Raw genomic sequence first — 71,824 nt, 5'->3', positions numbered from 1 at the left:
ACCTCACTTCCGGGATCGGCTAGGTCATCACTTGTCACCAGATTTTTCTCACTGCCAGATTGCTCACATTATCCGGTGAACTCTGTTCCCATCTGTGAGCCATGCCTGTCAGACTCCCAGGAGTGCAATCTCACTTCCCTGTCCATTTCTTTCCTCCACTGGGACTTAGGTTTGCCGGTGCTGGAGACACAACTTCCCCTGAGCTGGGACTGAAGCTCTTTTAAATTCCCTCTGGAGACCTGGACTCACAGTCCTGACAAAGATAGGAGGATTCAAGTTATAAGCTTTTGACCCAGGATTTGGAATGCAGAGAGATGTTTGAGGTTCATATTAATGACACGTGTGGCATCACTTCTTATTCCTTCACCCATGGCAGACTTCACCAGTCAATCACAGAACTTTCCCCCGTTGAACTAGAGCATGGCCAAACACAGCAGAGCCAATTCCAAATGATCAGAGATGATATTCTAATGTTAAACAATTTTCTATGCCAGTCTCTGAATCATTCAAGTGAAGATGGTAGGGGTTAGGAGAGGCAAACAGATGAAACCCTCAGCTAGATTATAAGTTCCATGGTCTGGAACTTATAATGAAGTTCTGCTTCATTTACTAGTCTATTCCCACTGTACACAAGCTCAAAAATTGTTGAATGAATGAGGGTTCTCCCAACTCGTGTTCTCCCTAAGAAGCACATTGCCTGCCCGGCTGCAGGGATGAATGGACCCCAATCAATTGTTCATCTTCTGGGTTAATGCAGGATACAGCAGCCCTGGGGAAGGAAGGGAAGGAAGGAGGAAAGGTACTCTAGTGAACTCTACTCTCAGCCATAAAAGGGGACTGTGGGAATGATGGTTTCCATTATTTCTAAAAGAGGGGTAATGGCTGTGAATGAGTACTTGTGGAACTTTCCTGTGTCTATTATTTTTTATCATCTCTTCCCTGGTTCCCTGTAGTCATTAGAGGGCTTTAGGCATTTTAAGCTATCATTTACTGAGTGCTAAGTTCTAACAGCTTTATAAACATTAACCCGCTAGGTGATCACAATAGGTTGGCTCTCTTTTTACCCCCATTCTCAGAAACCAAAGCTCAGATTTGTTAATTACATGCCCAGATGCACAGCCAGTGGGAGGCTCAGCTCAGACTCATACCCAGGCCAGTGTATTCACAAACTTTTTTTCACAAACTTTTCAAACAGCTGGTATTCACAAACTTTTCAAACAGCAAGAGTCTAGGTATTTGTGCTTGATGGCTACAGCGTAGGAGGAAATGGTGGTCCATCCTTCTGAGTTTGGGGGGAGAGAAGCCCCAAGAGAGGGAGTGGCAGGGGAGCAGTAGAGGGCCTGAGACATTAGGGAAGGCAGAAATAAGTCCCTGGGTGCTGGCCTAGATAAGAAATAGGTTCTCAGTACCTAAGTCCGGGATGCAGTATATTTCTGGTCTACCGGCCTATGATCCTTGGTTACTACCAACCCCCAAATCCCTTTGTCTACTATCCACTATTCTCCAGTCCACTGCCCCACCATCTCCTGGCTGTCCCTCCCCCGCCTGTTAGGGCTGCCAGATTTAGCAAATAAAACAGGATGGTTGGGTTGCCTTCCTGGCTCAGCTGATAAAGTATCCGACTTTTAGTTTCAGCTCAGTTCGCCATTGCAGGGTCATGGGATCAAGCCCCATGTTGGGCTCAGTAAACAGTCTGCCTGAGATTGTCTCCCTCTTCCCCTCCCCCTGCTCTCTCTCTCAAAAAAAATAAATAAATAAAATATTTTTTAAAAACCCACAGGATGGTCAGTTAACTTCGAATTTCAGATAAACAATGAATGATTTTTTAGTATAAATATATATTCCATGTTCCATGGAATATTCCAGATATCTTTATACTAAGAAATTATTCCTGGGGCTCCTGACTGGTTCAGTCAGTAGAGCATGCAACTCTCAATCTCTGGGTCCTGAGTTCAAGTCCCATCTTGGGACTTACTCAAAAAAAAAAATAAGGAAATTATTCATTGCTTATCTGAAATTCAAATTTAATTGGTCATCCTGTATTTTATGTGACAACTCTACCCACCAACCCCTGCTCACTGCCCCACCAATCTCCTGGTTTGCTGATCCACCCCTGCTCTGCTCTGCTGCCCTACCATGCCCAGTGGGTCCGCTAGCCCCACACAAACTCCTGAGTTCCTGTGTCACATTCCATGCTCAGCTTAGCCTCTCCCGGAGTCTTCCTTGAAGCAAAGAGTTGCAGCCCTGAAGACAGGACCCTAAGCATCTTTGCCCAAGTCACTCAGATCCTCCCGGGGGCATTAGACTCAGGTGCCTGACTCAGGCTCCCTGTAGGGGTGATGAGGAGGCTTCTGGTCTGCAAAGTAATGAAGCTAATGAGCCGTGAAACGTTGCTTTGCGGTTTGGAAAACTTCATCACTTTCCTGGCTCTGGGACAAAACAATCATTTTAAGATGTTTGGGGGCTGGGGGATTGAGAGGAGGATGGTTTGTTGTTTGTCTCCTGCTCCCCCCCCCCCCCGACTAACCTGCCAACTGTAGACAGGATAGATTAATGAGCCGGGGAAGTAAAATGCACCCAGGAAATGATGCGGAGCATCATGGACCCTGGGGTCCATTCTCGGGGCTGGAGGCTGGAGTGGGTGGAAGCTGGAAGCTTATTGCCTTTTGGGGGGGCTCCCTCTCCTCCCTTCCGACATAACCATAGAGATGGGGAAGGGCTTAGCTTTCCTTCGGGGAGTAACCCTAACAACTGAGGAATACGGGAAGAGGATGGGGGAGGGAGGGGAGAGGAATTAGAGGAGCCGCATTGTCTATACACCCTCCACCCCTGTATGTACGTGAGCTTGCGCGCGTGCGTGTGCCTGCCTGCCGCTCATGCTCACACACACCCATAGCGGCGCAGGCGCTAGGAGGTTGGTTCTCACGCCTTTTTCTGCTTGCTGTTCATGATGAACCAGTTGCTTCCCCTGTCTGCGCCTCAGTGTGCTCCTCTATAAACTTCAGGAGGAGTAGAATCTCTTGTCTTGCCTGTAAAGGCCCAGGAGTTTAGGATCTCCACGCTGCTCTAAATTCCCCGCAGGCAGGAACTTGGGTTCAACCCGTGGGTGACTGAGTAGAGCCCCGCACCCAGCCAGCCTTGGGGAGAGTCAGCAATGCCAGCTGCTTTGGGGGCTGCTGTCCTTAGGCCCGGAGACTGCTCCCAAATCAGAGGCTGCTCTCAAAGCATTAGCCAGGACCTGCCCAGGCTGCAGGGGCAGAGGCTGCAGGAGGAACCCTCTTCTGAAGCCAGGATCCTAGATTCCTAAGCAGGTCACTCCGCAGGAACCCTGTGCTGTGTTCCCTCAGGACCAAGCAGGAGACCCAGCGGCGGGAGAGGACACATCTGGCAGGTGACTCCCAGGGTCCCAACCCCAGTCACTCACACACCCAGAACCGCTGTGAATGCCTTTCGATTTAGTTTAATTAAGCCATCTGCCCACATTAAATGGTAAATTATCTCCATCACTCCCATAATCCCAGAGGGGAGAAAGAGATAAAAGGGAACTGTCATCCCTTGAGTGGAACTAGAGGCGCCTGCCTTGCCTGCCCGCCTGTGTGGCTTCTCTCTGGTGAGAAACAGCCTCAGGGTTTACAAATCCTGTGTCCCCCAGACTCCAGCATCACCTATTGCCTCATGCTTCCTGCTCTTTGGAGGGGAAGGAGCAGGGCTCACACATGTCTGACCATGGGCAGGAAAAAAATGAAAATTTTTTTTCCTTTTTTCCCCCTCTACCTTGAGGTGCTTGAGTGCCTATGACAGTTTTCTTTCAATAAGCATGTGTTATTTTGCACCTCCCTTAGCTCCTGGCTCTGCTGAGGGAGCCCGTGCACCCTAAGTGGAGGTGCCCAGGAGGGCATCATGAAGTGACCTGCGACCCTCCCTTGACTCTGCAGGTATGTGGCCGGAGGCTGAATGATGAGGGATTTCATTATAGACATCCTATGTGCACCTTGGGGTAGGGGCTGGGGCATCCCAGGGTAAAGGCTGTAGACCAGGGGATGGCCCTTGCTCTGGTTTGCAGTTCCAGACGTTAGATTTATAAGCATTCCCTTCATTGTTTGGACTCAAGAGGTATTGGCTTACAATGATTAAATCATAAGACGCTGATGAACTTGAAGCCAGTTATAAGACTGGGAGATAAGGCTCAAGACGGACTCACAATCATTAAACTCCTAAGAGACTGAGGAACCCAAGGCAAATGTAAAACAGGGTGACAGTCCCTACCAGGTATGCCCTCTCTGGTATCAAGCTAACCTTGAAAACTAGTAATCAGAAGGGTGCTCAGTGAGTACAGAGGAAAGGGACATTTTCACAAGTCTTTAGAAATTGTGATGAACTCTGCCTGGCCCATGGCAGTATCTGTCTCTTTCCAGAGCCCAGGTGTCTCCTTCAGGTGGAACCGGAGACACACGGACCGCTTTTATCCTTTGAAGGCACTCTTTCTGGGCGCTAGGCAGACCACAGACTTCAGTGGCCATACTTTCCTTCAGTCAGTTCGAGAACTATTGATTGCGCTGCAAGTCTCTTTACTACTTTTTGATCCTGGTCACTTTTTTTGGGCTTGGGTATTTCCCGATCTCTTCATTACACAATTACAAAGCATCATTCAGAGTGGTTCTTTTTATAAATTGCTAAGTGTATCTATTTTTGTTAATTTTTAGATATTTTACTCTCTGGAAAATGACTTAAGCTCCAGGTTCTGAGAATATCTTTCTGTAGCTCCCTAGGTACATAGGATCCTTATGATGAATCATAAGTCAGGCCACCTGACCTCAGATGGGACTATGTGCTGTTTCTGTGTGCCTTTGGGTCTCCATCTGAGGCTTAGCCCAGGCACTTGCTAGCTGCTAGTGCCCACTTATGTCAGGCAAGTCACTAAGCTTCCATGAGCCTTGGTTTCCTCTGGACAAAATGAGGGCATTCATGATGATCTTACAAGGTGTGAGGATCAAGGGAGATGGTCAAAGCTGCGTCTCAATCATGTGTCAGAGTGGACTGTGTCCCTGTGATTCAGACACCAATTCTTGATGTGGAGAACAAAGGCAAAAGAAATATAGAAAAAAATTAAACTTCTTTACAACTTACAGCCTATTGACAAGTCCTTGAGACAAGCAGAGTGACCTTCCTCCAGGAACTCAACTCTTCACTTTTACTTCACTAGAAGCAAAAAGGCAACCTTAGCTTGACATTAGCCTGAACTCCAGGATCTTGTAAATCTCCTGTAACATAAAAATCCCTTTTGAAACTTCCTTTATCTGTATCCCACCTCCCCATATATGCCAGCAATCATCCTCCAGGAATATGGCTTATCCTACATCTGAAGGGTCCCATGACCAAAGGTTTACTAGACATTAGTAAATGAGCCCTCAAGATCCTGGAAACCTCACTTCCAATTCCTTAGAGACTCACACTGTCCCTAACCCCCTCCCAGCTTGAAAGTATGTAATCAGTCACTACTCACAACCTCAATGCAGCTCTTTCTGCCCACGGGACCTGTCCCATGCTTTAATAAAACCACCTTTTTTTGCACCAAGGACTTCTCAAGAATTCTTTCTTGACCGTTTGCTCCAACATTTCACATCTGTACTGATGGGTGGGGGTTTTCCAACACCACCAAGCAAGTCTCTGACACCAGCTGGGTGTCCTACAGTTCAGCTCAATTCTGACACTATTTACCTGGAGATCCCACAGGTTAAGTAAGGGTTCAGTTCTCCCATCCCCCTTCAGACACCAATTCAGAGTCTAGGTTGTCACCTGGTCTTCTGGTACAATGGCTACAGATCTGGAGGTTCCCACACCTGCCTCCTCAGGTTCAGTTAATTTGTTAGAGTAGCTCACAGAACTCAGAGAAACATTTCACTTACTAGATCACTGGTTTATTAAAGAAGCAGGTATAACTCAGGAGCGGCCAGTGGGAAGAGATGCACAGGGCAAGGCATGAGGAAAGGGTGCCAAGCTTCCACACCCTCTCCCAGAAGCATCACTCTCCTGGAATGTCCATGGAATCACCAGCCCAGAAGCTCTCTGGTTTTTATGGAAGATTCATTACATAGCCATGATTGATTGAATCACTGGCCATTGTTGAGTGAACTCAAACTCCTGCCCCTCTCCCCTCCTCAGAGGTAGAGGGGATGGAGGGGGTGGGGGACTGAAAGTTCCAACCCTCTAATCACAGGGTTGATTCCCCTGGCAGCCAGCCCCCTTGCCTAGGTGAGGTCCAAAAGTCATCTCATTAATATAACAAAAGACACCTTTCTGGTTCATTAACAGGAAAGTCCAAGGGGTTTCCTAGCTCTGTCAGGGACCGAGGAAGACCAAATGTATATTTGGTCTGGCTTAGTCGGTGGAGCACGCGACTCTTGATCTCAGGATTGTGAGTTTGAGGCCCACATCGGGTGTAGAGATTACCAAAGGAAAAAAAAAGATAATAAACTTTAAAAAATAATAATACAATAAATCACAATATCACAATCCTCCTTACAGTGACTAAAGGGAATAGCCTTGGGACTATGCTGACTTCATTTATTCAAAAAGCATTGATCAAGCACCTGCCACGGGACAAGCACGTACTCACCCTGATAGAAGCAGTAGTTTTATTTATTTATTTATTTATTTATTTATTTTAAATTTATTTGACAGACAGACCACAAGTAGGCAGAGAGGCAGGCAGAGAGAGACAGGAGGAGGAGGCAGACTCCCTGCCAAGCAGAGAGCCCGACGCGGGACTTGACCCCAAGATCATGACCTGAGCCGAAGGCAGAGGCTTTAACCACTGAGCCACCCAGGCGCCCCAGAAGCAATAGTTTTAAATGCTGAAATAACTACTTCGCCATGCGCTAGCACGCTGATCACGAACATTGGGAATTTAGTGTGTGTTGGACAGAGTACTGATTGCCAGCATCATCTTACTTAGTCCATACAACAGTCCAATGAGGTGGACACTTTTATTACTCACATTTTGCAGATTAGTACACTGAAGCTTAGAGAAAGGATTCAAACTCCTCAAGGTCAAGGCTGCTTGTCTGTGGTGTACCTGGGACCCAGATGTGAATGGCTGTAAAGATGATGCTCTTAACCAGGGCTCCAGAGAGGTATAGATTACAAATGTGGAAATCAAGATTGGTACAGAGTGGGCCCTCTTGCATGGGTGTGTGTGTGTGTGAGAGAGAGAGAGAGAGATTCTCTTCCATGTGGTTTTTCAGGCTCATGTGTTGTATTCGAACATGATTGTGGGTTGAGGCTACAACAGTTGGGTGGGGAGTGTAGGGAGGATTTCCCACAATAGAGGGAATAGTCATAAAAGAACCTGTAATGGACAAAGGGCATTGTCACCCCAGAGTTTGGGAGGCAGCCCCAGGGAAATCCCTTTTCCCTGTGGTGGGCTCCTGGGAGGTAGAAGATGGCATCCACCATTTCGAAGTAGCCAGGAACCAGAATGGAGCAGGGAACTCGGCGTCTCCCTTTGTAAGATCCCAGGCCTCCAAAACGAGCACAGAAGTGAGCCGGGGCTCCCTGCGTCCAACTCCGAGGTTCCTACACTTCTCGGGAAGGTTCTGGTAACAACTGCTGCCTGTCCTCTGGGGCTTCGCTTCCCTTGGTTCAGCCTGAGAGAAAGCACAGGACTTGTCATCCAAGCTCAACCCTGACTGGGCGGGGTGTCTGGAAGTCATGTTCCACAGTCCTGTTTTACTGTCTGCCATTTATTTTGTGTTTGTTTTTCCCTAAATTGAGTCTTATCTAAGTAGCCCAGCCTGGTTTCTGACAGGCGAAGCCAAAAGGTCTTGTGTTCAGGCTCCAACCGGAGCATTAAAGAGATTGCAGTCCCCCCTGAAGCTCTGCCAAGCAGAGTGTTCTCGGTGTGCTCTTTGAGAGATAAGCTGCAGGGACAACCTTGCCCCATAGCAGTATCACAAAGTGGTAGTTCGCTCAGTTGCTCTGACGCCCTGACACCCTTCCCCACCCCGAATAAGAGCAACGGATGCTGTTATGGTGCTGGTAGTAACCACAACCTAGCACCACAGCCCTGTGGGTGCATATCTGTCCTGGGGACCAGCAGCCCACTGTCATGGAGGATTGTGATGAAGGCAGAGCCTCAAGGCCACCCTAGACCTCCAGAATCAGAATCTGCCTTTGAACAAGATCCCCAGGGGGTTCATTTGCACAGGGAAGTTTGAGAAGCACGGACCTAGGGTTGAGGCTCTTCAACCTGGGCCCATGAATTTAAATGAGGAATAAAATAGTTTAGGGGCAGCTGGCTGGCTCAGTTAGTGGCACATGAGACTCTTGATCTCCGGGTTGTGAGTTCAAGTCCCGTTTTGGGTGTAGAGATTACTTAAAAATAAAATCTTTTTTAAAAAAAGGAAAAAAATAAAAGAAAATATTTTATCACTATCTGTACTAAGCACAAACCAAATTAAGTAAAATTAAGTAAATTAAGCATTTACTTCAACCATGGATATAGGCCACAAGTGACAGAAGTATTAGCAATACCTGTCACTCTGTCACCAATGGACATCATGGGCATTTTCATAACACATGACAGTTGTTTTTTAGATATTTTCTTCAAGTAGTATATAGCTCAGCATGACTTCAAAATTACAGTAGTTACTAGTTCTGAAGCTAGATCATGCTCTTGAATATACTAGGGAAGCCTACATTTTATTATATCACAAAATCTTTAAGTATCTTTGAAAACTATTTCAAAGGAATTGATTTCCATTATAATTCCACATATTTCATTTGAAACATCAGAAATCTTATTCTGAGGAGGATTTTTGGATCTCATCAAATTGCTGTGATTCTAGGCGGTGTATGGAGAATTTCAGAGACACAGGGGAGGTGAGCAGGACCCATCCCCACATGATCTCTCCAGATATCATGTGTCCCCGCAGATAGGTGGCTTTCAGAGCAGGGCTGGCTGGCACCTAGTGGTCGTCTTCATGGCATCTTCATTCTCTTTTCATTAAAAAGTAGGTTTGATGGGGTCCACGCTAACAGATAAAACCCAAATTCCATGGCGAGTTGGCGGGGGATGGGGGATGGCTGTTGTTAGTCCAACAACTGAATTAAGAATCCGACTGAGTGTCAGGAAAATTAAAGACCCTGAAGCATCAAAAGTTGTTGTTTTTATCACCACTCCCCTCGGCAGCCCCCTTTCCCTCCCTCCCCCCTCACCTCCCTCCAGTGATCCACAGGAAACCCTTAAAAGGAAAACTGGCCTGTGTGCTCTTTAGGGGTGACAGGAAGGAGGCACTGGGAAGGCTGGCTCTCTGCAGCCAGTGGGGTGGGGAGGACAGTCCCGGGGGATGAGAGTGGGTGGTGGCAGCTTTAAAAAGGAGGTTCCTTCGAGGGGGCCTGGGTGGCACAGTCCTTTAAATGTCCAACTCTTGGTTTCGGCTCAGGTCCTGATCTTAGGCTCGTGAGACCAAGCCCCACGTGGGCTCCTCGCTCAGGGCAGAGTCTGCTTGAGAGTCTCTCTCCCTCTGCCTCTCCTGCTCCTGCTCATGCTCGCTCTCTCTCTCTCTCTCTCTCTCGCTCTCTCTCTCTCTGTAAAATAAATCTTGAAGAAAAAGAAGGAGAAGGTGTATCCTTTGGGGGAGGGTCACTGGACCTGAGGGAATGAGGGGGGTATCTGGGGAGACATGACCCTGAGGTAGAAGAACAGGCCTTCATGCTGGTAACGTCACAAACTATCCAACATGTTGGGCTTCACAAAGCTGCCTCAAGGCTGCCTGATGCGGTTGTAGAAAAAGGCAAAACCGAAGTCGTCCTCTGCCCGTGAAAACCGGAGGGAAAGCTGTAAGTCACATTACTTTTCACACACCCCCCCTTGAGTGTCAGGGTGGTTTTTGTTTTTGTTTTTTTAATCTACGTGGTGGGGATAAGAACAACTGAGAAGCCTTCCTCACAGGCTTGTTGGGGGTCAGATGGCACAAGGGTGTGAAGGACGAAAGGCCTTGCTCTTCAAGGGAAAGCTCCTGTTTTCTATGAGAACATTTATCTCCTGCATGAATCTCCTAAGTCTGTCATAATGAAATGCCCTAACCTGAATGACTGAAATAACAGAAGTATTTTGTCTTACTGTGCTGGAGGCCAGCAGTCCAGGATGGGGGCACCCACAGGGCTGGCTCCTCCCAAGGGCTGTGAGAGAGAACCTGTTCTGGGCCTCTCCTCTGGCTTCTGGGGCTTTGCTGGTAATCTCTGGTGTTCTCTGACATAGGGAAGCACCAGCTGGGTGTCTGCCTTCATTTACAAGGTGTCCTTCCTGTGTGTGGGTCAGAGTTTCTCCTCCCTGTAGAGACATCCGTCCTATTGGATTAAGGGCCCGTCGGACTCCGGGATGACCTCATCTTGACCAACCACTGTGCCATGACCCTGTTTCCAAATTAGGTCATATTCTGAGGTACTGGGGGTTAGGACTTCGGCACGTGAGTTTCGGGGGGACTCTAATCCTTCTGTTACCTCCTTGGGCACTCTTCTGTAGAGGCTAAGCCAGCAGAATGCACAGTGAGGTCAGGTGCAGGAGTGGAGTCAGGTGGGCTGCTTCCAACTCTTCAAGCACTTTCCACCTTCAGCTGAATGGAGTCTTCCGCCACCTCTTTTATTAAACATTTAAATATTTATTAAATGTCTACATATTCCACACACACAGGACATAAAAATGAATAAAATATTGTCCTTGACTTCAAGCAAAATGAGAGACAGGCATGTAAACAAATCATCCCAAGGCGGTATGATTCATGCAATAGGAGTTATGTGGAAAAAAGAAAAAGAAAAAGAAAAAAAAAAGAGGGGGTCCAGGATTGTGAGGAAGGCTCCTGCAAAATGGCAGCATGAGCACAGAATCTTTAAGGATGATCTTTGGCAGATGGGAGGCAGACGCGTTTCAGTTAGAGGAAAAGTGGGGAGCGTTGTGGCCTGGCTAGGGCTATGGGCTGTGGGAGACAGAGATCAAAAGGAGGATAGGGCTCGGTATGAAGAATATGAAGAATATGAACGTTATCCTACAGCTCAGCTCTTTCTCCCCTGTCAGCTCTGAGAAGGCAGTGAGCTCATGGGTTGTGGGAAGTGAGGCTGGAGCAGTGCACAGGGCTAGCCTATGAGTGAATGAGGGAATGAATGAGTCAATGAATAGCTTTTGGGCAGCGGAGTGGAGAGGAGAGACTTAAGAGTGGGATGAATCTGGAAGCAGAAAATTACAGCCGGGAGAATTTGCTGTAGTTCAGGCGAGTCTTTTGAGAATCTGAATGCAACTCCAGGAAGGAGGCCCTACCTGGGCTGGGAGGAAGGTGGGAAGAGTGAAAATATGAATATGTTTGTAGGGTTGGAAGTCAAGGGAGTTCCTGCCCCCTGGTCTCCATTATCTCTGGGCCGGGCTGGTTCCTGAGGAAAGGGGCAGAAGAAGCTAGGTGAGGACTTCTTTTGGCTAAGGATCCTCCAGAAAGCAGTGAGAGTGGGAGGGTCTAAGAGTGGAGCTCAGCTGTCCCCAGGTCAAAAGGGAGATGCTGACTGTGGTCATGAGCCAGGATGGGGGATTTGGAGGGCAGGTACAGTGGCAGGAAAAGGGGGCTCTGCAGTGGGTTAAACAGTGTCCTCCCAAAATTCACGTCCACCCAGAACCTCAGAAAGTGACGTTATTTGGAAATAGAGTCTTTGCAGAAGTAATTCAGCTAAAAATTGAAATGAGATTGTCCTGGATTAGGATGGGCCCTAATCTAATGACTGGCATCATTATAAGAGACATGAGGGGACACAGATACAGAGGGAGGAAGGCCCTGTGAAGACGGAGGCCAGGACCAGAGTGTTGCCACCACAAGCCAAGGAGGGGCCACCAGGAGCCACCAGGAGCAAGAAGAGGAAGGAAGGATTCTCCCCCACGGCCTTCAGAGGGAGCCCAGCTCTGCCAACACCTTGATTTTGAACTTCTGGCCTCCAGAACTGCATGATAATAAATTTCCCAGCCTGTGGTACTTCATGATGGCAGCCCCAGGGAAATTCACACCGGGCCAGACCACAGAGGCCGGTGGAGGTTCGGGCAAACGGTAGACTGAGGAGTGGAGACCGGGTCGGGAAATGAGGGAGGTCAGGAGGGGCCGAGAAGTTCAGTGGGAGTTGGGGCTGAAGGTCTTGGGGAAGAATGACAGGTTTAGGGGCAGGCTGAAAGGCTGGGAGGTTGATAGCCACACACTGGCCTGTTTGAAATGAAGGTTTTGGAGGCCGAACAGCTCCAGGTGATTAGAGGTACTTGTCCGATCTGTGTCTCTCTTAGAGGATGAACGCTTCCTGAAAAACAAATTCACCCTAAACGCTAGGCCATTTATCCTCCCTCAAGTCTGCTTTTTAAATCCCAGGCCTGGTGAACCACCTACGCAGGTCTTCCGAGGAATTACTATTCCCTCTCTCCATTTGGTGGCATTTCAGACTCAAGAGTCTGTGTGTTCTAGGGAAGAGGGCACGCCATGGGACAGGGTGCTCAGTGCCAGGCCAAGAGCGGGTCTTCCTAGGCCTGGCCCAGCCTTGTAGAGGGGAGGCCCGCCCTGGGGCTTTCAGAAAGGCGAGCACTTCCGAGGACCTCTGGGACATTAGGTGGCAGAACTAAAATAACGGTCAGGGTAAAGCTGGGCCATTTGAGGAAATTCAGAAGGAAAAACCCCAAGCAGAATCTTAAGGCAGTTGAGAGACCTTGCTCTAGTGCAGGCCGGAGAAAGTCTGAGTTGCCCCGGGATCAGGAGTCACTCAATTAAACAGCAAAAGCCCAAAGAGAAACGCAGGAACAGTGCCCCCTCTTACCCAAGGAGCTCAGCTCTCTCTGTAGGCCTCACCCCATCTGCCCTCTGCCAGCACCTTCTCCCGCCAAGCCCTGTTCTTAGACCAGTCTGCCTCAGATCTCAGCTGTCTGCTCCCTTCCCTGGGGCCACAGGCACTGACCTCTCCTACTCCTCTCCCCTGGTCCAGGCTCTTTCCTGCCGCTCGCTCCTAGGGGCTTCCTAGCTGAGCTGCTGGGGCATGCTCTCCAGTCCATGGCCTCCTAATGTTTAAGCAGGAAAGAGTGTTTGCTTTGAGGGCAGGGTCAAGAGGTGATGAGAAAGCTACATTTCCTTCCATGCGATGTGGCTGTCCCCCTCCCAGCCCCCCACGGGCCTTTCTCTTTGCCACCCAAGAGGGTCAAGGGCATAACCCCTTCACCAGCTCTTCCATGTTCTTCCTCCCACCCACTGCACGTTCCCCCACACACTCCGACCCCCACCCCCAGCTCTTTCTACAGTTCCACCAAGTAGGAGGGATGGCAGCTTAGCATTCATAACCCAGTGCAGGGATCAGCTACAGCTCGTCCAAGGACCTTGCTTGCCCCGCAGGGGAGTCCATGAAATCAATGAAGGTATTTCTCTCCCAGAAGATGGTTGATGTCCTGGGGCATCCCCTTCATCTTCTCTTGGTATTTAAGGGGACAGGCAGCTCCACGTGCCCTTTTCTCTACCTGAATGTCGGTCTTCATCCTTCCCTTGGAGCTTCTCCCCAGTACCTGGGAGAGGGGGCTTTCCCCCAGCTCTCTCATGGGAGAAAAGCCAGAAACTGGTGGGAGAATGAGGACCTTGGGAGGTGAAGAGGCAGAATATGTCAAAAAGCAGTGACAGTTTCTAGGGTATGAGCCATCTGGAACAACATGGAAGGGGGTGATTATTTTGAGTCACCACTGATGAAATATTTATTGAGCTGTGAAGGGAGAAAGCAGAGAACCATCAGTGGATTTAAGATCCAGGGGTCCAAGTCCTTACACCATCGCCTTGCTGTGCGGGGGCAGTAAGCCCTTTGTCCCCTCTGGGTGGAGACCCACCCAGCGTACAGACCTGGGTCCCAGGGGCCGGGAAGGTGCAACAAGAACGTCTAGCTGAGCCCCCATGGAGAAGCTGAGCTGCCCCAGGCTGCAGTTCCAGACTGATGGAGGCAAGGACGGCAGCAGGAGCCCACCTCTAGTCCCTGGACACTATCCCATCTATCCACCAACTAGTCGGGGGAAAGCCCTGGACCTGTCCTGCCAGCAAGAAGCCATTGCCCTTCCTTCCATGTAAGCCCAAGAGGAGCAGCCTCTGCCGGATGCCAGGAGGCTTGGTCAGGCCCCCCGCAGGAAATAGGACACTCAGCTGGGATGGTCAAGGTTAAGTGAACGGAGAGACCATTTGCAGAGGTGAGACAACATTAAGAGAATCAGCAAGGGGGCAGTGAGGTAGCTGGAAAGAAGCCACGGCCGGAAGCGATGGCCAGCACCAGGCCCGAAGAGGCACTTGGCCAAATAGTGTTCTCTGGCCCAGTAAGTCTGAGGCCTGCGAGGGGGCCACCAGGAGGAGCCATCATCATAGAATCAAAGCAGGGCCAGGAAGGAGTGAGCAGGACAAATACCCTGACCTCTTCATCACGGCTTCTGATCTCCTGCGGAAGTTTCCTGTTCATCTTACTCAAACTGGAAGGCGGGCCGCAGGGAGCTCTGTGATGTCACCTCCAGAGCCCAAAGCACTGAGCAGTGGAAAAACAGTCTTGGGTTGGGAGCCAAGCAAAAGCACAAAGCCAGCAGGGGGCGCGCGTGCTGTGGAGGGTACACCCAGGAGCAAAAGCAAATCCTTGGGAGCCAGTGGTCAATATGAATCCTGAGTTTATGGCTTCTAGCTTTGTAACCTTGGATGAGTCACTTGACCTCTCTGAGCCTGGTTTTCTTCTTGAGGCTAATTATACCCTCTTAATGGAACTGTTGTGAGTATTAAATGAGGTGCCTTGTGTGAAAGCGCCACCCATATGCAAGGTGTTTGTCAAGGTCAGCTTCCCTCCCCTTCAGACTCCCCTTGTCCACGCTCTAATGAACCTGAGGTAGCAGGGTAGAGTGGAATGGCCAAGAAACACAGGCTTAATATCCAGACCCTGGCTGTATAGCTACCAGCTATGTGACCTTATAAGTCACTTACCCTTTTTAACTTTAAAAATATATATATTTGTTTAAGTAATCTCTATACCCAACATGGGGCTCGAACTCAGGACACCAAGATCAAGAGTCACACGTTCCTTGGGCTGAGCCAGCCAGGCACCCCATAACTTTATTTTCTTAATAGTAAAAAGGGACTATCCAGTTCATAAGGTTGCTATGAGGATTAGAAATTATGTAGGTTCAGGTACGCACTGATGTATTGGGCTCGTGGCAGGTGGGCCTTGGAGTCAGACTAATTCAAATCCCATATTTCTACTTGTTGACCATGTGACCTTGGAAACGTTTTTGGATCTCTCTGAGCCTCAGTGTCTTCATCTATAAAATGGGAATAATAAAAGCACCTTTCTCAGGGTTGTAATAATAACATAAAGCAAAGGGCACACAGTATGCCAGCAAAGAGTCAGCCCCCCAAAGTTTGCTATTATGCTTGATCATTACTGAAGTCAGTACTGCAACGTTTTTTCTCCAGTCACGCATCCAACACTGCTACTCAGACCCCAAGGTCTTCACTGGAGAAGGGCAAGCAGGGTCTGGGAGAAGAAGAGGCGGCTAATCCAGAGAGGATGAGTCCGGGTCGGGGCGGGATGCCTCGGCTTGGCCAGCAAATGCCCTTGCCCAGCACAAGTGCATAGATATGAAGTTCGATGGAGCACCGAGCCTGTGGCTCTCCCTGGCCCACCTCTACCAGGTCACCCAGACACCAGAAAGGACTGTCCTGCTTTCTCATCCCTACCTGGGGCATTCTGATGCCTTGTTGTGACTCTGGCTGGCTTCAGTTAGATAAAAACAGAGGGAAAGCAGGACTGAACAGTATGCCTAAACCAGGAACTGTATCCCTCCAATAATAATCTGACAAACACTTACTATGTGCTAGGCACCATTGGAGACAACGTAACTGGCACTCATCAATTTCAACAATATTATGAAATCAGCGATATTGGAAGAGGAAGCCCAGAGAGGTTAGGGAACTTGGCCAGCATCACACGGACAGTAATTGGCAGACTCCACATTTGAAATCAGGTCTAACTGTTCCCAAAACCCAAGCTTGGGCAGCCATGCCGGGTAGCCTCCCGGAAAGATGGCCCATGCGTTGAACATCAGTGGAGGGGAGTCGGGAAGGCAGGAGTGAGGAACAAACCCAGGAACAGACATGAGGAAGTATGGTCTGATCATTTCCCAGGAGGGCTGGGTACTGAGATCTCTGGGGCTTCTTCCCCTCTGGTACCCTGTGAGCCAGACCCTAACTACCAGGACACTGGAGAGGAAAGAGAACAATCCCCTCTCCCCAGGCTCCACAAATGTGCCTTCTTTCCTCCGCCCCATCCTGGTCCCCTGTGGCATTGATTACTTTTTCCTAACCGGAGCTGAGCTTCAGGAGCTAATGACTTCCTGTGCTAATCCTCCCAGAGTGTGCCTGGAAGCAATGGTGGGCTTTCAGACAGGCGTGGGAGTATTTTCTTACATCCCCATACCACAATGCCCAGGTGCTTTTGAGCATTTAATCTGCCTCGGGTAGGTCTGTGAGCTCAGGTGCCGACTGCCTGGCTAGCCAAAGTTCTATGGGGACCCCTGGGGCTTCAGTCAGCCTCTCCAGAGCACAGGTGCTCTTTTGGGACCCCTGTAGCCAGGACAAGAGAAGCAGAGAAATCCAGGGGTACTATCATAGTGCAGGGTCTGTGCCAGGCATGGAGTTGCCAGGGTGGGGTAAGCACACAGCCCCGGGTGCCACTCAGAACTGGCCTCCTGGGCTGTGTCCTCATTTACAGGTTTCTTCACTGATGCTGCAAGCATTTCTGGAGAGCCTGCTGTGGTGTGAGCCCTGTGCGGGCTGAATCAGGCAGCATCCTGCCCTCAAACTGCTTAGATCTAGCAGGAGTATAAGCCACGTAAATAAAATAAAATAAAATAAAACATGAAAATTATCCAAACCTGTCTTGGGCTTTTATGAGCTACAAGGATTCAGAAAAGAGAGAAACAGTTGGCAGGGGACGAGGGTGGTGTTTATAGAGCACTCCTGCCCGAGCCCATCAAGGTTTTAAGGACTTTGTTCATGTTTGTTAATCCCCACAATGACCCTGTCACTTCAGAGACCATGGACAGGCTAACTTCCCCAAGAGCCCAAAGCTGGTCAGTGGATTTGACCAGGGTGGGAGGTGCCCTTAACCCCTAGGTATTCTGCCTGTCCCTATCCTCGTGTCTTACCACCTTATTTTAAAACACAATTCTAGAGCACCTGGGTGGCTCAGTCGGTTAAGCCACTGCCTTAGACTCAGGTCATGATCCCAGGGTCCTGGGATGGAGTCCTGCATCGGAGGGGGTCCTTGCTCAGTGGGGACCTGCTTTCTCTCTCTGCCTCTGCCTGCCACTCTACATGCTTGTGCTCTCTCTTTCTCTCTGACAAATAAAGAAATAAAATCTTTTTAAAAATTAAAAAAAAAAAACACAATTATAAAAATGAGCACTGATGTCATCACTGGTATTCTGTTCAGTGCTAAAAATCAGGATGTCTCCAGCATGTTCACGTGTGTCATTGCTAGATGATAAGCTACAAAAGATCTCATTCAGCTACCCTTACTGAATGTCTGCCAAGTGTCAGACACTGTGGTAGCTGCTTTCCCATATTCTAGGTCAATTTACTTCTTGCAACAGCCTTGGGAAATAGTGGCAATTTCCTTTGCTTTCCGAAGGAGGGAAATGGGAGACAGAGAGGAAGGAGACTTGTGACACCAGTAACTTGCGGTGGCAAGTTGCCTTCTCTACATCCAACATGGGGCTCGAACTCACAAGCCTGAGATCAAACATCACACGCTCCACTGACTGAGCCAGCCAGGTGCCCCTACAATTTATTTTTAGAGCTAGCATCTTAACCTCTAACATTGAAGAGCATGGAACAGAGGTTTTGGATTTGGCTCTGGGCTCAAGTTTTCTGTTTTTTGTTTTGGGGGATTTTTTATTAAGGTATGATTGACATACAACATTATATCAGTTTCACGTGGACAACATAATGATTTGATATTAGTATATGTTGCGAAATGGTCACCACAATAAGTCTAATTAATATCCATCACCAGCCATAATTACAGATTTTTTTTTTTTTGTGATGAGACCGTGTTCAAGTTTTCTTGACTTTCTGACTGTCACTTTAGGTATGTAAACAGGCAAATTTCAAATCTCTGAATGTCAGTTTCCTCATCTATAGGATGGGGATTATAATAAGCAACCCCACAAGGTTACTGGGAAGATCACGTTAAATAGGGGCAGCCTGGGTGGCTCAGTCATTAAGCATCTGCCTTCAGCTCAGGTCATGATCCCAGAGTCCTGGGATTGAGCCCCACATCGGGCTCCCTGCTCAGCAGAAAGCCTGCTTCTCCCTCTCCCGCTCCCCCGCTTGTGTTCTTGCTCTTGCTATCTCTCTCTTCCTCTCTGTCAAATAAGTAAATAAAATCTTTTTAAAAAATGATCACATTAAATAGCATACAAAAAGTGCCAAGAATTATGTGTGGTGCCCGATGGGCTCCCAATGAACGGTAGCTATCCATCATGGAAAGCCAGGCAGCATGGGTCCAATAAGCATGCACTGCACTAATGGCTTTTACACAGTGCTCTAGCACACGTTTTCATTTCATCCTGTCCATAATCTTGTGAGATTGATGTCTCATGTCAGAAATACACATCCCACCAAGAGCAGCTGGCAGAGCAGAATGTCAAATGCCTGTCTTGGGGCACTCTCCACCAGCGCTCTCTCTCTGTCTGCTGTTATCTATACAATGGGGACAGCGGCCAAGTCAGGCTCGCCTGTCAGAGGAAGGTTGGGAGAGTCCCTTGGGGAGATGGGGAGACGGATGCCCAGAGGTGCTTTATAAACAAAAGGATCACAAAACACTGGTGGTGTTCACCCACTGCTTCCTCCCTGATGGTGAAGATGGGCTGGTAGTGTTTCCAAGGCACATTTACTAATGTGTGCTCCTAGACGAGTCACTCCCATGAGGTGTTCAAGGCAAAAAAAAAAAAAAGGGTTTCTTGGCCGAACATGTTTGGCCTTGGCCAATCTAGCCTCACGGAAGCCCCTATATTGCTTATAAGTCCTGGCTTCGAAAATTCTTAGACCTCCAGCTTAGTTAGAAATTCTGTCCATGGGGGGCGCCTGGGTGCTCAGTGGTTTAAGCCTCTGCCTTTGGCTCAGGTCATGGTCTCAGGGTCCTGGGATAGAGCCCCGATTGGGGCTCTCTGCTTGGCGGGGAGCCTGCTTCCCCTACTCTCTCTCTGCCTGCCTCTCTGCCTGCTTGTGATCTCTCTCTCTGTCAAATAAGTAAATAAAATCTTAAAAAAAAAAAAAAAAAAAAAAAGGAAAGAAAGAAAGAAATTCTGTTCCTGGAATCTGGCTCTGGAGTTCAGGGGTAGGGTGGTTCGAGTGAAGATTTATTGGGTAAGCTATTGATGACAGCCTACCTCCCCCCGGGCCTGGGGGCAGATAAGGCCATGTGAGTGGGGAGACTCATGCTCTCCTCACCTAATGGTCCCCCCATCTGGGGTTAGGTGGGTGAGCCTGTGATCCACAATGAGTCTCTGTGAGGTCGGCTTTGCTTGCTGACCTTACTCTAATCTTCGCCTTAACGGATTTCCTTGTATACCTCACCTGTGATGAATAGATGTTTTCCACCGTCCTGAGTACCTGTCTCAGGGCCCTGGGCCTGCAGGTCCTCATGCATGGGCGTGTTAGGCTCCAGGTCCTTTTGTTTTCTTGGAAAATCACAATGTATGTTAACATATCAAAGGTTCTAAGAAATGTGTTCTAGTTCATCATGGGCCTTTCATCCTAGAACACCGATGAACATCCTGGTATCCGCAGAACATACCTTGGAGAGCACCGTTCCGATGGAAAAGTTCCAAAGTTCCGAAGTCTTAGTGGAAGAGATCCCAAGCTTCGCAAACCCCCTTAATGAGCCTCCGCGTCTAAGTGATCAGGAAAGAAGCATGAACGCTTACTGTGGGCGAAGTCCTACGGGAGAAAGTGGAGAACGCGTGGGGTGGCAAAGCCGTGCTTCGTCTTGGAGCCTGCTCTCAAGGAATCCGCATCACGGTCAGGGAGGGGGAAAGCCTGTCAGGCCGTTGAGGCTCATGAGGGCCAAGTGGGGTCATGCCAAAGACAGCCCGAGCAGAGCCATAGGAGCTACCCCTGGCGAGGAGGCCAGGGGAAAGGAGAGGAGTGGCTAAGTGGTGACTGCCCAGGCCCCAGGAGGGCTCCCCCACGAGGAGGAGAGGGGAAGCGGCCCGGAATCCCAAGTGGAGGAATGAGAAGCCAGCCAGGTGTGCCATCAGGTGTGGAGGAGGAAAGTTGGCAGGGCCCTAGCTGAGCGAGTAGCAGAGTGGTGGAAGAACAGCCATTGCCCGAGGCCTGCACAGAACGAGCAGCCATGAATAAGACGCCTGGGCTGCTCCCAGGGACGGGGGAGGCTGTGGGAAGCCGGTCCCAAGAGAGCAGTCCAGAGATGGGGGAGGGCCTGCTGGCCCCAGCTCTGAAATCTCTGACTCTAGATTCATAAGGGGGGCCATGGGTAGGGAGAAAGCTGCAGCTCACATCCCTTGTCCCTGGGACCACCCTTTGTACTTCCCTGTAGACCAGAAAACAACAGAGAATCAAACAGCAACAGCCCAACTTAATCTGAGCTTGGCTTCAGCCTGAGAGCTGAGCGCTGGGAGTTAATCATCCAATAAATATTTATGGAGCATCTGCGCTGTGAAAGAGACGATACCAGCCCACCTGGGTCTCTATCTTTCCCAGAGGAGAGGGCTGGGGGTAGAGGCCACGCATGGGAAATGTCAGCTTTCGGTACAGACCGTGCGTGAAGAGCACTCGATACGCTGCAGCGACTGTTGGTCCTCGTCCATTGTCCCATCTGCCAGCTCGGAGCCAGGAACCGCACGCAGCCTGGCTTCGGGCTGGGGGAAAGCCTCCCGGGCTGGCAGTCGGGGTGGGTTTCATTTTGTTCAATGGGCTGATATGAATGAGCCCAACCGCATGCTGGTGCTCAGAGTTGGGGTGGGGATCAAACAACAAAACCTCACATACATGCTTCGACGGAACTGGGAAAGACCACTGCCAACGGTCTGGAGGGAGGGAGACAAGGAATATTTCAGAGGTGGTGTGTCTGAACAGATCCAAAAGCTGATATACAGCGAGGGCATTCTGCGAACGAAGAGGAATGAGCAGACTTTGAGCAGGCTCACAGGGGATGTTAAATAATCTTGGCTAACCCCAGAGGGATAGATCTTCCATCAGACCATAGACCTCATGCATGAACTGCAGGGAAAAAGAAGGGGAGCCCTCTGGCGTGGTGAGAGTAGAGGGCTGGAGAGTGGTAAGGAGTCTGGCCTTTATGGGGAGCCACTGAGGGCCCATTGGAAGGTGTGACACAGGGCACATGTGCCCTTTACACAAAGAGTTTCTGGTGCCTGTTCTAAGAAGGCCTAGGAGTCCTAAGGAGATCAGAGGTAGGGGACTCAGGCAGGGCTTAAGCCAGGTCTTGGGGATGGCTATATTTCAGGCATATGGAGTGGGCAGCCTTTGAGGCAGGGAGAAAAGCTTGGGCCTAAGGAAAAGTAGAGCCCCAGGTATAGGGGCAGAAAGTGACCAGACCCCCGCCCCTGGACTCCAATCCATGGCCCTGAAGCTACACTGTGCTCCATTCTTTCCTATAAACTCCCTCTCACCACCTTCAAATATTGTTTCTGGGACCAGCCAACCTTGTCTCCTGCACCGAGGATGAAAGCAGGCTCTCCTCAGAGGCGAAGGGAGTAGAGATGAACAGGAGAAAGAACGGGGTCGAGAGAGGAGGGCAGGAATGGATGTAGGTCCTGCCCCACTAGCTTAGTGTCTGGGACAGAGAGAAGAGCAGGGGCAGTCTTGAGGGGAGAGCCGACCCCAGGGATTCCCGTGTTGCGCTGAGCACAGGCAAGGCAGCCCTGGGCCTGGGGGTGTCCCTCGGGGACAGACACAATCACGTCTAGTGATAATTTCTTTAATATTTTGAAAAAGAGGACAGCAGACAACAGGCTTTGAAGAAAAGCTCGTTCAGTTGGCCTGGGAACCACGAGAGGGGATGTGCTCGCCAGGCACAAAGTGCTACTGGCTTAAAATGAAGCCAGGGGGCAGGGGAATAGCAGGCGTCAGAGCATTTGCCATTTAGATAGTCTGGGCACGGAGCAGGTGAGTGGCAGACGCAATTACATGTCTCCTCCTTGAGCTGCGGCACAGCCCCGAAGTATCTTCCAAAACACATTGGCCAGGCCACAACAGCTCAGACCCTCCTCCAAATGGAAGAGTGGTGACCAAAGCCTGACTCCTTGTCATTAAGGGCAGAGGACACAGGGTACAAGCCCCTTCCGGAACTCCTGAATTACGACTGCAAAGATTTGGCCCTGCCTCCCCACCACTGCTCAGCACTCTGATTCCTCCCTCTTCCCCATGCCTCGCTGAGCCCATCAGGCTCACAGACTCACAGAGATGAAAGCTAATGAGAATCTCAGAGTCTGAAATTCACCCAAACCCCAGGGCAGAGCTAGACTCGCCGGCCAGCCGGGCCTCACCTACCAGGCAAGGCTGGGATGGAGCTGGGGGCCCAGGAACAGGCTGAATGAGGAGATCCCATTGAAGTTACTGGCAGCCCACACCCTACCTCTCCTGGGCTGAAAGTATGCATGCTAGGCTCCTGTGGCTCTTTAAATCTAAATTAGTTAAAATTAATACAATTGAAAATTTTGTTCCTCAGTTGCTCTAGCCATACCTTGTGTGCTCAACAGCCATGTGCAGCTAGTGGCTACCATATTGGACAGTGTGGACAGAAAGGGCCGTCATCACAGAAAGTTCTATTGGATAGCTCTGTGACATCCAAAAGTAACAATATCAGCATTCGAATAAAGAGCCACACTTCTTACACCGTGTACAGAAGAGGGTTCTTCGGCCCATTTCCCTGTTCCCTGATCTCTGTCCTTCTTCCCCTCTCTGTGCCCCTCTCCTCAGATGCTGGGGGCTCCCTGCTCTCCCACTGTGGCCTGACCTTCTTGAGCAGTGGCACCCCTCTTGCCCACTATCCTCCAAGTTGGTCCCTCCTTCTAGGCTCTGGCTCCCTGACTCCCCTTCCCATCTTTGTGGAAGTATTGCCGTGTGGGGTGTGTGACCTGGGTGGGACCTAAGCCTCCCTTATAGCCTCATCTGAGTCCAGAGTTTGCCTTCAGGAACTGGGCACTTGTCCTCTCTTCAGAGAATTCCGTAGCCTCTGGCTGCCTGCTCCTGAGGCTAAGGAAGGGACATCTGTCAAGGCTACCCAAAAGTGGGATGTTGTCCCAAGCCCTCCATATCTCTTCCATCTGTTTATTTCTCAGGGTCCTCTTCCCAACCCTCAATCACCAAATGTCCTTTGTGATTTGGGGCATGAGGCAGACACTGCTGATGTCACCAAATCCATTTTGTCTCTCCTGGGCACACAGCTAGGCTTCGTTTCCCAGCCTTCCTTGCCATGCAGTTGTGTCCTCGGGAATGAATTCTGGCCAGTGGCAATGAGGCGATGTGGCCCCTTCCAGACCTGACCCTAAAGAGGTTGGAATACAGGGCAGCCCTTTGCCGAAGATGGCAAAAGAGGGCCACCTGTGTCCCTGAAGGAGTGTTAAGAGCAGAACCCGGGCCTTTGTTGGGGTGGGAGGAATCAGGAGACGAGATACCCTCACACAGGTACACATCCGGCCACAGGGCCTCTTCCCATCTGGCTGGAGAGGCCCCTCTGGGCTCCTGGCTCCTGGATATTCTGGCTAACAGGCACGGCATGCCCGTCTTAAGGCTCTGGATGAAGGAACTTGTGCTACCCCAGCCACTTCCCTGCCCACGTCACCTTTCAAGCTAGTCCACAAATCACTTTGGACCCTCCCACTCCATTCGGAGGCCAGGAGGACCATTTCTGCCCCTGAAGGCTGGGGAATGATTTGGCTCCTGGCACTTGGCAAACTTCTACCCGTGTCCTTGTAGACAAACTGCTGAGTGATGAGCACAGGAGGGCGCAGGATCTCTACTGGAGAGAAGTTCCTTGTTTCTACATTATGAAAAGGGGCCTTCCTCCCTCCCTCAACCTCTTGCAGGTAGAACCTGCCACACCCCCACCCACTATGTCTGTCAGCAAATTTGGATTTAAATTGCAGAGATTAGATTTGAAGCTTAGTAAAACCCTGCTTGGGTCACTAAGAGGCCCGGTCACTGGCAACTTAAGACCTGCCTCGCACTGTCTGGCAACTTTCTATAGCCTCACCGCAGGGCTGAGAGCTTCAGGAGAGGGGTGGGGTGCTCTCCAGACTGGCCCAGGGGGCCTGGGCACCTTCACTTCCCTTGCTCTCTGCTCCCACCTTAGGCAGGGAGGGGGCGGGCAGGGATGGTCCTCAGTGAGGCTCGAGCTCCAGCCTAACACATCTCAGGCAAGCTGCATTCAAAGAGGGTTTCTTACCATGCTGGAGAGGCTCATGAAGCCTTCTTCAAGCCATAAATGAACAACAGCTGCCTGCCGCCTTGAGCCCAAAGCCTGGATTATTCATCCTTCTTGGCTTTCGGATCCTCCTTTTGGATCAAGACAGAGACTGCTCCTTCCACAGCCACCTTGGTTTGTGACGTCCCCCTCTAGCCACCAACCCCTCAGCCACCAACCTTATTCTACTTTTGGTTGGGTGGGCATGTTTCTCCCATCCATCCCCAGGCCCCTCCTTCTATCCTGGACAGAGTCTCTGGGCCATTGCTGTGGGCTTGTCTGCTTCTAGCCAATTCCTTCCCCCCTCATCCCAGCCGGCTTATACTAATTTTGTTGGCTCCTCTCCATTTTACTGAACTTTCCTTAAAATATCTCTTTCCTTTTTATCTATCTCCATTCCATCATGCCCTGAGAAGTAAGCAGGTTGGGTCGTTCGCAGCGTCCTCGTTTCTGCACGTCTCCCAGAGCTACCTCCATCTTCCCCGTCACCACCATCCTCCTTGCCTGTCTCCAGCCCTTGGTGCCACAAGACAGACCATTTGCTGAGACTGTGATATGTGCCAGGCACTGTGTAAATGCTCTGCATGCATTTTTTTTTTTTCGTTTCATCCTCACGACGCACCATGATGGTTGCTACTATTATCCCATTTTAGAGGTGAGGAAACTGAGGGAGGCCCAGAGAGGTTGAGTGACTTATCCAGGGTCATAGAGTCAGTGCGAGTAAGGATTCTGACCCAGGTCTGTCATCTGTCATGCTCTCTACTCGCATTGCCGAACACATACCTCAAGTCAACAAACATTTTCCAAAAACCTGTGGCATGCAAAGCACTTAGGTTAATAGTTACTTGGCAAAAGGAAACAAAGGGAAATAAGACAAGATTCTGTCTGTGCCCTCAAAGGGTGTCCCCCCAGGACCAGAGACAGGTGTGTAAATACACATAACACATGGAAAGTGTAAGGGGTAAGCATAACTGTAGTGTTCTGAACACTTAGGAGAAGGAGTAACTATTAGCATGAGGGACGTGAAGGCCCCTTCGGGATGGTCTTGCTTATTGAAACAAAAACCCAAAGATAGAATGAGAGCGTATTTCAGGGAAGGACTCTGCAGTCACTGCGGAAAAGTAAGGATTGTTGCAGAGAATCTGAGATGTTTAGCTCTTAGGCCCTGGGTCAGACTTTTGATCACTGACCTTGGGCAAGTAGGCTTAACATCTTGGAGCCTCAGTTTCTCTACTTGCCTCATCGCGGTGTTGGAAACTTAACTAAGATAATACAGTACAAGGAAAGGATTGAGCATACCAGTGAGTATGTTTTAAGTGCTTAGGGATTTTCATTCCCATAACCTTTCTTCTTGCCACAAAGTCCCCCCACCACTCCTACCCTATGAAGAATTGTATTTATTAAATATTTTCTTAGGGCTAGGTGGCTTTGTATACAGGCTAACGCATTCAATTCTCAGAACCAGCTTGTCAGTTTGATTTAGCCCGCTTGGTTTTCATTGTTTTAACAAATGGAGGTTCCCCGGGGCTCAGAGGGTTCTGAAACTTGCTCAAGGTCATCTGGTGCCCAAGAGGCCTTCACTGGGACTCCAATGGGCTCTGCCTGGCTCTCCAAGGCCATGGTTTTCCTCTACCCGAGTCACCAAGAAGTCCTGGAGTGGAGTTGCCAAGTGGTGGAAGTGGAGGCATCAAGATGAGGGGTGGGGGATGGGAATGGGTCCCAGACCAAAGCGTCTGTGGAAGGAGAGGGCAACTTGGCATCTCCAGCTGACCCAGGTATCACTAAGCTGTTTCTTCACTGATAGTGGGTACAGGCAACCAGAATAGCCCATTTTGCCTGGATATGTCTACCTTTCTGGCACCATCTGCCCAGTCTGCATAGGATGGGGTTGGTGTGTGTGTGTGTGTGTGTGAGACGCATCCTTGCTACAAGGCAAGAGGAGGATGGGGTGGGAGGGAGAGGGGTGTCTTACTGTAATGGACACAAATTGGAAGATAATTGGACATGCCCTGGAAGCTGGCCAAGCTGGGTGAGGCACTTCGGACAAGTCCTCTGTTTGCTTATCTGCAAGCCAGAATGACCGGAATCACACCAGCCTCCGGGGACTCTGGACAGCCATCGCTATAGCCAGCAAGTCAACATGTGACTTTGACCTTGCAGGGGCATGTGTAGCCCAGAATGAATGGGGTGGGTATTCAGTGGGATTCACTGCCCAAGGGAAGAACACTGAACTATCTCCCATCCCCTGTCCGATGGTGTTGAGCAGCCTCCTAGGAGTCCTTGGAGCCCCCGGGGTTGAGGTTTTCTTCCCCACCCTGCCCCATCACGTGTGTGGGGTCCATGCCACATACATGTTCCGTGGATCCTAAAGTCCCCAGCCCTCTCTGAGCACTCTGCCCATACCCTCACGGCTGCCACCCGTGGCCTCACACAGAGGACGCCTCAATGGTTGGGGTACCTGCTTTGGCCCCTGCTTGTTTGCCTTGACAGAGCGTCCTCCTGCCAGTACTCTTCCCCTCCCATGGAACCCATCCCTCACCCAGGCCTCTTCAAACAGGAGACCTCCTCTGGGCCCCTGGCCATTGTCTCTTCTGGAGCCTTCACGTTTCCCAGGTGGCTGAGGCTGTGGATGGCAAAGCAAGGCCACGGACTCGGAGCTCCAGGCTGTTTATCACGGCTTCTGCCAGCCCCGCTGCTCCTCCTCATCCTTCCCTGAAAAGCTTTGGCTGGAACCAGATGCCAATAGGCCAAAGTCTCTGTGGCCCAGCCCTTCACAGCCTCCAAACCAGCAAACCAGGGGCTTCCCTGGGGCTGAGTGACCTCCTCTGGGAAGTGGGCCAGCGCCCAGCCAGGTGCTACCTCTTTAGCTACATCGGCTGTGTGAGGCCCGGGCTGCAGCCTAAAGAACGAGGGCCGGGCTCTATGGCTGGGAGCATCAGGCAGGCCGGGCTGCAGGGACCCTGGAGCTCACCGTGCCCAGCCTCTCCATTATCCAGAGGAGGACACTAAGGGCCAAAGAGGCACAGCAACCAGGATCCAGTCCCACTGCAATCTGGGGGCTGGAGATGTGCTGGGCTACAGCCCTCAGTGATTTCCACCATCCGAAACCTCCTAGGATTTGAACTAGAAGATTCTAACTTCTGGCTTCCTCCCCTTTCCTTTAGGGTCCTGCTGTTAGACTTTCCCAAGGAAAAAGAAGGCTGTTGAGTTTATTCTCACTTCCAACCTCAGATTAAGTGGGACTGGAAGATATAGTATCTATAAGGAAAATACTATTGCTGTCCCCATTTTATAGAGGAGGAAAGTGAGGCTTGGGATAGAAAGTATTTTGCCCAAGGTCTCATAGCCAGCACATGGCAGAGTAGGGGTTTCCGACTCTGCTGGTTTTATCACATTATGCCGCTCAGGATTCCTCAACCTCAGAACCACCGGCTACAGGGCACCTGGGTGGCTCCGACTCTTGGTTTCAACTGGAGTCATGATCTTGAGATCCTGGGATCAAGCCCCATGCTGGGCTCTGTGCTTGGTACAGAATCTCCTTGAGATTCTCTCTCTCCCTCTCCTTCTGCTCTTCCTCTCACTTGCTCTCTCTCACTCTCTCTCTCTCTCTCAAATAAATAAATAAAATTTTTAAAAAAAGAAAGGGGTGCCTGGGTGGCTCAGTGGGTTGAAGCCTCTGCCTTCGGCTCGGGTCATGATCTCGGGGTATCAGGATCGAGCCCCGCGTCGGGCTCTCTGCTCGGCGGTGAGCCTGCTTCCTCCCTTCACCCTCTCTGCCTGCCTCTTTGCCTGCTTGTGATCTCTGTCTGTCAAATAAATAAATGAAATCTTAAAAAAAAAAGAAAGAAATACCAGTGGCTCCTTGGAGCCCTAGACCCTAGCCTGGGGCTGGGAGAACTCGCTCTGCCTCACACCTGAAGCTGGGTAATGTAAGAAGTGGTTAGAGGTGAAGTAGGGAGGATGGGGGCAAAGGGAAGTCCTCAGGGAGAGGAAGAGACTCTCGCTATAGAGATCCAGCCACTTTCTTAAAACAATGACAGAAGAAGATTCTAGAAGCAACTGACAAGGACAAAAACGAACTTTCTTTCTTCCAGATTTTTATTTACTTGACAGAGAGAGAGAGAAAGCACAAGTAGGGAGAACAGGAGAGGGAGAAGCAGGCTCCCTGCTGAGCAGGGAGGCCAACAAATTCGAGACTCCATCCCAGGACCCTGGGATCATGACCCAAGCTGAAGGCAGACACTTACCATCTGAGCCTCGCAGGCACCAGAAACAAGAACTTCCTTTTCCCTGCCCCACTGTGCTCTGAGCCTCAGTGTTTGGACCTTCTCTTTTTAATCTGTAAAACTGAGGGTTCAGATTAACAGCCAGAAAGCATTAAATACCCGTAGAAGGACCAGCACCCACCAACCCTCTCCTGGAGAGGAAGGAGCAGCACAGTCCCTGCTGCAGGTGAATGGAGGAAACACACAGTCTGAACGAATGCATGAATGAGTCCTTGACTTCAGGTTTAAGTGGCTCTTCTAGCCATCACAGGGTCCATGGGAGAAACTGGAGTGTCAGGATTGCCTCCCTCCCCGTGTTATCTTCCAAGTCCCCTGTCCTCCCCGGTCTGTTCCCACCTCCCTGATTTCTCAAGCCTCAGAGACGTCAAGAGACCATGGCTTGAGAGTGGCGGAGACAACGCTTTCTCCAGGCCTTCAACTGTCCCTATAGCAGGATGCTGCGGGATGAAGAGGAGGGTGGGGAGTGTCCTTCCCACGTCTTTCCCTGCAACATCACCCCCACAGAATGCCCTCACCCTGCCGAGACTGCCAGCACAGTGGGCATCCCCTCCTCGCTGCCATGCTCAGAAGGCCTCTGCTTCCATTGTCACCCAGGGCAGGTGATGCCCACCAGGATGGGGCAGGGGAGGGGAGGAAAGAAGAATACTCTGGCATGCTCACATCATTCTTCCGATTTCATCTTCATTAACAGCACCACTAGTTTATGAAAAAGGAAACTGAGGTATGAAAATGATTTGCCCAAGGCCCTGCAGCATATATACGGCAAAACCGGGACACAAGCCAGTCTGACTCCAAACCTGCCTCCTGAGCCCAGGACCATCAGGGCTAGCTAGCATCCACTGACTCATATCCTGCCAGCCAGCCCTGCCCCCCCAACCTGTCACTGGAGGTTTCAACCCAGCCGGAAAGAGAGCTTCAAACTCCTTAGTGAGGTCATGGGTTCTCTCTGAAGCAAACCCCACCCCTCCCTCCCTTGGCAGGCCACCCCCTGCCCACCTTCTCTTCTCTAGAGGGAGCCCCAGGAAACCCTTTGCTGGGAACAGATCCCTCCAGGCTTCTTCCTCCCCGCCCCACCACCCACGGCCCCGCGGCCCTGAGCCCTCCGTGTTATGGATCTCAACCTTCCTTTTGCAAGCAGGGGCTACTTCTGCCAGGCCTGGGGCGCGAGGGTGCCGATGCCCACCCCGTTGGGATGTTTGCCGCCTGGCGGGACCGAGTGACCCAGTTTCCCCAGGGGAGAAGCTTGGCTAGCCGCTCCGCAGTCGGGCATCTGCGTGTCTCTCCTGCCCTCTGCTGGTGGCCGGGCGAGAGGCTTCGCGTCGCTGCGGGGTCGTTGACTCCCCGGCGGTGAATGTTTGCAGCAGTAACCAAATGAATGAGTGGATTGTGTGCAGTTCCAGGCTCTGTGGCCCAGAGCGAAGAGACCGGGACTAGCCTTGGCAAAACAGTGAATTCGGCAGAGCTGAATCAGCCTCCCCTTTGGCGGTCCTTTTTCTCCCCGCTGGGCGCCCTCTCCCCCATGACATGCTACCTTCTTAGGATGAACTAGAATTCCCAGACCCGGGTCAACTAGGTTCTCCCATTCCCTCACCCCCGTCCAACACACACACACACACACACACACACACACACACACACACACACACACACACACACACCCCTCATTACAGGGTCCTTTATCCCATTCCCCACTGAGTGGTCTAAGCCTCTGCTTGAATACCTCTACTGACCAGGCACTCACAACTGTGTATTCTTTTCCACATTCTGAGAGCTATATTCAAATAATGATCTTCCTTCCTTTTTGACACCAAAGCTGCCCCTTGTCACTTGTACTCAGAGATCCAGTTCTTGCCTCTTAGATGAGGGACTCAGAAGTCTGACCTGTTCACCCTGGGACAGCCTGCCACCTCCTTCAAGACAGCATTCTCGTCCCTGAGACTTCTCTCCCACCAGACACTTTCTGGGACATCCTTAATAAAAGTCTTGAACACCAAAAAGCCCAGGAGACTCTCCAGTGGGAGAATGACCCTTCAGTGGTAGAATTCTAAAAAATGGAGGTGCTTTTAGTCTGAAGACCTGAAAGTCAACAATCTGCCTACTCCTGGGAGAAGCCATGGTAACAAAATGGGACAATTCTTTAATCGCTATTGGCTCCGTGTTTTAGAGTTAGAATTTACAACAGTCTTTTACAAGCACTATCTCAGTGGACTGAAATTATTTTCATACCCATTTTGGAATGAGAAAAGTGAGACCTCAGAGAAGAAAAGTGCTGTACACATCATCTTACAGCAGATATGAGAGAGCAGGCACCAGACCTGATCTCCTGACTCCAAGCCCACCATTCTTTCTACAAAAACCTTCATTGCAGCTACTGCCTCCTGAGAATGTAAAAAGAACCCCCAAAAAAGGCAGAAAAAAAAGTACTGAGGCCTTACTATATGCCAGACACTCTTCTAAGTGCTTCATGTGTAAGTTAACACTCAGTACAACCATATAAGATATGTATTATTATTATTATTATTATTATTACTACTACTACTACTACTACTATTATTCCCATTTCTTCCCAGGGTTGTAAGTCAAAAATCCAGCACGGTAACCCATGCGGTCCAGGTCCAGAGCTGGTACTCCTCCCCACTCCACCGTACCTCTCCCTGCCTGCCTGAGTTTGGGCGCACATCTTTGATTTTCTTCCAGGACCACGGACTGGGTGGAGAACGTTCAAGGAGAGCTCCCCCCAGGGGCAGGGTGGCGAATAGGGAGAGTCCTGGAGCGGGGAAGGGAGACTGGGTGGGGACGGGGAGGATGTTTCCACACAGATGACTTTCAGTGGGACCTGCTCTTTGCATGGAGCAACAGGTTCTCTGAATGAAGGCGTCTAATCCAACCAGGGCGGTAAGCATACAGTAATCTCTAAGCTCAACCAGAAGCCTTGGAAAGCCAGGAAAAGCAGGAAAACCTGCTTCCTGCAACCACGGTACAAAGACAATAAAATAAATGGCAGCTGGGGCTGGGAGAGAGGCTCTCTTTGGCCTCGTAATACAACTTGACAACAGGGACATGGGGTCCAGATACCCTTACACCTGACCTCAATTTGCTTTCATAGCCTTTGAACTTTTAGGAAGGAGACAAACCTGCAGTGTACAAATCTGTGAGTTCTGAGGTAATAGCATCACTGACAATAACAACCAACACTTATGGATTCCACACAGCTGGTGCAGTGGCAAACACTCATTTGTGTGTCAACTCGTTGAACTTCTATATCATTGCTTTGACCTTGGCATTAGCCCCACTGTCCCCAGGAGGAAATGAGCACACTGAGGAGTTAAAAACTTGACTCTCACCATGCTGAGAGTAGTGATCCATGTCAGAGGATGAGAACCAGACTCTCTGCTTCCAGAACCGATATTCTTTAGTGCGGTGGCGAGCCGGCCATTACTCTCATTTCAAAAATGATTATAATCATGTATTGAAAAATTCTTTTGTTTTATCTGAAAATTTAACTGGATCTTTAAAGGTTTCAGAGCAGCGGGTTTGTCTTGGAGCACCTTCTCAGAGACAAACTGTGCCACAGGTCAGCATCCTTTACTCCCCTGAAAGTCTCTGGGTAGCTATTCTGTGCCAGGCTTTGTACTAGGCCCTGGGGGTGCTGCACGGACTTGGTCGCTGCCATGTGGAATTTACAACCTGGTAAGGCAGAGTGATAGCGGACAAAGAGTTATGTCAGTACCTGGTTCTTGAGCATGATAAGTCCAGTGGGCTTGCATACTCTCAGAATACATCACGGGGGCAGAGACTGCCCTAGGCTGGTGGCAGAAAGGGCACACAACCTCTAGAACTTTCATGAGAAAGTTCCTCATATGAAAGAACATCTTTAATAAAATCTTAAAGAAAAGGGGGGGGGTGTCGCCAGAGTGGCTCAGTGGGTTAAAGCCTCTGCCTGCAGCTCAGGTCATGATCCCAGGGTCCTGGGATCGAGCCCCACATTGGGCTCTCTGCTCAGCGGGGATCCTGCTTCCCCATCTCTCTCTCTGCCTGCCTCTCTGCCTACTTGTGATCTCTGTCTGTCAAATAAATAAATAAAATCTTAAAAAAAAAAAAGAAAGAAAGAACATCTTTTTTTAAGATTATTTCTGAGTGAGTATAAACAATGGACATGGACTCACATTTCATGCAGAGAAAAGACATTCAATATGTACTTCCTACCTCTGAGAAGAAGCTCAAAGTTCTGGACATTACCAAGGAAGCTTCTGAGATGCTGCTTCTTAGCTGTCTGGAGGGGGCTGGCATGAGAGTATCTCCATCCCAGGACCGTACTGTGGCCTGGGTCTCCTTGATAAAAATGACATTTCATACACATAGATGGTGTTACCCTGAGTGATGTTGTTAGGATCCGGGGCTGTGGTGTCAGACTGACACTTGGGAGTATTTAATTACTATAGACCTTAGTTTCTATTCTGTAAAATGGGTGAATAATAGTCTACTTCCAGGGTTAATGTGAGAAGTAAATGAGATAATCCCCCATAAAGCACTTTCCAACATACCGGGCGCATGGCAGATGCACAACCGGTGTTAACTAGCATTAGCCTAGAACTTCAACCATGCAAAGCGATGATATGGGGACAGCTCTGGATTTCTCTCAAGGCCCCAGGTATAATTGGGTTTCTTTCTAAATACATTGCTTAAGTTGCCACCCTCTTTTATTCCTCCCTTTTCTTCCTTTCCTATTTATCTTTCTACTTGGGTTATCTAACTTGACAAACCTTCAGGGAGAAAGGTCACAGACATGAAATTACTTGGTGTTTCCTATGTGAAAAGAAAAAGGGAATCAATATGGAAATTGAATTCTGTTCAGCATTCCCAATGGTTATTTATAAAATCTACCCAGAGGGAGAAACAGAACTCTAAATAGAAAAACCACGTGGCAACTTCTGTCTAGGGGACCCCAAAGTACTTTACTTTTAATTTATTATTATCATTGTGGAGGCTGCTGTTCAATTTCAGACATGGGGATATGGCCAGGGGAAATCCTAAGTGGGTTTTGCCCGTAACCTCTCTGGTGTCTGAGGGAGGGGTGTGGCTGTGTGTGGTCTTCAGAGCCCAAGCACACATCAAAGCCAGCTCGGTGGTGGTTTCTGGCAGTGTACTTCCCTCTCCCCAAAGCAGTAATGAAGCTACAAAGAGAATGATCTGATGGGGGTCCTGGCTCAGTGTGCCCAGGGTGTAAGAAAGCCATATCCAGCTTCCCATCCATTGCTGGAGTGCAGGAAAACAGCCCTTGTTCTCCCTGGCAGAAAGCACACTATCTTTTATCTCCTTCCCTCCACAATGGCTGGAATGCTGCCTCTCCAGGCAAAAATAATTGGTCATCATAATTACACTTGGCATTTGGGCCACACTTTATAGCCATTAATTAGTTAAATGTAGGCAGCGCCCTGTGAGACCAAGAAAGATCCTGGGCTCTGCTTTGTGCGCAGGAACAAAGGGATGAGAAGGAGGACCTAGGGCTATTGCTCAAGGCAGAGTGAGGTTGGTATCCAGGCCCTGGTCCCCCTCCAGACCCAGCACAGCAAGTTCTGGGTGGCCAGTGTAGGTTTTACCTATCCTCTCACCCAGGAAGACAATGAGGCTGTGGTTTCCTTCTGTTATGGTAATGGAAATGAGAATCAGTACGCTCTGAGCAATCTCTACAGTCATCAGTGGCTCTGGTTAACCCATCTCCAAGCACCTCTTGAGCTTTGACTGTAAACGGCTGCGTACTTCTCTCTGTGCTGAACATCCTGGAAGAGAAGCATGCCTCCACTCCGTCCCTACCTGAGGGCATAACCTAGCTGGACAGGGTACACGAAGGAATCAGAGAGTGAGCCAAAATGGAGAGAGTGGTATGAAATGGAGTTGGCTGAAGGGCCAAAGAAAGACTTGAGGTTGAGCCTGGGAGCACCAGGAGGGTGTGCACTGGGGCTAGGATGGAAAAGGCAAGGGTCCTGGTGGCGGAAGGGGGAGACGGGGACTGGAAGGACTCGTTCCAGTTCCCAGGAGTGCTGGGGGAGGACACCTACTGCTGTCAGTCACTGCAGAGGGTCCCTCAGTTGCAGAGAGCTGCCTTGCCCAAGGTCATGCTCCTGCCCATGTGGCCTAACGACAGAACAGTGCAGAAATGCCAAGACCCAGCCTCTCAGCCCATCTTGGGACAACTCTGAAGGCCACTAACTATCGTGCCATTTTAACTCCAGAGCTCCCCATGGGGTCGGCCCTGGCTACTGCTGGGTCTGATGGCGGCTCTGTTATGCCCCAACAATGGGTCCGTGATTAAAGGAGCGAGACTGATACAAAGCGAAGGTCAAGCAAAGCTTTATTTCGCGCCAAGCATCACGTTCGGGGACGCACCTCTTACAAGAGAGGGCGACCCTTCTCTGTTCCGTAGACTAGCTTTTAAGGGCAAAGGCCATGCGATCGGGCCTGGCCACACACAGGTGGCCAATGAGATTGTAACACACACAGGAAACTCCACAGTGATGCTAGGTGACCAATTGAGTTACAATTTACCCTAGTAGACATTTGATTTAGCCTATCACACCTTGGTTAGGATTGGTGGCCCAAAAGGCTCCCAAAGGGCGGGGCCCATACTCCTTGGTAACCAGGGAGACAGTATGCATCCCCCCACTGATCGGATGTCTCCACCTGGCCTGACCCACCCTTGTATCTGGGCTTTGTTACCTGAAGCTGGTTTCCAGGACTTGTCTCCAAGTAAATGCCCTGGGGGAAGGGGAGCAGGGACAGTTTCTAAATAGGTCCTTACAGGCTCCATCTCTTCTTCCCAATCCTCGTTCCTTCTCCTCCCTTCGGCAGGTGTCCATCTCAGAGTCACTCCTGGAGAAACCCCCTGCGCACTAAATTATTCTATCTCTGAGTTCAGTTTCCAGGGGAAAGTGGCAGAAAGTGAGATGAGTGGATTTCCATCAGAGGCCACTGCAGAATGTGGAGGAGGAAAGTGGGGTGTGGGATCTGGGCAAGACTAACCAGGTTGGGGGGGCACCTGGGTGGCTCAGTGGGTTAAAGCCTCTGCCTTTGGCTCAGGTCATAATCCCAGGGTCCTGGGATCGAGCTCCGCATCGGGCTCTCTGCTTGGCAGGCAGCCTGCTTCCTCCTCTCTGCCTCCCTCTCTGCCTACTTGTGATCCCTGCCTGTCAAATGAATAAATAAAATCTTAAAAAAAAAAAAAAAAAAGACTAACCAGGTTGGGATAGGTAAATGGGTAGAGGAGCAAGAGCAGTGATGGGGATGAGGAGAGCAGCAGGGGTCAAGACGCGAGGAGGAGCTGGACGGGTTGATGGCAGTGACGGAGAGAATCAGAGAGCCAACGTGAAGAAGGAAGGAAAGACAGGAGTGGATAGCCAGTTATTTTTAGAGAAAGAAAAGGCAAAGATAAAAGATTGAGTCTGTGTGTTTTTTTAGGTTATCACATGACAAAATAATAAGATTATTGGGATGGAGGGTTTTGTGATAAATTGTTTTAGACTTGAGTTTGAGTTGACAAAAGACTTCCGAGTGGAGATATCTTGTGGGCCATTCAGTATCTAAAACAGGAGTCAGGGGCGCCTGGGTGGCTCAGTCAGCTAAAGCGTCTGCCTTTAGCTCAGGTCATGATCTCGGGTTCCTGGGATGGAGCCACACATCGGGCTCTCTGCTCAGTGGACAGTCTGCTTCTTCCTCTGCCTGCCGCTCCCCCTGCTTGTGCTTGCTCTCTCTCTCTCTCTCTGACTGTCTTTCAAATAAATAAACAAAACCTTAAAAAATTAAATTAAAATAAAACAAAACAGGAAGAAGCAGGTCAGGACAGAAAAGGTGAGCTTGGGAGCTATGTCAGACTGTAGGTTCCAGACACGGCCACAGTATCTCCCATCACACATGCTCTTCTACGCTGGGACCTGACCACTGCCCCCATCAAGAGGTGAAGACTAATTCCCCTCCCCTTGAATCTGGGCAGGCTTGCTCTTAGGCTCTGCTCTAAGAGAAAGAAGGTAGAAGTGAGGCTGTGTATCTTCTGGGCGTGAGTCAGAAAAGGCCCTGCGGCTTCTGCCTGTTTCTCTTACAGTGAAGCCTCATGCCATGAGGATGTCAGGCTGCCCTCAGACTGCTCTGCCGGGGAGCTGGTGTGTAGCGATGTTGGCCCATGTCAAATGCCAGCCATGTCAATGATCCACTGTGGGTACGTGGTCCCAAGGAGGTGACTAAAGCCTCAGCCAACAACCGAGGGAAACAACATAGGAAATTTCAAGCTTCAGCTGCCCAGGGTTGCCCTTCTCAAATTCCTGATCTGCTATTGTTCCAAGCTGTTAAGCAGGGGTCATTTGTAATATAGCAACAGGGAGGGGAACAGGAGTCATCAGTGCTGGGGAGAAGAGGCTCTCATCACAGTGTCCTGCAGGGTAAATTCCCGTCCTCCAATCCAGGTCTACCCCTGCATCCCATCTCACCTTCCCCTACCCTACCACCAGTCACCTTCCACCAGATGGCCAGGGAGCCTTTGCAAATGGTTCCCGGGAAAGCTGATCAAATTGCTTCCCATCTTGAAAACCTTCCAGGGTTCCAAACAGCCTACAAAGGTCTCAAATTTCAGGATGTACTATTTGGCGGTGTGGTGGTTAATTGTAACGACCATAGCACTCCCGGGACTTGTGGTCAAACATTATTCTGGGTGTGTACAAGGGTGTTTCTGGAGGAGATTAACATTTAAATCAGTAGACTGAGGAAAGCAGATTGCCTCCCCACCACAGTCTGAGTGGCCCTTATTCTATCAGTTCAAGATCTGAATAGAATGAAAAGGTTGAGTAAAAAGCAGGTCTCCTGCCTGGCTCATAGAACTGAGAGGGTGGTTTTTTCCTGCCTTCTGACTTGAACTGAAAAGTTGGCTCTTTGGCTCATTCAGATCTCCCAAAATCTGAATGCGGATCTTGGGAGTTGTCTGTATTTATGTCTCTATCTATATATATCCTAGTGGTTCTGTTTTCTTTGGAGAACACTGACTAATATGGGTAGGGCACAGGAATGTGCCCTTTAAAATGAGACCCTTTAAAATGAGACCCACCCACCCCCTAAGGGTGCTGGGTGGCCAGTGGGCTGGGCTACCGACTCCTGATTTTGGCTCAAGTCCTGATCTCCTGGTCAGGTCCTGATCTCAGGGTTCTGGGATCAAGCCCCACAGTGGGCTTTCTGCCCAGCAGGGAGTCTGCTTGTCCCTCTTCTTCTGCTCCTCCCCCTGCTCTCACTCTCTCTAAAGAAATAAACAAACAAATAATAAATATCTTAAAAAAAAAAAAGAGAGAGAGAGAGAGAGACCCCCCCCCCCCCCCGCCTCCAGGATACAGTCCTTGGCAACCCAATATTCTGCTTCCCCTTTTGTTAAAGGGGAAGATTTTTTCAGAAAAATCTCACCAGTACCCTCAAGAAGACAGTGGCTTTGTTGAGAACCTCTGTATCTTCTATATTTCTCTACCAGCTTTGCTAGTTTGAGCCTCAATTTTTGTAATTTGTATTATGAAAACAATAATTTTATTCTTGTTGAGCTATAAATGTATAAAATTGAACATGTAAATTAATAATTTACATAATGTGGTTTTAAATATGCATGTGCCTAAAATTTATCAGATAAATAATAACAGTAGGAAAAAAGATCTCTTTCAGGTAAGCATTATCCCCATCCCCACCCCTTCCGTACCCCCAGAGAATCTGATATTCTGCCCCACTGAGTTGAAAATTACTGCTGTAGCCAGTAGGGCTCCCTGAAGACCCCCCTATTCATACTAAGCGCTCCATCTGGAAGGTTTTGTGTTTCTGTGACAATATCTATTAAAGATTTAGCATGTGCCAGACACTGTGTAATGTACCATATTCCCCTTCCACAGTTGATTGTTTCTCTGGGGCCACAGACCCTGAGTTTGTACGTCTGTTGTAGCCTTGTCATTCCCTCATCCTCTAGGCTCTCCATCAGTGCTCTCTGCCCCTCCTCAGATCAAGACTGTATTTTGTTCATCTTTGTATCTCAGTCACTGGCATGGTGCCCAGTATCCAGTAGGAACTCAATTAATGTTGATGAATGAGTTAATAAATGTATGATGATAGCCCGGTGTCTGGCACATCGCAGATGATCAATAAATATTGGTTAAAATGCAATTGAATTGAAAGTGCAGGCCACAGAAACAAGCGCAGAGAGGCTCTCTAGAAGGAGGCTTGGGGAGCACTGTCAGAGAGATACCAAAAGATCGAGGAGGGTGAACACTGGTGAGAAAAATGAAAACACTGGATTTGACAAAAAGGAGGTTAATGTTAAATCCTAGAATAAATAGCGGTTGACAAAATGTTTATCACAAAACCAACAAGGGAAGATCAGTATTTATTTACCCTTGGTGTGTTAGTGGTATCTCTTTGATGAAGTTCTTGAACCTAGGTGAGGTTCTGTGGGGTGAGGTTCGGAGCCGACGGCTAAGAAAGAATTCTTAAGACGTCTTTGGTGCAAAAATGTGGTTTATTAGAGCATGGGGACAGGACCCGTGGGCAGATGGAGATGCTGCGCCGGGCATGTGAGGAGTGGCTGGTTATATACACAGGAGTTGGGTAGGTGAGGACAAAGGGGTGTTCAGAAGGGCTATTGGGGTAAAGAAGACTGTCAGGATATTGAAGGCCTGGTTACTATCAGCCAAGGCCGCTTTCCCTCTAATGAGGCACTAACATAAAGACAATTGGGAGTCTCCTGGTGGAATGTTACATTCCTGCTATCAAGCATCCTTGTTAGTGAGATTTAGGTTTAGAAGAAATTTAACTTTATTTACTTTTCCTTCTACCTCAGCCTCCTTCAGTTTTTATGGAGGGGAGGGTGACATTAGGGCTTGAGGAACTGAGTTATGTGCCTCTGGAAATTGGGCTATTGATAATGTAACTTCTTTGTTGGAAATCTGAAGGACATTTGTAAACCAAGGGAGACTGTCTTGCAGGATTGTGATCTCTGCAAGTTAACTATTTGTTTCTCGTTTATGGCAGTCAGGGGTGCCTGAGGAATGTGACACATATTACTGAGGGGAGCGGGTGGAGAGGGGGTGCAAAGTGCCAGCTTTTGCTTTGTTTTCAGCCAGCCTCCTGCTCCCTCATCATCTTTAAATCTCATTACTGGGTAATATCCTTTGACCCCTTTGGTTTATGATGCCATTGTCCTTGCTAATTAGCTAGTTAAAATACCCATACATTTTGAATCACTATGCCCCTACACCCAAAACTAATATAACATTGTGTATCAAATAAGACTTCAATAAGCAAATGTAGCCTTCCAGTAGCTATCAAAGCTCACAAAGCTTCCATTCACACCCCAGTTTTAAGTTTCATCTTATGATTATCCTTTCTATTAAAAGATGGGACCACTAGCTGACCTGTGATCTCTCCAGAGACTTCCTCTCTCCATTCTTTCTTCGAACAAGTACTTATTGTGGTACAAGTTCTGCTGAGTAGAGTCCATTCTTCCACTAATGATACAGCTTCTATTCATAGAGATTGTTTGTGCTTGTGGCTTTATTTTTAAAATCTTAAATCCTAGACTTGCCAGAGCAGCTTCACTCCTGGGAAATTCCTCTTAGGAACCATTTAGAACTCTTCCTGCCATTTGCTGACTGCAGAAACAGCAGTCGCATGGCTATCGAGGAGTTCTCCCTCGAGTAGAAATGCTGCCCAGAGTGTGTCCTAGAGGACCCTGGTGTACATTCTGTGGTCCGAGTTGAACGTTCAAGTTGAGGGCTTGTCTATAGGACCTGCCAGAGTCCTTTATATGCAAAGACACACAGGGGAGAGGTAGAGCCTTGGGTAATATGGTTTAAAGTGTTTACTAAACTCATTTCACTTTTTTTCCTTAGGACCACTTCATGGGATATTGGGCAATACTTCCGAAGATTATGTTCATTCATTCACTCCACAAAAAACTGTGCGTGTGTGTACCAGTTATGTGCCTTGCGACGTGCTGAGAACTGGACATAAAACGGTAAGTAACCGGACACACAGGCCTGTCCTTATGAAGACTTGGGGGAAACAGACATGAATCAAAGACACTAAATTGCATATCAAATAATCACAACAGATGTAAAATTGTAACTGTGACAGGTGCGATGAAGGAAATGCACATCCCATGGCCAGATTGGGAGAGGAAACCGAAGGGACCCTATGAAAGAAAAAGCTGGGGGTTTTTTTGTTTTCCTTTGCTTCTTTCCCTGCTTCTGTTGTTGCTAGAAACTGCACCCCTATCTTACACACACTTTAATGAATGTCCACCTTGTAAAGGTCAAGGAGCTAATGATGTCTTTGGAAACTTCCAGCAGGATAGATAGATAGCATCTAAGGAGTGACCAGGTGAGGTCTTCACGAACGTTCTCCAAGACCACTGACTCCAAACACCTTGATGCTAAGACCCTTGACTCCAAGGCATAAATGACTTATGGAGGACACCTGAGCACTTGTTCTTGTTTGATCGGTTCTTGGATGCCTAAGAGACACATCCTATCATCCTCAATAAAAACGTCAGACCCCTGAACAAAGACAAGACTCAGGTTTTTCCTTTCCAACTCTCCCAAACACCGTCTGTATCTGCTTTCTCTATGTCTTCAATCAACTCTTCTCTCATTTCCTCTTGGCTCTTGTTTGATTTCCACCCCGTATTAAGCCAAAGACCCTCTTGGTCCTCAGACCCATCCTACCTGCATCACCATGAGATTCTAGAATAGGGAACCTCAGCCTGGTCAAGGAAGGCTTCCCCGAGGAGGTGACCTGGAGCTGGTACTGAAGTATGAGTAGGAGTTCACATAGTGATGAGAATGGAGAGGAGCACATATCCTGGGATGGTAAGCATTCAGTAAGTGTGTGGGACAGAAGAAGGCCAGTAGGGGATGAGTCTAAACTGGTAGAAAAGGCCAAACCAAACAGGGTCTTCTAGGCTGTATTAGGGATTTTTGTCTTTATCTGAGGAGCAATGGAAGCTATCAGATTTGTGTTTCAAGGGATGCCTGGGTGGCTCAGCAGGTTAAGCTTCGGCTCGGGTCATGATCCCAGGGTCCTGGGATGAATCCCACTTCGGGCTCCTTACTCAGCAGAGAGCCTGCTTCTCCCTCTGCCTGTTGCCCCCCTGCTTGTGTGCACACGCTCTCTCTCTCTCTGACAAATAAATAAATAAAATCTTCAGGAAAAAAAAAAAAAGATTTGTATTTCAAGCTGCTGAGTGGAGAGATGATTGGCCATGGGCCAGAGTGGATCTAGGTGGACAGTTTAGAAGGCCACTGAAGTGGTCTCAGGTGATGGTGGTGGAAGAGATGCTGAAAAGAATTCATGCTCAGGCCTGGATCAAGTCTCCCTTCTCCTACAAAAGCAGATGAACCCACAGAGCTGACTTTCCAAAAACACACAGAGAGCCATCACTTCACCAGAAATCTCCTCTCTGAACCTGAGGGACTGGGCTGGCGAAGAGGTATTCCGCCCTCACCTCTATTCATTCCCTCAAAGCACTGTATGGAAACATTTGTCTTAGGAATAGAGATGCGCTCTGCAGCCTCTTCCCTGGGATCCAGAGAGAGTCCCAGGGCCCTTTTTCCAGTCTAGAACCCATGTTCTTTGGGGACTGTCCTTTACCCTATGTGACTACAGGTTTGAGTCTAGATATCTGGGAATTTCAATGCTGGGAGGGATCTTGGAGATCATTTCACCCTGACCTGTTGCAAAGATTCCTCCTACATATCTGAAGATGACTCAAACAAAAGTCAATTCATTCTACCCCCAATTACACTAATGATTAAGATCCCAGATACAGCTTTCTCAACCTGCGGCACCCCCCCAACCTCTGGGGTCTTTAGAAGTTTAAATACCATCTCATGAACACCCAGAATAATTCCTCACATACTCATAATACACATACCACCTCATTTGCTCACAATAGTTTCAATTGACAGAGAGGTTAAGTAAGTGTCCAAAGTTACACAGTAGGGAAATTGAGGGTTGGCGCCCTTTACAAAACAGCGTTTGGAACCTAATCAGAAATTTACACTGTGCATTCTGTATTGCCTGGAATTTTACAATGAACACATATAACTCTCCCAAGTCTGCACTGAGCACTCCCATCATGAAACTTTTATACTTAACTCTTTAAATTTTATATTTTAACAATTCACAGATTAAGTGTTCCTGATTTTTGTCCACATCCAAGCAAATTCCATTGTGTCATCCAATTCTCCCCATATTTTCACTGTGCTAGGCACAAGGAACATGCTTTTATTTTTTTTTTTTAAGATTTTATTTATTTATTTGACAGAGAAAGATCACAAGTAGGCAGAGAGGCAGGCAGAGAGAGAGGAGGAAGCAGGCTCCCCGCTGAGCAGAGAGCCTGATGCGGGGCTCGATCCCAGGACCCTGAGATCATGACCTGAGCCAAAAGCAGAGGCTTAACCCACTTAGCCACCCAGGCTCCCGAAGGAACATGCTTTTAAAACAAAATGGACTGAATGATAGTTAAAAGACCTCATAATTTTCAAAAAGTCATGTAAAGACTGTTTATACTCATGCTATGTACACACAAACATTCGCAGAAGCCCATTATTTCTACTAGATGATTTACGGCTGTGTTGAGGGACTGGGTTTCTCCCCCAAAGTTGATCTCTTCTTGCTAACAGTGGGCTCACAGAGATGGCCTGTGAGGTCTCAGGAGTTAACTGCATTTGTGTGAGAAACATTATGTACTCAATACACCAGGACACATATGAATCTTTTTGTCCAACTGAAACACCATTGGTGACAGAACCATTCATGTTCCCTTGGCTTTGTAACCACACTTGTCTTTATAGGTGGGTTGCATAGGACATGCAAGACATAGAAGACCGTAGGGAACAGACTATCAAGAGTGGAATCTTCACCCAACACCGGCAGGACCATGAGGATTTTGCCCAACATCCAATAAGGTACAGCAAATCAGGCTTTAACTGCCTCTGACTTTGGAAGCTTTGTACAGTCATTGACTCCTAATTTTGTCTCTACACTGCCTACAATCAAATGAAATGCTCTCTTCCGGTTGCTGTGAACTACAGAGTTTAAAGCACCATTCTTAACGCTGGCAGATAATAACAGTTACCATATATTTTCCCATTACAGTACTGACCTATGGAATTGTTTATGCCACTTGTTACAAAATCTTCCCCGTCAAAAATTGTTTATGCCACTTGTTACAAAATTTTCCCCTCAAAGTGTTTTTCCTGTTCCTAGCAAAGGAGGGGAGAATGGCTATCAGTCAGGCAACCAGGTGTGTTACTCATAATATGAAGCATGACTTCAGATCAAACGTTTTTCAGAGACTGGGAAAAACACAAACTCTTCCAGTGTACACATATTATTCTTCTTAAATATTTAAAATATATATTGGGCCTTTAAAACTCAGTTTCCTTACCTGCGAAAGGAGAGCATGAGCCTGTCCATCTCCTGGGGTTATCGTGAGGGTGACAGGAGTTAACATGAGGGAGGTTTTAGCAGAGTGCCTGTTAATGTAGTATGCGCTCAACAAACGCTGGCTTTGGTTTTTATTATCTATTTGTGAATGGGTTATGTAATAGGACTTACTTGTTTGGATTTCTACTTTTGGGAAGGAGAGGCGGCTGCTGGAGGTCTGTGTCATTTCCAGCAACCTAGTGCCTAAAGGATACAGTGGAAAGCGCCCCACACTGGCCATCAGTGGACCTGCTTCTGTCCCAATCCCTGCCGTTTATGGGCCAGACTACTGAGAAGGTCACAGAGCAAAGAACTATAGGATTTTGTGGGAGTAGGTTCTGTCTAGAGGAGCTAGAACTCCAGAATGGTGCCCCTGCTCCTTTTGCTTTGATTCTACTGCCTTCTTCTTTAAAACAAATCAGACCCAAACTACCACCAGCAGCAACAACTATAATTAGCCTGAGTCTTAAGTTTCCTAATCTGCAATTACAATCATATTTGTCCTAACTCATATGATTACTATGAGGACCAAATTGGATAATGCAAATGAAATCGTGAAATGACAGGTTTTAACTGAATCCTACTCCGCACCACAAGCTGGGCATGCATGCATCACGTCATGTAACTCACCCACGAGGTAGTAGAAGAGACTGCGGGTTGACCCTAATGTCTACTCTCCCCCTTTTCCTTAGCAATAAGAGCTCCGATTTTTAGCCTGGCTAAACTAAATAGAGAATACACTTCCCAGCCTTCTGTGCTGCTAAGTGTGGCTATATGTCTACGTTCTGGCCACTGAGAGAGAGGTGGAATTTTAGTGAATTATTTCCAAGTAGCGTCTTACAAGGAGAAGGACATGCTGTTGTTCCTCCCTCCTTCTTCCATGCTGCTTGACTGGAATGCTTATGTGGTGGCTGGAACTTGAAAAGCCGTATCAGATCATGAGGCAGCATAAGGGCATTAAAATGGAAGGAAATGATACATTTCTTGAAAGTTTTCTGAAGTACTTATTATGAGCTTGAGTTATTAGCATGCCCTTTCCAACCTTAACTATTTCAGCATGTGCTGCTGAGATCAAAGGGATTATCTTGATAACCATAGCGTAATGATCAAACTCAGGAAATACAACATCGAAACATTATTAGTAGCTAATTCACAATACATATTCAGATTTCATTACTTGTCCTTGTATTCTCCATTATGGCTTCTGCCATTTAAGATATAATGTGGCGTCATGCATTGACTTTATTGTCACCGTTCCTGAACTTCCTTTACTTTGGAAGAAATTTAACATCTACTCATGATTAAAAACTTTTAGCAAACTAGGATAACAAAAAGCAAACAGACAAAACACGTAATAAACATCATCCTAAATGGACAAACATTGGAAGCATTCCCTTTAAAATCAGGAATAAAATAGGAGTGCTCACTATCATTCTACTTAACATTGTGTCCAAGATTCTAGTTAGCAAAATAAGACCAGAAAAATTTTAAATTATAAGGATTAGAAAGGAAGAAATACTCTTATTATCTGCAGACAACATGACTGTGTGCCGAGAAAACTCAAAGTATTTTATATGCTAAATTAATAAAAACAGGACAGCTTAGCAAGTGGCTGAAATTCAAGTCACTGATGACAAACTGAAAGTGTAACTTTAAAAAAGACACTATCAACAACAACAACAACCCATAATAAAAAACATGCAAAGGTACTGATAAAACTACAAAAACTTTGTCAATGGAAATTAAATAAGATCTAATTAAATGAGAAGATACCCCTGTTCACCGAAAGGAAGACTTAATTATGTAACAATGTTACCTTTCCCTAAATTAATCCATAGATTTAATGAAACCCCAATCATAGACAGATATTCATGGAGCTTGATGAACTGGCTCTAAAATGTATAAGACAAACAAAATTTTAATATAGGTGAAAATATTGGCAGCAGGATTAGAGGAAGTGAAGAGGATTTCTTAGGCAAGATACAAAAAGTGCTAACAACAAATTAATGAAAAGATAAGGTGTGAACTAGAAAATGATGTTTGCCATATATCTATTCTACAGAATATTAGAATCAAGAATATACGAAAAACCCCTTACACATGATAAGAAAGACCTAATTCAGCAGAGGAGCAGAAGACATGAACAGATATTTCATAGATGAAGAAACATATGGCCAGAAAACTTAAAAAGCCATTCACAACATCATTGTAATTGGGAGAAATAAAACATCAAAACCACAGAGGGATACTAATTGACACCCATTTGTTTGGAAAAAAAAAAGTTATAAAATGCCAGTGACATGGATTAACAAGACTTCTTATACATTGCTGGCAAGGATATAAATTGAGTAAAAAAGAAAACTTTAGAAAACAATTTGGCATTTTCTTATAAAATTGACCATTAAATATTCCCTTTATTCTGGTAGTTCTCTTCCTACGTATCCTCTACGCACCACCTCCCTATCTTATCCCAAAGAAATTTTTGCATGTGTGCCTCAAGACATATGAATAAGAACCTTCATAGTAGCACTGTTCAAAATAGCACAAAAAAAGAAAATGGCCCACAGGTTCATCAGAGGAGGAATGGACATATAAGTGGTGGTATATTCAATATAATGGAATATTTTACAGTAATGGAAATAAACATAGCTACATATGATAACATGAAAGAATCATAGTAACATTAGGAATGAAGAATGCAAGTCTCACAAGATTACAAATATTATATTGTTCAAATATAAATTTGTACAAAGTTAAAAAACAAGCAAAAATACTAAGAACATGCATGCCCATGCACGCATGCACACACACGCTTTTAAAAATTCCTTCAAAAAATTCTTTAAAGTTCTTGGGGCACCTAGGTGGCGCAGTTGGTTAAGCGTCCGACTCTTGGTTTTGGATCAGGTCTGATCTCAGGGTCGTAAGATTGAGCCCCACACTGGGCTCCATGCTCAGCGGGAAGTCTGCTTGAGATTCTTTCTCTCTGCTTCTCCTGCCTGTGTTCTTTTTCTCTCTTTCTAGAATAAATAAATAAATCTTAAAAGAATAAAACATCTTTTAAAGTTCTTAAAACCAATCAAAACAAGAAATTATTAAACACCAGATTCAGGATAGTGGTTACCTATGAGAGCAGGCAGTGGATAAGGAATAAGGATAAGGTATTTAGGTAGATGTAAATTACCAGCAACATTCTATTTCTTGGATTGAGTGGTAGTTTCATGGGTATTCACAGGTTGTTGATAAAGAGATGAAAAGCTCTTTCATCTCTTTGGATGGGCCACTGATGATTATGTATCATGAACTGAGGATTATGATTACTCCAATTTTATGTACCCAAATTCAAAAAGAAAATATATTAGTAACAGCAAACATATTTGTAGTGCTTACCATGTACCTGGCATTGTTCTAAGATCTTTATGTGTTTTAACCCATTTAGTCCTCCCAGTGAAGATCCTAGGATTATTCCCATTTTATGGATGAGAAAATGAAGGCCTAGAGAGATTAACAGTAACTCTTCTGCCCACGGCAGAGCTGGGATTTAGTCCACACTGGCTGGTTCCAGCGTCCATGCTCTTCGCCACTGCCCTATAAGATGTCTAAATATATGAAAGAGATAATCATATAAGGGCATAGTCATGCAGAAGTTATAGTAGAGTGCTTTCTGTAACAATGTTAAAAGGGTGAACCACATACAGAGCTCTGTGAGTATACTAAAAACCATGGAGTTCTATACTTTAAATGGGTGAAATTTATGGTATGTAAATTATATCTTAATAAAGCTGTTAAAAATAAAGGCTACAGACCAAAATAAGCAAGTGATTTAATAATGCAAGCTAGAGGGGCACCTGGGTGGCTCAGTGGGTTAAAGCCTCTGCTTTTGGCACAGGTCATGGTCTCAGGGTCCTTGGGATCGAGCCCTGCATTGGGCACTCTGCTCAGCGAGGAATCTGCTTCCTCCTCTCTGCCTGCCTCCCTGACTACTTGTAATCTCTATCAAATAAATAAATAAAATCTTTTTAAAAAATAATGCAAGCTAGGTCCTAAATGTTTATTTGCTATTTTAGGATTTAATATATGCCTATGGGTAAAATGCATGCTTTTTCTGCAGACGAACAAAATGAACCTGTCAAGAGACCACTCACTTTTATGAAAGATGAAATTGAAAATTTTAATCCACTATTGTGGGTGGGAAAATAATTCCAATTCCCAGCTTCAGGCCTTTTTGCATATGCCAGGAAATCAACCAGCTTTCAGCTCCCAAGATAAATTTCATATTGCAATCATAATTGTCTGTGTACTGAGGATACAGAAACAATAAAATGTAGGAGGGTTGAAAGAAGACATTTGATTGAAAGCATATTGATAACTTTTTTTTTTTAAATATTTTATTTATTTATTTGACAGAGAGAAATCACAAGTAAGCAGAGAGGCAGGCAGAGAGAGAGGAGGAAGCAGGCTCCCTGCTGAGCAGAAAGCCCGATGTGGGGCTGGAACCCAGGACCTGGGATCATGACCTGAGCCGAAGGCAGCGGCTTAACCCACTGAGCCACCCAGGCGCCCCAGCATATTGATAACTTTTAATTACACAGTTTCTTCCATAACTTTCATTTTGCTTTTTTCTTTTAAAACTGATTTTAAAGGATATGGAAAAAAGCACTTCATATAGAAAGCTAGTTGTGGCTGCTTTCCTGCTGGGCTGTGACCTCTGGGGCCTTAGTTTCAGGGAATCAAGTTTGACGCCAGAATGGGCTATGTCAGCTTTTCCTCAACTCTATGTCTTGGTTTTTGACAAGGCATTTCCAAGCCCAGATGAAACCTTGAACTGGACCTCAACAATTCCATCACCAACGCCAGAAAAAAGGTTTAAAGTCCTGGTCTTCTAAATCCTGGATCACTTCGATCCTCTTTCAGCTCTCTCTAAAGCATGTATGTGAACATAAGCTGATACAACCTCACTAAGCACCTTCATGCTTTAAAGAACACTAAGGAAATAAAAACACTCACTGTGACTACAGCATGGGCATATTTGAATCATTATCAATTCTGTTATGGACATACACACATACACATTTTGGCTGTTACTAAAAACAGAAGCCAGTGCTCTTCAGTCTACCCATTCTACTTACCAATCCTTTCAACAGCAGACAGGCCACCGGTCCCCTTAGGCAAGCTCTCCAGCCACCTACAGCTCTCTGCAGTAGCTTCCATCAGGCTCCCTGGTATTTCAAATGCTAAGCCACACTGCTAAGCTTTGCAGAGCCTTAGGCACTGCCCAGTACCTGCTCCTTGAATTCTTTCCTACCATTCTCAATCCCTGTCATGTTTGAGAAACTACGCTGATTTGGTCATTACTTTTTCTCTGGTCATTTGCTTACCTATGCAGGTCAGTTTAGGCCAAAAATAGTCACTCTGGTTTGTTTGGATTGGCTGTTACATTAAGTAACCAGATAATGGCTTAACTTCAATTTTGTGTTGTGTTTAATATAACCTTGAAACAAATTAAAATTCCCTAACAACTAAAACCTTTTGTTTTGTGCTTTTACAAATACTGTATTGGTTGTTGTCTTATCTCCTAACATCCATATTTTTATCTTTAAATATCATTTCTCCCTAAAAGGAACCAGATTTCCTTGGATAAATGGCTGCTTTCATGTCTGGGGCAGGAAATGTACCAGATAAGACTGGAACAAAATAACAAAGAGGGGGAAGAGTGGGAAGAGAATGTATAGAAAACAAGACTGACAGGAATTGGTAATTGTTGAAACTGGGTGTTGGGTACATGGGAGTTCTTTAATAGTATTCTAGTTCTGTAATTTTTTTTCCTATAAATTTAAGGGAAGCTAAAAATAATTGCTATTTTAAAAAAATGGAACAGTAATAGTATGCACATGGTAAAACAAGTTTCCTTTTAATAATGCAGAAAGATATACAGTGGAAGTTGAGTCTTTCTCCCACCCAGATCCTCTACCCGCCTCTCAGGGTGATCTCAGTAACCATTACTGAAGCACTCGCAATGAAGTTTCTATGAATATATTAACAGAAACACTGGCACCTACGCATATATATTGTTTTTTAAAACCACAAACGGTAGCAAGTTTTAAAATAGTCTTAATACAGCAAGTAAGTCAGTCTACATACTACAATCGTGCAGATTTTTATGCTTTTACCTAGTAGGCTTCTTTCAAGCTTCTTTGTCAAATCAAGAGATAAAATTCATATTCATCTTCCTCAAGATTTCTAGAAAAAGGATGGCTACGGCAGGACTAAACATGTTGCTGTCCCAATCGTAACACAGCTTTGAAGTTTAGATTTGTTTTGGCGACATTCATATTACCTTGAAAAACGTTAGTGTTTAAAAATCTCATTTTCTCCTACGTATTGGACTTGAAAGAGTGGCAGAAGAGAGGATCAACACAAGAACCCTCATAACCTCATAACCTCCCTCATAACCTCTGGGAGGACGGCAACAAACCTAACTAACCGCTGTGAATAACTCAGCACTTCCTCCCTTCACCTGACGAAGGGCACCTGGCACACGTGCTTTCCGTACCTCAACGCAAGTTGGGTTTTGGAGCGGTTGATGCCTGAAGGAGGCAAAGAGGTTCCTCCGGAGAGTCGGCAAGGTGGCTGCGCTACTGGCTTCTTACACTAACCGGATGCCGGGAGATACGACAAGCTGCAGAAAAAACGCGCGACACGTCTGCCCCTGGAGCGTCCATGTGACTATCATTTAACCGGGAGGGGCATTACAGGTACGAAGCGAAAAGACCTAGATCACCGGATCTTGTACAAAATCCAAAACGCACGCGACTTCGCAAAAGGAAACTGGGAACGCAGAGACACGCGCGCCGGCGGCGGGGCCCGGGCGCCGGGCATTCCTCCGCCACCCCCTCCGGTTACGCGGGGTGCTTGGGCTGGAGCGGGGAACGCCAGAGAGCCGGGCCCCGGGCGAAGGCGGCAGCTCGGCCCCGCTGCCTCCCGGCTGCTGGTCCCCGAGAGCCCCAGGCGTTAGTGGGACCGGCACTTGGCGAACTGGAAACACGCGACCAGCCCGCCCTCCGGGGACCCCAGCTTTTTCAGCCTGTTCTGAGGCCGGAGGGACTAAGATGGTGTCCGCTGAGGTTCCTTCCTGAGGCATTCGCCCCGACAGCCCCTTGTCCCAGACAAGAACTAAGCAGGCGTGACCAGAAGTTTCGAGTTCCAGGAGCCAAGGTACACCCAACACTGCACGGGATCAGATTAATGCTTGAGAAGAAAACGCAGAAAGCGCGAGGAGGCGGAGCTGACGCTGGGTCACCATCTCGCGACGTCTTAGTGACGTCGCACAGCAAGCGCGTGTTCTACTCTTTCACCTTCAGTCAGCCTCCCCAGTATGCAAGCCTACCCGTTTAAGCGAATGACGGACAGTTATTTCAGCCTATCAACTTCCTGGTCAACATCCAATCAGATTTAAACTTCTTTCAGCCGCCCGAGGAGTGGGAGAAGGGGTCGAGAAAGGGAGAGCTTTCTCTCTCGCGAGAACGCTGTAAGCGGGGCTTTCAGAAAAAACGCCAGAACAGATGGCCCGACTTCCCAAATAGTGAGTTAAAGGACGGAGTACCAAACCAATGAAAGGAATGAGGAGGTGGGATCACTGCTTTTACCGCGCTAGAAGTACCGTTATAGGGCAGACTTTTTGTCCAATCAACGCCTCCAGAGTTTGGGTCAGGTGACCCTAGAGTGCGGGGGGCGGAGCCACGGCCTGGCGCGAGGAACCGTTAAGATGGACAACAAATATAACCAATAAGGTACTCAGACTAAGGCGTTGGGAACCCAATAACAGTGGTTGGGCGGGCGCCTTTCCGGAGCGCGGGGAGATGTAAAGACAGACAAATCGTTTTCCCAATGAGACTGTAGAAGAGAGGAGCTAATTGACCAATGAGGACTGCGGGGCGGGATCCTTTGCCGCGGCGGAGTCCAAGATGGCGGCGTGCGGTTCCGCTGTGTGAAACGAGCGCGGGCCGGCGGGTTAATCATCTCCGCGGAGACGACCTCCGACGACCCGCAACAATGAAGGGAAAAGAGCGCTCTCCAGTCAAGGCCAAACGGTCCCGTGGAGGTGAGGACTCGACTTCCCGCGGGGAGCGGAGCAAGAAGTTAGGGGGCTCTGGTGGCAGCAATGGGAGTAGCAGCGGAAAGACCGACAGCGGCGGCGGGTCGCGGCGCAGCCTTCATCTGGACAAGTCCAGCAGCCGAGGTGGCAGCCGCGAGTATGACACTGGCGGGGGCAGCTCCAGTAGCCGCTTGCATAGTTACAGCTCCCCAAGCACCAAAAATTCCTCGGGCGGGGGCGAGTCGCGCAGCAGCTCCCGGGGTGGAGGCGGGGAGTCACGTTCCTCTGGGGCCGCCTCCTCAGCTCCTGGCGGCGGGGACGGCGGGGAATACAAGACACTGAAAATCAGCGAGTTGGGGTCCCAGCTGAGTGACGAAGCGGTGGAGGACGGACTGTTTCACGAGTTCAAACGCTTCGGTGATGTAAGTGTCAAAATCAGTCATCTCTCGGGTTCTGGTAGCGGGGATGAGCGAGTAGCCTTTGTGAACTTCCGGCGGCCAGAGGACGCGCGGGCGGCCAAGCATGCCCGAGGCCGCCTAGTGCTCTATGACCGGCCCCTGAAGATAGAAGCTGTGTATGTGAGCCGGCGCCGCAGCCGCTCGCCTTTAGACAAAGATACTTATTCTCCTTCAGCCAGCGTGGTCGGGGCCTCGGTAGGTGGACACCGGCACCCCCCTGGAGGAGGTGGAGGCCAGAGATCACTTTCCCCTGGTGGCGCAGCCTTGGGATACAGAGACTACCGGTTGCAGCAGTTGGCTCTTGGCCGCCTGCCCCCACCACCTCCGCCACCATTGCCCCGTGAGCTGGAGAGAGAGCGAGACTACCCGTTCTATGAGAGAGTGCGCCCAGCATACAGTCTTGAGCCAAGGGTGGGAGCTGGAGCAGGTGCTGCTCCTTTCCGAGAAGTAGATGAGATCTCTCCCGAGGATGATCAGCGAGCTAACCGGACGCTTTTCTTGGGCAACCTAGACATCACTGTGACAGAGAGTGATCTAAGAAGGGCTTTTGACCGCTTTGGAGTCATCACTGAGGTAGACATCAAGAGGCCTTCTCGGGGCCAGACCAGTACCTATGGCTTTCTCAAATTTGAGAACCTAGACATGTCTCACCGGGCCAAACTGGCAATGTCTGGCAAAATTATTATTCGGAATCCTATCAAAATTGGTTACGGTAAAGCTACACCCACCACCCGCCTCTGGGTAGGTGGTCTGGGACCTTGGGTGCCTCTTGCTGCCCTGGCACGAGAGTTTGACCGATTTGGCACCATTCGCACTATAGACTACCGCAAAGGCGATAGTTGGGCATATATCCAATATGAAAGCCTCGATGCAGCTCATGCTGCCTGGACCCATATGCGTGGCTTCCCACTTGGTGGTCCAGATCGTCGCCTTAGAGTAGACTTTGCAGATACAGAACATCGTTACCAGCAGCAATATCTGCAGCCTCTGCCCTTAACTCATTATGAATTGGTGACAGATGCTTTTGGACATCGAGCACCTGACCCTTTGAGGGGTGCTCGGGATAGGACACCACCCTTACTATACAGAGATCGTGACAGAGACCTTTATCCTGACTCTGACTGGGTGCCACCCCCACCCCCAGTCCGTGAACGCAGCACTCGGACTGCAGCTACTGCTGTGCCTGCTTATGAGCCACTGGATAGCCTGGATCGCAGACGAGATGGCTGGTCTTTGGACCGGGACAGAGGTGAGCGAGATCTTCCCAGCAGCAGAGACCAGCCTAGGAAGCGAAGGCCGCCTGAGGAGAGTGGGGGCCGGCACCTGGATAGGTCTCCTGAGAGTGACCGTCCCCGAAAACGTCACTGTGCTCCTTCTCCCGACCGCAGCCCAGAATTGAGCAGTAGCCGGGATCGCTACAACAGTGACAATGATCGATCTTCCCGTCTTCTTATCTTGGAAAGGCCCTCTCCAGTCAGAGACAGACGAGGTAGTTTGGAGAAGAGCCAGGGTGACAAGCGAGACCGTAAAAACTCTGCATCAGCTGAACGGGATAGGAAGCACCGGACAGCGGCTCCCACTGAGGGAAAAAGCCCTCTGAAAAAAGAAGACCGGTCTGATGGGAGTGCACCCAGCACCAGCACTGTTTCCTCAAAGCTAAAGTCCCCCTCCCAGAAACAGGATGGTGGGACAGCCCCGACAGCTGCAGCCTCTCCCAAACTCTGTTTGGCCTGGCAGGGCATGCTTCTGTTGAAGAACAGCAACTTTCCTTCCAACATGCATCTGTTGCAGGGTGACCTCCAAGTGGCTAGTAGTCTTCTTGTGGAGGGCGCAACGGGAGGCAAAGTAGCCCAGCTCAAGATCACTCAGCGTCTTCGTTTGGACCAGCCCAAGTTGGATGAAGTAACTCGACGCATCAAAGTGGCAGGGCCCAATGGTTATGCCATTCTTCTGGCTGTGCCTGGAAATTCTGACAGCAGGTCCTCCTCTTCCTCAGCCACATCAGACACTGCCACCTCTACTCAGAGGCCACTTAGGAACCTTGTGTCCTATTTAAAGCAAAAGCAGGCCGCTGGGGTGATAAGCCTCCCTGTGGGGGGCAACAAAGACAAGGAAAACACCGGGGTCCTACATGCTTTCCCACCCTGTGAGTTCTCCCAGCAGTTCCTGGATTCCCCTGCCAAGGCACTGGCCAAATCTGAAGAAGATTACCTGGTCATGATCATTGTCCGTGGTGCGTCCTAAAGTCCTAAAGTGTAACTTGTATTTACTACTTTGACATGGTTCCTGTTTTGTGATGTGTAATGGGATACAGCATCAGATGAAATTTCCTTTTGAATTAGTTTTAGTTGTAGCTTTTTTCTTTTTTATATTTTTATAAACCTTTAAAATAGAAGTCAGGACAGTTTAGCTATTATTTTAAGTGAAAGGGATGCCCTGAAGGTAGCAGGCAGATGAATTTATTTTAATTAGGAGTTCCTACTCTTTTATGAGTAACTTTTTTCCTCTTTTTTTCTTCAGTTTTTTTTTTTTTTCCCTTTTGTAACCTTGAGCTTAAAAAAAAAAAAAAAAATCCTCAGAGTTACAAACCCAAAATTTTCTTGAAAAGTCGGGATTTGGAGAAGAGCCCACTGACTTTTAAAGATGATATTACACCTAAAAGTGGGTTGATTGGTATGTAGGTAAATAATTCCTGTACCAGAAATGTTATTTGTGTGGCTGAAATTTGATCAGGAATCTTAAAAGTACAAGCTGGTAAACTGTATAGCAATGTAATTATTTTAATCAGGTATTTGAGTATTTCTCTTAAAGTACATGGTTTATTCCCGGAGTTTGCTTTAACATACACATTTTTATCATTAGTTCTTAAGTTCTGTATCCCGTATATGCACTTTTGGTTTGTAGCTGTAACTGTTCAGAAAAAATTGAGGAGTAGGTTACAAACCATCTATGTCTTATGCTAGTATGCAAGAAGTGAGTAGGTGTTTTTAAAATCAGAATTCTTTGGTTAGTTATTGGTGTGTGGTGGTGTTTTTACTGACTTTCAGAGAGGTATAGCAGGTACAGGTCTAATTTAATTGTGCATATTTCAAAACTTTTAAGTGTTTTTCATCAAAGATGAGTTTTTTTGTATCCATGCAAATTTCTGATTTCAATAATAGAAAGAAGAGTTGTCTGCAGGCTCATAAGTCAGCTTTTGTTTTAGTGGGCATTAATCAGCCATATCTGGATTGCAGAAATTTTTAAAGTCATCGTGAAATGCCTTTGACATGCTCTTTTTAAATTTTGCCTGTATTTTTATTTTCATATATAAACAGTAGCGATGACATTACATTATTGAAAATGTTGAATATCTTTGAAATTTTGTGTTTAATATTTTCATGGGTGTCCAGCCACAGAGAACTGAAATGTCAGTGTAGGAAAACCACTTTTTATTGTTTTATTTCCCAAACACCTGAAATTAATACAGAATAATTTAACCCACCCTCACAGTTTTTTTCAAAGCTGAAGGTTATATCAATTTCTGGTTCTTAACAAGGGCTTTTGCTGCATAACAGTAATGGATGATTTTCTTTTTTGTCTTGTTTCTTTGATCTGTCCCCTTGTCCTCACCCCTAGTTTCTCAGGTCATTAGTAAGTATATTTACCCCGCCTTGATATATATATGCTGAGGACTTTAGCTAAGGCCCTTGATATTTAATTATGATTAGAAACTCTAGGACCTTTTGGATCATGGTCATGTTTCTATTCTGTGAAAATGACTTATAGAAAGCCTGGCAGAACTCAACTGTTTTCTTTCTGTTATCAAAGCTGGTAGTTTTGAAATAGCACCAATAATAACCCAGGGAAATGTCATATAATTTTTTTATTTTCCGTTATGACAGGTGTCTAATGCATGTCAGCATGAAATCCTCATCACTGCTGTGTCATCCTTTTGGTTTTCACTATGCATTTATAAATTTCTTTTTAAGTTGGGAGGTCTTTGTGGGTTTTTTTTGTTTGTTTTGTTTTTAAACTGGAAAAATTAGCTATTTTGACAGAAGGAAGGTACTAGGCAGTGAGCACAAAGGTCCTTGGTGTCCCTGTAGGAAAAATATCTGAAATCCTACAAATAAGACTTGCTACTTTTTGTTTTTAAAAAGCTGTGCTTAGCACACTAATATGGAGGAGATACTTCAGAAACTAACGCAAGTTTGCAGTCTGTGCATACATGGGGCCAAAGTACAGTTTGGCTAGATACATTTTTCCAGTTTAAATAATCTCACTAACCATTAACTTTTGAATATCTTTTGATAAGAAGGCTGGACAGATGATTTTGCTCTTTTAGAGAGTGAAGTTCATAACATTTAATTTAACTCTAATCCAAAATGTGGTTTTTCCCATTTTCCTTTTTATCTCTCTTTTTTTTTTCTTTTTTAAGTTGATGTGACAACTTACGAAGAGTACTGTGGTTTTTGCTCCATGTTTGTTTATTTGAATCTTTATCTGACATGGCGGCTTTTGTTAGATCTGGGCAATTTGTGCTTCTGTGTTTTTGAAACAATGGCTTGATACCATTTCTAAATGTATGTATTAGAAATAACTAATTATGTTTAGTTTGGTGCTTACCTACAGAGTGCCATCATTCAGGTGGATTTCTTATTTGTGTTGCCCATTCTGTTGTGCTGGTTCATAATACTGTTAAACTATTTAAGCCTTCAGGATGGAATGAAAGCGAGAGTCTAAAGCTATCTGGTTCTAATTCTCATTAGCCAGAATTTCATAATCTCATTATTGATGTTCTTTGCAACAACCACTTGTTTCTTTTACTTAAAAAAAAAAACAAAAAACAAAACTTGTTTAGCTAAATTGATTTTTCTGGAACTCTGTTGAAATGAATGCAAAGAAAATTGCAGTATATCATTTAATGACTTATTAATCACTTATTAAGTATTACTGGTGAAGAACATCAAACTAATTAAGACTTAGATCACAACTTCAAAGTTTATGGAAAATTAAACAATCATTCAGCTCCTAGCCAGTCTTTTAAAGATTATTTTGTTGGTTTTAACTGGGATTCCTATAAAGCGTTTTCTACACAAAAATTTAAATTCCTGGTTTAACATGTATACTTGGACTCTGTAGATTGAGTTTTCCCTTTAAGGATTACATCTTAAAATGTCCATCCTCTGGCTGGCATAAGCTTTTGTCACATTTTGAAGGTAACATACTCTGGCCCTTAATTCAGTTAGATCATTTGAGATACATTAGGAAAAGTGAGGTGTGTAAGTGTTGCTTTCAGAGTCAAACACTGTTTCGGTTTATTTAAAAATTTTATGAGCAGATTTTCACTGACAGTATTTGTTTTGTTTTGTTTTTTTTACAATTTGAAATCCAAGTTCTTTAGACCATGAAATTGCTCGTTATGCAGGTATAGCTTGAACTGCAGTTTGGGTTCATATAGGAGCCATTCACCAAAAACTCTGGTAACTGAATCAGGAAATCCTTTTGAGAAGAGGGCCTTAATAACCTTTTATGTGAAAAGTTTTGGAGAGAATTTCGGGACTTCTTTTTTTCTGTCTCTGCTATGGCGTTTGGTTTTGAGATGGCAGTTAGGTATGAGAACAAGAGAAGTGAAGCTGACCCTGTTAACGTGCTGGTTAAAGGGAGAAAATGATTTCAGGTAACCACAGTGAACTGTCTGACTAAATAAAAAAGGTTTCTATGTTTGATTTAAATAGTTGAAAAGTAAAAGTCCTAAAATGTTCTTTGGCTGTTTAGCAATTATTCGTATGAGTTTTCTTAAAAGAACAGCTGCTGTCTTTGGTAACACAGATGAAGGTGGATTTTTAAGTGGCTTTGTATCTTGACCCCTTTTTACAACGGAGTAGTTCTGGATTGTTCCATGTAAATTATGGAATGAAAACAGAGGGGTAAAAGTTTGACTAAGTTCCACCTTTTTTTAGTTTAATTTTTTAAATTATATTTAGGATATATTGATCATAAATTGATTATAAACGTCCTTCTGAATTTTTTTGACATGTTTTACTCAGTTACATGAGTATAAAGGGTATTTTCAATCCTACGATCTTTGCTTAATTTCAGTCCTTAAAAAAATCCACCCTGTTGTTCTACTTGTTATTTGTCTATTCATACAGTAAATTCATTCAAAGTATGTGCCAGTGGGTATTATTGGTGCTTTTTGAAGTCAAGCTGGACTATCCAGGAAGGTCTTGTTAATGTTATGTTCATCTATAATGGCATAGGGGAAATATATATATTTTTAATATTGTAAACATTTGTACTGAATAACCTTTTTTTCCCCCCCGCAAGCAAAACTGGTGAACTGCGGATTGAAGATATGGAATTCAAAGCTCTAATGGACCTTTTTGAAGAGAAGTTGTGGCTTATGTGGAGTTTACATGGGCCTCTTGATGGAAGAAAGCTAATCTGTTTAGTATTTGTGCATTTTACTAAAATGGCAGCTTAAAGTTGTGTATCTGCTATTGTGATGCCAATGCCGGTGTTTTAAGTGGAAAAAAAAATGACCTCTTGCTTTGTGCTGTGTACACAAGATTTCTGGAAAAGTAAAGAAAAACCCTTTTTATGGCTCACACAGCTTAAAAGTAGCTGTCACTCAAACGTGCGCTCACAGTTGAGCTGCTTTTGTTTTATTCTAAATAAATTGTTTCTTTTGAGGAAAATGTTTTTCTGCCTGGAAGTGAATTGACGGCAAACCTTTGACCCCTTTGTTTGCAGCCGAGGGGGTACTTGCTGCTGCTCAGATCTTGTATGTCTTGAGCAAGAAGCAGGGAGACCATCATTTTGACTATCACGGTGTGTCAATTCTGAAGGATCACTAGTGTTACTGTGACCCCCTTTGTTTGCAGCGAAGGGGATCTTTGGCCTCTCAGTCCTCAACTTGATGAGGAAATGGTGCTGTTTGCTGGCACACAAGAAGCCGGGGCAAGCACCGTAAGCCTCACCACAGTGCACGAGTCGGGGGCTTTGCTGGTTTGAAGAGCCGGAGTTGCTGAAATTTAAGTTTTGATTTATTTTGTTCACCCGTCACGTTTGGCCTTAGTTTCATTTTTAATTTGAAGAGAAGTTTGAAATTGCTTTATCTTGCACTTAACATTTGCACCAAATTGCCAAAAGAAGGAGAAATGCTCCGTTTGCTTTTTAAATGTTAATGATGATGTTAATAAAGCCTTTCCTGACACATTTGAGGAGCTCCTCCGTCTCCAGGGGCTTCTTACCAGAGTTATGCAGTGATGGGTTTAGTTCTGAATGGATGAAGAGTTCCTGAGAGCTAGCGTGTGTAATTAGAACCGTTACTGTGGTATCTGTGCCTTTTTTGACCTGTGGTTCCACATGCCTCGGATGTGCATGCACCGTGACGGTTTCGTAGGTACGAACGCACACTCAGGCCCGGTCACTTCGGTTGGTAGTACAGAGTGTGAGGAAAAAATGGAGGCGTCCCTAAGGAGGAGAAAGTGTTTGCCTTTAGTTCCTGCGTTATCCTGTACAGGGGCTCCTGAGCTTTGGAAGCTGTTCCCAGTACAGGAGAACAACTCCCCTGTTTGCAGCAGGAGACTTCGGTGCACAGTGACAACGCTGGAGTTCAAGAGGAAGCCAGCAGTGCTGCACCATTGGCTTCAGACACCACTGTTGTTTGCCAGTTTTAAACTTACCTAGTTGCAGACGAAGACCACCTTGAAATGCAGGCTTGTTGGGCTTGTTTTGAATTTTAACCTCGGATGGAAGAGCCCTAGTGCTGTCTGTCTCCATGCGGGATGATGCTTAGGCAACAGGTGATTATCAACAAAGGATGGCACGGTTATACTCTGCAAGGTGGTGTTCCAGTGGCAAACAGCTGTATAAACTCTTGTAAACAGGTAAGAGGGTTTTTAGAGGTCAAAGATGCATTTGGTTAACAGGGTGAGGGCTTTTACTGGTGGGGATATTGTTTCTCTGATTGGAAGTCTTGAGGCACTCTGCTGCTATCTCTAGCTTCCTCTCCTTACCAAAGTGTTGTGTTTGTAAAATTCTGGGCCAGAACTTTTGTTGTACTTAGTGTTTATATGTATGTATTTTTTTTAATTTAACGTGTGAAAAAGATTTTGTATCGTGGGAGCCAAAAGTGTTGAAATCCTGGTCATGGGTTTGGGACTTAACAGCCTGGTGTCCTGTAAAGTTTGGACATTTTCCATTAACCCTAGCCTTCACCCTCTGTGGTGATTTAATGGTACTAGAAGAACTTACTACTGTAAAATGTTGCCATTACAAACACTGATTCTAAACCTCTGGGTTAGTATATAGCACCAGAAAAAAAAAAGTACCATCATGCTGGGAATGATAGTTTAGCCAAAATGGTTAGTTTTCTTTTTGGCTTGCAAAGAGATTGAATTATGGAAATAGGCAACTACAGTTTCGGGAAGTGAATCGGCAATGTTAACGAGAAATCTAGCTTTTGTTCTGCTCTTACCATTTTTGTTGTGCCTCTATTCCTACCAGCCTTCTGAGCCCTTCAATCCACCGCCCACCCCCCACCCCGCCAATTAATCTGGTGTGAGGCTTTGGCAATTTGGTATAAGCACGGCTTTTTTAGTGTATGATAAAACTAGGTTTCCTTTATTTTAAATAGGGTTGAAATGTTGAATGTTTCTTTTTCACAAAATTCTGGTTTTTCATCTCTTTCGAAAGGGGAAAGGTGAAGTGCAGTTGTGTGTTTTTGCCTTTTAGTTTGTCATTGTGTGATTTACAAGTTTTTAAAACCTCTGCTTATGAGTTGGCTGTCATCTAAAACTGCTAGATGATCAGACGTTTTATACCTGTTGGAAATGTCAATTTCCAATGTATTTTCTTTCTCTGGCAAGTCCACACTGAAAGCCCATTAAGTAGTTTTTCCAACTAGTAAGCAAGTATTTTAAATCACTGTAATGATTTAAGGAAGATTATGTGATACTCTGCGTGTTTCTACATGTTTGGTATCTTTCTAAGATCTCGGGTTTCATCTCAAGAAGAAAAGTTTGTGAATAGAACATTTATTTGTATATGAAAGCATATCATGCAAAATGGTAGGGTACACAGCATGACAATCTTTTGAAACTATTCATGAAATCATTTTATTTCTAGCTATACCATGAGAGAAAAATTATTAATTGGGCTGAGTGTTAGATCTAGAGTTCTGGTTTTATAAGTTGGGACCTGCCTTTTTGAATTCTTTGTGTGGTTTCTCAGTATCTTTCATATGGTCTAAATATAGGATTCTACTATAAAGGAAATTATTCCAAGAAAACCTCTGAATTGACTTGGACTTATTTTGAAAAGCCTGGCTGTGGTATTAAAATGAGAATATGGAGTACCTGGATTTTAGTGATACAACTTAGAGTCTATAAATTGCCACTTCTGTAGCTTAAGTCACATTCTGGTTTACAAGCTGTTTATCTGAGGCAGTAAATTTAGTGCTTATGGCTGGTTGCAGCATCTGTTTTTCTTTTTACAATGGGTTATCTGATTATGGCTTATCTGACCACCACTTACATCTCCCTCTGGTTTCCTAAGCAATTTATTGAATGACAGAATTCCTTCAAACCTCAGACAAGATTGTCCTTAGCAGCCAAGAAGAGATTTTGACCTTCAGGTCAAATTACTTAACATGCTTCTACTCAAATGCTGTAACATTAAGCTCTCAGGTAGAATTGCTGTATAATCATTTGTATGCTGACTGTATCTTAAGAAGTAAGGTGCTGAGCATATAGATGGAAAGTATCAAATAGGCTCTACCCGTGTCAGCAACTTATACTGTCATTGGGGACACTAGTTATAAACAAGTAAATGGTTAAATATCAGGGGGAAAATTCATAGTTTAAGACCGTTATAAGAGATGTCACAGGCCGGTTTTTTATTAATTGCTAACGAATTTTTACAGGTGATATGGGTCTATGAGTATATGAACTTAAAGTTTCCTTTAAGCTGGGATAGTCAAGAAAGACTTTACAAATAATTTGTTAGTTGGAGGAGGGTGTGGAATGATGAGGGAGATTGGGATTGAGATGTTGGGCAGATAAGCATGAATAACAAAATAGCTTGTTGATCAATGGAAAAGTTGAGCAGGCTGAAGCCTGGAAAACGTGTGAAACGGTCAGTTCAACAGAACTAGGAAGGGAATCTTGAAAGGCAAGGCAGCTTGAGGAAGGTGGGAAGTGATGCATAATGAGTTTGAGGCAGGTTGATGGAAAGGGACAGTACTAATAATAGCCATTGTTTATTAAATACCCACTTAGGCCAAGCATTCTGCCAAGGCTTGTGCACACATTGTTTCAGTTAAGTTTCACTACAGACCATAATCTGACAGCTAGAACTGATAGAACCAGAGTTGTAACCAGGCCTTTGTTTCACCTAGTGTTCTTGGTTGCTGTGCTGTCAGACCTCAGTTTTTTCTGGAGGCTGGGATGGGATAAAGCTGCAAACTTAAGAAAATTTCTGGGCAGTGGGTTTCCAGCTACAGAGTGTATCAGCACTAGTGGTTTTTGGGAAACATTCAGGCCTTTGACTGCTACCCCATGCATTCTGGGATTTGTTAGGGCTGGCATGGCCCAGGAGTCTTTGTTGGTCTATGAGCATCCCCGGTAATTCTGATGTAGTTTGTGGTGGTTGGCCACATGTTGAGCATCACTGGCCCAGAGAGAGTTGAGTGCTGAAGTATAAACTTGGGGGTAATGTCATATATAAGGCATGGGAAGGGGAGATGGTGTAGAAAAGATTCCCAAGAAGAGCCAGAGTAGTGTTCTGTCTCTGAGGCGGAGAGGAGGTATTTCCAGAAGATAAATTCAGAGCTGTTACAGAAACAAACAGAATGAAACTGCAAATGCCAGGGAACTTATCACTTAAAATTGTCACTTAAGTAACCTTTATAGTTGTGTGATTATTTTTCCAAGGAATTCAATCTAGTTTAGTATGTGATTTTTGCCTTATAACAGTCTGTAAGAAGGGCCACTCTTTAAAAAGTTTATAAAATGCTAAAGGAGTACCAGGAAAGTTTTGTGAGTTTGGGTAGGGGATACACAACCAGAAACTGATTGGGGTATCCTTGAGGTTTCAGATGTTAATCTAAAAATACTGTGAATTCAGTCTCTTTTAAATTAAAATGAAAGTGATTCTAGGATTATGAGTATGTGTATGTACACGAGCAAGTTGTTTTCCATGAATGAACCGGCACCTATATATACTTCCTCTGAAGCTGGTTACTGATAGGATTGAGACAGAATGGAATTAGGAAGGTGAGTGTATCTTTGACTTCTAGGTGGTTGAAGGATTTCCTATTTTGGGTTATATAACCTGGGTTTGTCTTCAATTAGTATAGAATTAATTCATTTTTTAAATATTTAGATATCTGTTATGTACCAGGAATTATTCTAGATTTTGGGAGTATATTAGTGAAGAAAACAGACAAGTTTCTCTTTTCTCATGGAGCTGACATTTTGGTAGAAGAAGGGAGATAGTGAATTGTAAGGGCCAAGTTGCCAAGGACAAATGCTGAATGCAATAGAAAGCCATTGAAAGTTTCCAGGAGGCAGAGTGATGTGATTTGATCAAGATTTGACTACCTGTCTCAGGAAAGTAACACAAATTTCTTCAACTTTTCCCAAGATCTAGAATAATGCCTGGCAGATAATAGCTACCCAAATATTTGAAGAATTAAGTAGCTACATTAATTGAAGACAGATGCAATATAAGTAATTCAAAATAGGAAATCTTTCAGCTGCTGACAAGTCAAAGATACTATTTCCTCCAAAGATATATTAGCATTTCCTATTCACTGTAAGACTGCAAATGTTCTTGTTCAGAGATCAGTGGTGTTCTTTTATTTAAATAAGCATAGTAGAGATTGTATTTCTTCTTCAGGTTCAGAGTTGCCGGCCGCCCTGAGATTTCACATCAAAGCAGTCTTCCTCCGAGTACATCTTATTTCCTCAACATGTCGTTTCTTATTCTTTCTGCTTTCAGGCCATTGCAGAAGAGCTTCCGCTATAGTCATACACGGTTCCTGCTACGTTAGCTTCTACGTTAGCATCACCTGAGGAACTTTTTAGTGCCAGTGCCTGCAAATCACTCAGATTCATTTAAATTGATCTAGGTGGAGCGGGACTTTGCCAAGGCCCTGGTATTATTTTTTTGTTTGAGGTGCCCCAAATGATTCTAATGTGTAGCTGGGGCTGACAACCATTGCTCTAGAAACAGGTCTTAAACAGCCTCACGAACACACACAATGAGCCTCTTGAGCACTGTTTGAAAATCAAAACCAACAACTTTCAGAGTACAGTATATATATGTATGTTGCTTGGTCTTTCAGTAGCCTTAACCCTTTAACGTGTGCGCCTCAGACCGGTAGCATAACCATCACTTGGAAACTTGTTAGAAGTATAGAATTACAGGGTCTCCCCCGGACCCATTGTGTGAAATGAGATCCCCAGGTAATTTGTATGTACTTGAAAGTTTAAGAAGCAGTGCTTAAGCTATAGATACATAAATATTTTCTATGCTAAAAATGGATGATTAGAATCTTACTCCTCATGAGTAAGATTTTCTGATTTGTTCATTAGGATGTGACATTTACTTCAGAGCATTCAGAAAATATCTTCATCAAGAAAAGTAGGAACAGAGTTCTTAGGTAGTGAGCTTCTGGTGACCAGGAAATTACTAGAGGTCTCTGTCCCTAAGACAGGGGGAGGGGTTGTTGTTGCCTGTCTTGGTTAGCTCTTGCTTATTGGTTCTTGCTTATTTTGTTATGCTTTTTTCTCTCCTTCCTATTCTGTTCTAGTCTACTCTTTTCATTGTGAGATAGAACATGTTATTTTTGAGGGTAGTTGAGATGCTGTTTGCTGATAGCTGCCTCGTACTTTAGAAAATTTGGTAGAGGTAGGTTTAGATCTCTCTATGGGGATGGATATAGACAGGATGGAGGAGTGGGTTTGAATTGCTTTGGTTTTTTGTTTTTTTTTTTAAGATTTTATTTATTTATTTGAAACAGAGAGAGAGATCACAAGTATGCAGAGAGGCAGGCATAGAGAGAGAGAGGAGAAAGCAGGCTCCCCGCTGAGCAGAGAGCCCGATGCGGGCCTCGATCCCAGGACCCTGAGATCATGACCTGAGCCGAAGGCAGAGGCTTAACCCACTGAGCCACCCAGGCTCCCGAATTGCTTTGGTTTTTAATTGTAATATGATAGTAACTTCATAAATGAACTGCTTTTCCTCACATAGCAATAAGAATCAAGAATCTAATTGATATTAATCAGTGATAAAAAACACAATAAATATTAAGATCCATATATTAAGGAGAGTGGTCTGGTATGAATGATCAGGGACTACTCTAAATTGCAGTGTATCAATTTAGATACAGGAATGATTTTTACTTTGTAAATTTTCATGATAAATGACTCTAAAACACCAAGCAATCCTGTTGATATCAAATGAAGAAATGCAGCAAGATTATTCACATTCCACAATGTTTTAGTTTTTAAATTGGCACATTTGCTTTAGAGGCAGTCAGCTTCTCCAGAAAACTTTTCTAGGTTCATTTCTGATTTATAGATTTCTCCTGAGACCTGAGATGTTTGTTTTTAGTGGAAACTTAACCTATATCATCATTTATTGCTCCTGACAAACTTCATTTGTTTGTAGTGTTATAATCTTACTGAAAATACATTTCACAGAAAAGGATGAATTCATCCAACTTTTAAGGTTTGGTGGTTGACAGTACTTTATTTCTGTGATACATGAGTGGTTTTTTCCTTCAGTGTGTGGGTGTAAAGGTATTTTGAACCTTCAAAGACACCTTTTCTTAAATTTGCTGCTCCTTAAGTTTAGAGATAATCTGAAGCTCTAATAAAATGTTTTAAACATGTATGGTATTGGATCAACCTCCTCCACTTTTTTTAATAGCCAAGTTTAAAGGAGGGAGAATGTTTAAGTACAATAATTGGTTAAACATCTTTTTTTTCCTCCTGGGTTTCTTTTTAGGAACTACTGACAATCAAAAACCTATAGCCGACTTTGGGATATGACTTTATTATTCAGCAACTAAAAGATGAGTTCTAATTGGCAGACTTCTGGCACTGGCACTTGTCCTCCTGTTTCTATAGAAACTGGGTTGGAAGTCAGAGCTGCACAAAGGGAAAGGGTAAGTTTCTTTTAAACTCCATATTTATAAACCCATATCTTATTAACTGGCATGATGTCAGTTTTCAATAAGGAAATACGTCGGTGAACTAGAACTCAAACATCAACTACTAATTTTCACTTGAGTGGAAACTGACATCAAGTCATTAACTATAATAGGAGGGTTTAAATATGGATTTATTTTTCTTGTGACTCTGACTTCACATTTCTTGAAACAATTGAACTCAGTATGACAATTCTCACTTTCAGTTATTTCTAATTTGGGGGTTATAAAATTGATTTTTATCCTCTTAGATCTTATTCTATTGAAACTTTCTGGCAAGTGAAAATTGGAATTTAAAATATGTACAGAGGACATTTTAAAAGTCTGCATGAATTACAAGTCTCTTCTTTTGAGCTAAGTCCTATTCTTTCCATTATAGAACAAGTACTGTACTACTGACCAGTTTTTTAGTTTCTCTCCTCTCTTTGCCAAGCAGGATGAGGTCGTCTGTTGGGCACATACATTTGTTTTCATCCAGGTAGACATCCATTATTTGTAGACCTTAAGACACCTGCCAGTTGGTGAGTCATCTTATTGCTATGGCTTCAGAGAGCTATGCTACACAGCTGGGGCATTTAGTCTTGAAATTGTTTAACCAAGTGTGATAAACTTCAGTCTATAGGTTGATGTATGCAAATTATGCTAAACTCTGACTAGCTTTGAGATATTGGAAGGAAAACAATTTGGCCCTTGCTCTTTTTTTTTTTTTTAAGATTTTATTTATTTATTTGACAGAGAGAGATCGCAAGTAGGCAGAGAGGCAGGCAGAGAGAGAGGAAGGGAAGCAGGCTCCCCGCTGAGCAGAGAGCCCGACGTGGGACTCGATCTCAGGACCCCAAGATCATGACCCGGGCCTAAGGCCGTGGCCTAACCCACTGAGCCACCCAGGCGCCCCTGGCCCTTGCTCTTTAACACTTAATTTTCTCATTTCCTTGGTCCTGACAAACTTCTCTTTCCTGCTAAAACATTCCTGTTGGTTGACATGAACCAAAGAGTTGGGACATTTTGGCTTTACTTCAGCTCAAATTGTCACTTTACTTCAGCTCAAATTGTCACTTCTGTAGAAATAGTATAAGTGAAAACTGGAAGTCTTCCATTACTTCCAAGTCCCTGGGCAGATAATGCCTGAAAGTGGATTCTCATTAAAAATGTATGCCTCCCGGGACGCCTGGGTGGCTCAGTTGGTTAAGCGGCTGCCTTCAGCTCAGGTCATGGTCCCAGCGTCCTGGGATCGAGTCCCATATCGGGTTCCTTGCTCGGCAGGGAACCTGCTTCTCCCTCTGTCTCTGCCTGCCTCTCTGCCTACTTGTGATCTCTCTCTCTGATAAATAAATAAATAAAATCTTTAAAAAAAAAAATGTATGCCTCCCTTCCTTAACTACTAATGTGTAGCCTGTTTCTGTTTGCTCGCTGGGGCTTGAATGAGGTAAAAATAGAATTGAATTTGTGATTTTCTTCTTTTTTGGGCGGGGGTGGGCAGTTGCTAGAAGAAAACTTCAGGTTTTAGCTTTGCGCTGTCAAATATCTAGACATTCAGAGTATAAGGGTGGCCAACTTATTTTGGTTTTGAAACTGGAAGTCCTGTGTCCCAGGAACTCTTGTTTCCAGCCAAACCAGATAGTCGGTTACCCTATCTAAATTTATTCTCTGTATCCCTAAAGAAAAGCTCCACTAGCTTACCATTGATCATTATTTTGTGTAGAAGGAGATTTCACAATATCCCAGCTTCTGTTGGAATGTTACCAGGGATTAGGTTCTTTTGCTTTTCCTTTTTCTTTCTTTTTTTTTTTTTTTTTAATTAAAAAAAAATTTTTTTTAAGATTTTATTTATTTGAGAGAGAGAGGGAGAGGGAGCATGAGCAGAGGCAGGGCAGAGGGAGAAGCAGACTCCCCAATGAGCAAGGAGCCCATTGCTTCTAGGCTCTGCTGTGAAGCTCCAATCCCAGACCCCTGGGGTCCTAACCTGAGCCAAAGGCAGACACTTAACTGAGCCACCCAGGGGCTCCTCTTTCCTTTTTTTTAAATAAATGATTGTCATTTGTCTCAGTGACTGTAGGTAATACCAGCTTACCTCTCAGAAATAAAACATGAATTTTAACTGATTTATTTACAAAGTTGATTCCAGTCACTTCTGTTATTTTTTGTTTGTGTATATGTTAAGACCTTAGGTATAAATCTGAGACAGTTGGGTGATATTTGTGGGAAATGAGTAGGCAAATGAGGTAAATATGTGTACATAAAGCCTCCTACAAGTTGATTTTTGGATTAAGAGAAACACTTAAGGTTTTTAAAAAGTATTGGGCTTTTTTTGTATTCAAGTCTTCAGAGAAACCACTGTCCATGTTTTGTATTGTCTTGCATAAAAATAACTAAAATCAAATACTAATACATGGTGTGTTTTTTCTCATGGAAAAAGCTGATTTTACAGTAGGACAAGTTTATTAACTAAGCTAACATTTTTTTTTTTTAAGATTTTATTTATTTATTTGACAGAGATTACAAGTAGGCAGAGAGGCAGGCAGAGAGAGAGGAGGAAGCAGGCTCCCTCTGAGCAGAGAGCCCGATGTGGGGCTCGATCCCAGGACCCTGGGATCATGACCTGGGCCGAAGGCAGAGGCTTTAACCCACTGAGCCACCCAGGCGCCCCATAACTAAGCTAACTTTTTGCAAACAAGCATAGCATCACATATATTAATATGCCTAGATTATTTGGAAAATATCACAAAATTACCCCCTCAGTCCATTTAAGTGTAGTTGTTGCTTTTATTAAATTTTGATCTTCTAGACAATCATTAAAGAAGGGAAAGCCAGGGGCCGTGATCTAATCAACACTGGTAATTGGGTTTCAGAATTAGCTCTGTTAAAGACTAGCTTTGTAACTTTCCGCAGATAACTTGGTTTTCATTTGCTTTTGTTCCTTAAGTATAAAATAGGAATAATAATACCTATTCAGCTTCCTTAGAGCCTTGACATGATGATGAGATAATGGGTAAGAAGGAACTTTCAAAAGTTAAAGGTACCATAAAGGTAGAGTTTTAGTATCAGAAATAGGACTTCATGATCAACATATGTAGAAAATTCCTTCTGTTTTGGTGATAGTATGGCACGTCTTAGAGTAATAGCTGCAAGAAATGGTATCTTTGACAGTTTTATTTTTAAAATTTTTTTAAAAGATTTTATTTGACAGAGCACAAGCAGGGGGAGTGGCAAGCAGAGGGAGGGGAGAAGCTGGGGAGCCTGATGTGGGACTTGATCCCTGGACCCCGGGATCATGACCTTAGCCGAAGGTAGTCGCTCAACCAACTGAGCCACCCAGGCACCCAGGAGTTTCAAATATAAGCCAGCAAGTAGCTGAGAAGAAAGTATGCTGAACTTTTATGTTCAAATTATCATAGCTCTACTAAATACAAAAATACATTTATGTATATTTTAAGGCTTAAAATTTACAAACATTACAACTAATATTTTAGTACTGAGGAGCTAATTACAAGTGCCTTACTCAAGCATTACCGTCTTTGGTAAGATTAGGTGAATATTGGAAGACCTAAAAAAAGTTAATTATCATTACAGTTACATTGTTACTGCACTATAGCAGATGTGTTTTTGTTGCTTTAATTTGTTCTGGTTCTTCAGTACTTTGCATTCTCCTTTTCATTTCAATCTAGATATTATAAAATTTTATGCCAGTTTGAGTTAGAACAAATTTATAACTGCTTCCAGTTAAATCAGCTTCATAATCTTGTGGTGCTGGTGAGAAGTCAGGGTGATCTAGGCGTGTAGTGTTTCTTGTCAGTGTAGGGCTTCTTGTCAGTCTGTATGAATTGTGACTTCAGTAGTTACTGGATGTTTAATTCCTTTGACTTTATTCATTGTAAGATGGGCATCATGCTATCTGTTTCTAAAGTTGTGAAGATTAAATAATATATAAAATGTGCCTCCCTCAGTGATGGGTATATATTAGATGTTGAAATAAAGTTGTTGGGGTGCCTGGGTGGCTCAGTGGGTTAAGCCTCTGCCTTCAGCTCAGGTCATGATCTCAGGGTCCAATTTTTTAACTTAATTTTAAATGATTTATTTTAATTATTTAATTTTAACAACAGTAGTTTGAAAGAGTCTTGTGAAAGAGATTATAAGGGAGCTTGGTGTTACAGAGAACTCTAGGTATTTTCTTCCTCTTAAAATCACCCAAATAATGAAATGAAGGGCTCTCTAATCACATGTAATTGCTTAGTCTGAGTGACATTATTAACTAGTTAACGTAATTATTCTATATTTAAAAAACATAGTTTAGGGGTACCTGGGTGGCTTATTCTGTGAGTATCTACCTTCTGCTCAGGTCATGAGCCCCATGTTGGGCTTCCTGCTTAGTGGGGAGCCTTCTTCTCCCTCTCCCTCTGCCTGCCTTTCTGCCTGCTTGTGCTCTCTCTGTGCCAAATAAATAAGTAAAATCTTTAAAAAACAAAATGTAGTTTATCTTTCATTAAAAGCTACTTATTCAACCTTCATGTAAAACTTGTAGTTCCTTTTTTCTTTTTTTTAAGTTTTATTATCCATTTGAGAGAGAGCGCAAGAGCATGAGTGCATAGCTGAGGGGCAGAGGGAGAGGAAAAGAACCCCAAGCAGATTCCCTGCCAAGGGTGGAGCCCAACATGGGGCTTGATCCCACAAGATCCCTTGTGGGGCTTGATCCCACAAGATCATGACCTGAGCCAAAACCATGAGTCAGACACCCAACCACCTGAGCTACCTAGGTCCCCCTGAAACT

At 45.8% G+C, this 71,824-nt stretch overlaps 1 protein-coding gene across 1 annotated transcript; it reads left to right on the top strand.

Moving 5' to 3' along the window:
• Window positions 1-50,775: 50,775 nt before the first annotated feature.
• RBM15 (RNA binding motif protein 15) lies at window positions 50,776-59,536 on the top strand. The gene is made up of 2 exons (XM_047726117.1): window positions 50,776-55,086; window positions 59,166-59,536. The coding sequence occupies exons 1-2, from the start codon at window positions 52,221-52,223 to the stop codon at window positions 59,210-59,212; spliced, it is 2,913 nt and encodes a 970-aa protein (XP_047582073.1). The 5' UTR covers window positions 50,776-52,220; the 3' UTR covers window positions 59,213-59,536.
• Window positions 59,537-71,824: the final 12,288 nt, after the last annotated feature.

Source organism: Lutra lutra, chromosome 4 (genome assembly GCF_902655055.1).
Source record: "Lutra lutra chromosome 4, mLutLut1.2, whole genome shotgun sequence".
NCBI lineage: Eukaryota > Metazoa > Chordata > Mammalia > Carnivora > Mustelidae > Lutra > Lutra lutra.
This window is presented reverse-complemented; position numbering and strand designations above follow the sequence as displayed.

Coding starts and splice junctions, on each gene's coding strand:
- RBM15 (XM_047726117.1), top strand. CDS start 52,221: ATGAGGACTGCGGGGCGGGATCCTTTGCCGCGGCGGAGTCCAAGATGG. Junction 55,087..59,165: donor GGTCATGATCATTGTCCGTG/GTGCGTCCTAAA, acceptor CCCCCCCGCAAG/CAAAACTGGTGAACTGCGGA.